This window comes from Pseudophryne corroboree, unplaced genomic scaffold, assembly GCF_028390025.1.
Source record: "Pseudophryne corroboree isolate aPseCor3 unplaced genomic scaffold, aPseCor3.hap2 scaffold_850, whole genome shotgun sequence".
Taxonomy (NCBI): Eukaryota; Metazoa; Chordata; class Amphibia; order Anura; family Myobatrachidae; genus Pseudophryne; species Pseudophryne corroboree.
The window spans coordinates 83,100-153,763 of record NW_026970429.1 but is presented as its reverse complement, the minus strand read 5'-3'; the positions used below and the strand labels follow the sequence as shown (position 1 = coordinate 153,763).

Sequence of the window (70,664 nt, the reverse complement as noted above, 5' to 3'; positions counted from 1 at the left end):
TTTCAAAAAGAATTGGCTTCTCTTCCAGAAGTTCAGACTTTTGTAAAAGGAGTGCTGCATATTCAGCCTCCTTTTGTGCCTCCGGTGGCACCTTGGGACCTTAACGTGGTGTTAAGTTTTCTAAAATTACACTGGTTTGAACCACTTAAAACAGTGGAGTTAAAATATCTCACATGGAAGGTGGTCATGTTATTAGCCTTGGCTTCGGCTAGGCGAGTGTCGGAATTAGCGGCTTTGTCACATAAAAGCCCATATTTGGTATTCCATGTGGATAGAGCGGAATTGCAGACCCGTCCCAAATTCCTACCAAAAGTGGTCTCATCTTTTCATATGAACCAACCTATTGTGGTGCCTGTGGCTACGCGTGACTTGGAGGATTCCGAGTTACTTGATGTGGTTAGGGCTTTGAAAATTTACGTGGCCAGGACGGCTAGAGTCAGGAAAACTGAAGCGCTGTTTGTCCTGTATGCAACCAACAAGATTGGTGCCCCTGCTTCAAAGCAGGCTATTGCTCGCCGGATTTGTAACACGATTCAGCAAGCGCATTCTATGGCTGGATTGCAGTTACTGAAATCGGTCAAGGCCCATTCCACGAGGAAAGTGGGCTCTTCTTGGGCGGCTGCCCGAGGGGTCTCGGCACTACAGCTGTGTCAAGCTGCTACTTGGTCGGGTTCACACACCTTTGCAAAATACTATAAGTTTGATACCCTGGCTGAGGAGGAACTCATGTTTGCTCAATCGGTGCTGCAGAGTCATCCGCACTCTCCCGCCCGTTTTGGAGCATTGGTATAATCCCCATGGTCCTTACGGAGTCCCCAGCATCCTCTAGGACGTTAGAGAAAATAAGATTTTAAACCTACTGGTAAATCTTTTTCTCGTAGTCCGTAGAGGATGCTGGGCGCCCGTCCCAAGTGCGGACTACTTCTGCAATACTTGTATATAGTTATTGCTTCAATAAGGGTTATGTTATAGTTGCATCGGTCCTGCACTGATGCTATGTTGTTTTTTCATACTGATAACTGGGTAGTTTATCACAAGTTATACGGTGTGATTGGTGTGGCTGGTATGAATCTTGCCCTGGATTAACAAAATCCTTTCCTCATACTGTCCGTCTCCTCTGGGCACAGTTTCTCTAACTGTGGCATAGAGGGAGGAGCCAGTGCACACCCAGAACTAAAGTCTTTCTTAAAGTGCCCATGTCTCCTGTGGAGCCCGTCTATCCCCATGGTCCTTACGGAGTCCCCAGCATCCTCTACGGACTACGAGAAAAAGATTTACCGGTAGGTTTAAAATCTTATTTTCTACTTTATTCTTTTCTATCCTAGTTTATTACGACCAACTCTCATCCAAGGAGTTTGATATTCTACTACCTGCATGCAATTTAAATTGCTTAAATTGTTTATATGGTTGATTTGTCCTTCACAATCCATAATCTGCAACTTGGATGTACTTGTGTCATTGAAAATCTTATAATAAAAATGTATATACAGATACTCAACCTGTATATTGAAAAAAAAAAGTTATAAGACATATGCATTCAATATTTGAAGAAACAAAATAAAATAAAGCTATCTATTGGGTTTCACTAACAAGCACATTGGAAGACTTGACTACTGTTAAAAGACATGCATTACATGGTATAGAGCCACAAACCACAATGTAGTAAAATAAAAACAAACTTACATGTGTATCAAACCTATGTGAGGCTTACATTGATAGTGCAAGATCAACACTCTATCAACTGTGCAAACTAGACTGCACATAAATGCCATAAATGTCACGCAGCCGTCACGGCCCGCCCCCATACGGTCCGGTCATGTCTGCGTTGTCCTGACTGTGCCCCCAAAATGGCGGCACAACGCCGCTGGCCCGACTCCTCCTGCCCAGTGACCGCCTCTGCCTGTCAATCAGGCAGAGGCGCTCACTGGGCAGAGATGCTGATCGCATCTCTGGCATGTGCCGGTGCACTGCGGCACCAGCACACACGCACTTCAGACCTGATCTCCTGTTGTGTGAATATGCACAGCAGGGATCAGGTCTGAATTAGGCCCTATATACAGCTGTCAGTAAGGCAGGGATGTGCTGCTGCCAGTGAGGCAGGGATGTGCTGCTGGTAGTGAAGCAGTGATGTGCTGCTGTCAGCGAAGCAGTGCTGTGCTGCTGTCAGCGAGACAGGGATGTGCTGCTGTCAGCGAGGCAGGGATGTGCTGCTGTCAGCGAAGCAGGGATGTGCTGCTGTCAGCGAAGCAGGGATGTGCTGCTGTCAGTGAAGCAGGGATGTGCTGCTGTCAGCGAGGCAGGGATGTGCTGCTGTCAGCGAGGCAGGGATGTGCTGCTGTCAGCGAGGCAGGGATGTGCTGCTATAAGTGAGGTAGGGATGTGCTGCTGTCATTGAAGCAGGAATGTGCTGCTGCAGTGAGGCAGAGATATGCAGCCCACTATCTCCCTATCACCCCTGCCTGAGTCACACACTTTCCCTGTCACCCCTTCCTCAGTTTCCTGGTGGTCTCCCATCCAAGTACTAAAACCAGGACCAACACTGCTCAGCTTCCATGATCAGGAGAGATTGGGCAAATCCAGTGTGCTGTGGCTGTAGATGAGCTCGTGGTTTCTGTTAGAGCTCTTCTACTTCTAACTTCTGGTACATAAAAGAATATGTGTAAAAATTAAATGTACAGTACCAAGAAAAGGGTGTTGGTAGTTTAAAAACACCTAAAGAATCTGATAATACATGGATGGGAGACTGCTTGGTAGTAACAAAGTCCAATACTGCTTTGCTTCAAAGATCAAATGAGATTGGGCATATCCAGTGTGGTGTGGCTTTAGATAAGCTTTGTGGTTTCTGTTAGAGCTCTTCTACTTCTAACTACTGGTACATTAATGAATATGTATAAGGTTGTAGTTTATCCAATATCCCTTTACTACATTACCTCCCCCCCCCCTCCCCTCCCCTCCCCTCCCCTCCTTATAGCTTCCTTTGTTCTCTCCTCCTCGTGTGTGTGTTATTTGTTTTCTCATACGTCCTAGAGGATGCTGGGATCACATTAAGAACCATGGGGTATAGACGGGATCCGCAGGAGACATGGGCACTTTAAGACTTTCAAAGGGTGTGAACTGTCTCCTCCCTCTATGCCCCTCCTCCAGACTCCAGTTTTAGAATTGTGCCCAGTGAGACTGGATGCACTACAGGGGAGCTCTACTGAGTTTCTCTGAAAAGACTTATGTTAGTTTTTCTTATTTTCAGGGAGGCTGCTGGCAACAGTCTCCCTGCTTCGTGGAACTTAGGGGAGAGAAGTATGACCAACTTCTAGTGAGTTCAATGGCTCTGCTTCTGGCTGACAGGACACCATTAGCTCCTGAGGGTGCTGATCGCTGGGTACGCCTAGATGCCCACTCCCGTAGCCTGCCATCACCCCCTTACAGAGCCAGAAGTCAGAAGACAGGCGAGTAGCAGAAGAACAGAAGACTTCTTCTCCAGTGACGGCATTCTGAGGTACCACGCAGCGAGCGGAATGCTGTGCGCCATGCTTCCACACAAACACAGGCACTGCAGGGTGCAGGGCATGTGGGTGGGTGGGGGGGGGGGCACCCTGGGCAGCATAAATCCTCACAAAAGGCTGGCAAAAGTGGACATTAGTGCCTGGGCACTGTCCTTACCCCGCCAGCGTAATTAATTATTTGTTTCTGAGCGGGACAGAAGCGTGCCATTACAGCGGCGGGGCTTCTTCCTCACCTCACCAGCACATCTATAGAGCGTTACAAGTCTATCACTATAGAGTTTATTATTTCCCAGACTGTGTACTTTTGGCGCTGGGTTGTGAGCTGAAAAATCCTCTCTGTCCCTCTGACAGATTTACTGTAGGTCTATCCCCGATAAGCCGATGTGTCTGTGGGTACTTGGTACATGTGTGTCAACATGTCGGTGGCTGAATGTTTTTCCCAAGAGGAAACTATATTAGGAATGCAGACATATGATGGTGGCCCTGTTGGCACCACCAATAACTGACTGGGTGAAAGTTTCAATAATATCAGAGTGAGGTTGGATAAATCTGTGTCCCAGACACAGACGTAGAGAATAGATGTGATGTTCATGGCTATGCTTCTTTTCCCTCAGGCCCGCAAAAATGTTACTACACACTGATACTGACTCGGATACTGATTCCTATGTCGACCATAATATTTCCTGATTAGATCCAATATTGGCAAGGAGCATTCAGTACATGATTGTGGATATTAAGGACATATTAACATCACTGAGGACCCTGCTGTTCCTGACAAAGGGGTCTATATGTATGTATATATAGATATATAATGAAAGCTGATGTAACGTTCCTCCATCTCTGTTTGAGAAAGTCTGGGCCAGCTCGACAAGATGGTTTCAAATCCCCAAAAGGTTTCCGATTGTTTATTCATTTCCTGCTGCGGACAGAATAAAGTGGGAGTCACCCCCTGTTCTGCACGGGGCCCTGTCACAAATCCAGCGGATCATATGCAGGAAGCTACATTATTTCTAGTTATGTAACCACGGGTACATTACTTAGACCTGCCATTACATGCGCATGGGTGAGTAGTAGTATTCAAGAATTGGTCGAATACCTTGTCTTCCGATATAGATATCTTGGAGAGATGGGATACTCCTTACGTTGGATCATATCAAGGACACTGCAGCATACTTACGACTGCAAGGGATATAGGACTCTTGAGTTCACGGGCCAATTTCATGGCAGTCTCGGATAGGAGGGCATTGTGGATTCACCAAGGGAATGCTGATGCTGACTCCAAGAAGAAAGGGAGTCTCTTCCCTATGAAGGTGAAGCCTTGTTTGGCAACGGCCTAGTTAATTTGATCTCGGCAGCTCCCGCAGGTAAGTCAACCTTCTTGCCTTATGTTCCCTCTCAACGGATGAAGACGCATCATTGTCTAACGCAGTCATTTTGTCCCAATAGATATGCAAGAAGTTAAGATTCCCCTTTCTTTGCAGGTAGAGGAAGGAGAAGAGGGAAGAGGTCTGTAGCCTCTTCAAGATCGCAGGAGCAGAGATCGTCCTCTGCTTCTGCCAAATCCACGGCATGACGCTGGGGCTCTCTTGCAGGAGCCAGCACCAGTGGGGGCACGTCTAAAACACTTCAGTCAGTTCTGGATTAATTTGGACCTGGACTCGTGGGTTTTACAAATAGTGTCACAAGGGTACAAACTGGGGTTTCAAGACGTTCCCCCTCACCGATTGTTCAAATCGGCCTTAGTCAGCAGGGAGAAGGTTTTTATTCAAGCCTCTTCGTGCTCCCGAAGCCGGACGGCTCAGTCAGACCAATCTTAAATCTGAAATCCCTCAATTTCTACCTGAAGAAATTCAATTTCAAGATGGAATCTCTCAGGGTAGGGATCTCCAGTCCGGAGGAAGGAGATTTCATGGTTTTGGTAGACATAAGGATGCCTAATTACATGTTCCCGTTTAGCCACTGCATCAAGCTACCTGAGGTTTGCAATTCAGGATTGTCATTACCAATTTCAGACGTTGCCGTTTGGTCTGTCCACGGCTCCGAGGATTTTCACCAGGGTGATGGTGGAAATGATGGTTCTCCTTCGCAAGCAAGGAGTCACAATTATGCCGTACTTGGATGATCTCCTGATAAAGGCGAGATCCAGGGACCAGTTGGTGCAAAACATCTACTCTCCCTGACAGTTCTTCAACAACATGGTTGGCTCCTAAACTTGCCAAAATCGCAGTTGGTCCCAATGACGCGGTTGTTGTTTCTGGGAGTCATACTGGACACAGAATAGGCTTTCTTCCAGTGGAAAGGCTATGGAGTTCCAGAGTCTGGTCAAACAAATTCTGAAACCAGCAAGAGTGTTAATCCATCAATGCATTCTGTTGCTGGGGAAGATGGTTGCGGCCTACGAGGCCATTCAGTTTGGCAGGTTCCATGCCAGAGTGTTCCAGTGGGACCTGTTGGACAAGTGGTCCGGATCCCACCTACACATGCACCGGAGGATAATCCTGTCTTCCAAGACCAGAATCTTACTCCATTGGTGGCTGCACAGTTCTCACCTCCTAGAGGGGCGATGGTTCGGGATCCAGGACTGGATCCTAGGGACCATGGATGCAACCCTCCGAGGCTGGGGAGCAGTCACACAGGGGGAAAACATCCAAGGAAGATGGTCAAGTCAGGAAAGTTTTCTCCACATAAATGTTCTGGAGTTAAGGGCCATTTAATAACTGCAGGCACAGTACGCACTGGGACGGGTGCCCAGCATCCTCTACGGACTAAGAGAAAAGGATTTACCGGTAGGTATTAAAATCCTATTTTCTCTAACGTCCTAGAGGATGCTGGGGACTCCGTAAGGACCATGGGGATAGATAGGCTCCGCAGGAGACATGGGTACTTTAAGAAAGACTTTAGTTCTGGGTGTGCACTGGCTCCTCCCTCTATGCCCCTCCTCCAGACCTCAGTTTGATACTGTGCCCAGTGGAGACTGGGTGCTTTTCAGGAGCTCTCCTGAGCTTTCTGACAGAAAGTATTTTGTTAGGTTTTTAATTTTCAGGGAGCACTGCTGGCAACAGACTCCCTCATCGAGGGACTGAGGGGAGAGAAGCAGCCCTACTCTCTGAGTTGCAAGGTCCTGCTTCTTAGGCTACTGGACACCATTAGCTCCAGAGGGATTGGTACGCAGGATCTCACCCTCGCCGTCCGTCCCAGAGCCGCGCCTCCATCCCCCTTGCAGAGCCGGAAGATAGAAGCCGGGTGAGTATGAGAAGAAAAGAAGACTTCAGAGGCGGCAGAAGACTTCATAATCTTCACTGAAGTAACGCACAGCACTGCAGCTGTGCACCATTGATCCCATACACCTCACACACTCCGGTCACTGTAAGGGTGCAGGGCGCAGGGGGGTGGGGGGGCACCCTGGGCAGCAATATAAACCTCTTTTTGGCAAAAATATAACACATATACAGCGGGGCACTGTATATATGTATGAGCCCCCGCCAATTTTACAGTTTAAGCGGGACAGAAGCCTGCCGCCGAGGGTGCGGGGCTTCTCCCTCAGCACTCACCAGCGCCATTTTTTCTTCACAGCACCGCTGAGAGGAAGCTCCCCGGACTCTCCCCTGCTTATACCACAGTAGACAAGAGAGTTGAAAAGAGGGGGGGGGGGGCACATAATTTGGCGCAAATTACATGCTGCAGTACTACTGGGCAAACATTAAGTTACTGTGTATTCCTGGGTTATATAGCGCTGGGGTGTGTGCTGGCATACTCTCTCTCTGTCTCTCCAAAGGGCCTTGTGGGGAAACTGTCTTCAGAAAAAGCATTCCCTGTGTGTGTGGTGTGTCGGTACACGTGTGTCGACATGTCTGAGGAAGAAGGCTATATTAGAGAGGAGCAGGAGCAAATGAATGTGGTGTCTCCGCCGACAGCTGATTGGATGGATATGTGGAATGTTTTAAATGCTAGTGTAAACTCATTGCACAAAAGATTAGACAAGGCTGAAGCTTTGGGACAGTCAGGGTCTCAACCCATGCCTGATCCTATGTTGCAGGGACTGTCAGGGTCTCATAAGCGCCCACTATCCCAGATTGTTGACACAGATACAGACACGGATTCTGACTCCAGTGTCGATTACGATGATGCAAAGTTACAGCCAAAATTGGCAAAATCCATTCGATATATGATTATGGCAATAAAAGATGTTTTGCACATCAGAGAGGAACCCCCTGTCCCTGACAAGAGGGTACATATGTACAAGGTGAAAAAGCCTGAGGTAACCTTTGAGGGGGTCACATGAGCTGAACGAGTTATGTGAAAAAGCTTGGGAATCTCCAGATAAAAGACTGCAGATTTCCAAAAGGATTCTTATGGCGTATCCTTTCCCATCAACGGATAGGTTACGATGGGAATCCTCCCCTAGGGTGGACAAAGCATTAACACGCTTATCCAAGAAGGTAGCCCTCCCGTCCCAGTATACGGCTACCCTCAAAGAGTCTGCTGACCGCAAACATGAGATTACCCTGAAGTCCATTTATACACATTCAGGTACCTTACTCAGACCGGCAATTGCGTCGGCCTGGGTGTGTAGTGCTGTAGCGGCATGGACGGATACCTTATCTGAGGGGATGGATACCCTAGATAAGGATACTATTTTATTGACCCTGGGGCATATAAGAGATGCTGTCCTATATATGTGTGTATGCAAACTACAGGTGGTGCTGCAGGGCTCACACCCTTTTACTTGTCTTGTAGAGCAACTCTGGAGCTGTTTCTGGGTCCAGCTGCTGCAAGAAATCAGCTTGAATGCTTCAGGGGCTGGGGCATGGCCAACATGAGCCCACACTGATGGGGGGTGGGGGTGTATAAAGCGATTTAGGGGTCATCCAAGCGCAACCCCACAAAGGCCGCCATGCCCTGCGTGACCCTTTTCTCTTTTCATATGCAGACGAGGGTTGCAGCCAACTATGCCCACTGCTTGGATGACATCACTATATGCAAATCCATCTGCTGCAGGCCTTCCCCCAGGAATGCTTGCAGTAGTTGTTGCATTTGGTTTGTTGTTTGGGGGTGCTTCAGTATTAGGCAGCCTTCTGCCCTCCCACATTCGTCTGAAAATGTGTTCTCCCTGCAGTTGTTGTTCCCAGATGAGAGTTCCCTTGTGCTTCCTCAGTTGAATCTCCTTAACTTGACAGGGGTGTGCCCGAGCAGCCGCCCTCCACAGCCCTATCCCAACACATACTTATCTTGCATATGAGATCTCTTGATCATGAAGATAGTTCTCACAGGGTGAGGTTCATCCATTACATTTTAAAGTAGGAAGGTACAAATTACATATTCAAATTACATATATGTGCTGGATTCAAATGTTTTCCCCCCTTCCTTTCTCAATTGTGCCCATCAGCAGCTATTCTAATGTTGCTGCCAATGGGTGTGACGCATTCATTTCTTCTGTGGGGTACACTGGACTCCACAAGGATTCACATTGTATATGTACACCAGAGTAGGATCTTGATCTGAGGCACCAACAGGCTCAAAGCTTTTGACTGTTCCCAAGATGCTCAGCGCCCCCTCCTCTATAACCTCGCTTCCATGAACAGGGAGCTCAGTTTGTAGTTGGTGCCTTCAGTAGCAGGCCACTTAACAGGGGGCTGCCTCAGGCAGCCTATTCTTAGCTATTAATTTTGGCAAGAAAAGAAGAACTTTTTTTATAAGAATCTACAAGGGCTGCAGCAGGCTAGGTCTAATAGACCTCTTTACTGCAGCTCCATCACTCCCAGTGGCGCAGTATACTCCCGTGCCCCGGTTGCTGGGTCACTGCAGCGGAGGCTCCGGTTTCTTCCTAAGGTCAGTCACACACACACCGCCCTCCGGGATCACGAGGCCGCTGATGGGGGCGGGCCGTGTGCGCACTGGCGTGGACACTGATTACTGGGCAGCCGCTCCACTAGCCACCAGGGACAGTTAAGGAGCACAGCTCTGGGGTTTTTTCTCCTATATTAACCCCATTTTGTACTACCCGCAGTGCATTGTGATAGGTAATGGGGCCTAATTCAGGTTGGATCGCAATCCAACTGCAAAAACTGCTAAGAGCATACGCATCCGCCTGCATTTTCTGCGGCACCCCGCAGATAATGCGATCACCTCTGCCTGTGAATCGGTGAAGGGGGGGGGAGGGGGGTCAACAACACTCCATTTCCAAGTCGGAGATGGAGCGGTGCGGGGGCACGGTTTCAAAATGGGGTCGGCAACGGAGAAACAGGAGGCGTGGCCAGAGCAGCTGCATGACATCACATGGGCCGGACTCTGCCAGTGGAGCCCCAGCGTCATGAGGTAGATTTTGTAGAGGCCGGGGAGGACTTCTGTTCCTGGGAACTAGCTGTGTTGTGCAGCTTTATTCCTCTGCCCCTACCTCTGGCAAGAAAGGACGCACCTCGCACTTTCTTGTTTCTTTGTGACCGAAAGGACTGCATTTGATAATGCGGAGCTTTCTTATGCTGTGAGGGAACATAAGGTAAAAAATTTGATTTTCCAACTGTAGCTGTGCGTGTTAATGCTTTGTCCATCCTATGGGAGGATTTCCATCGTAACCTATCCGTTGATGGAAAAGGATACGCCATAAGAATCCTTTTGGAAATCTGCAGTCTTTTATCTGGAGATTCCCAAGCTTTTTCACATAACTCGTTCAGCTCGTGTGACCCCCTCAAAGGTTACCTCAGGCTTCTTTCCCTTGTACATATGTACCCTCTTGTCAGGGACAGGGGGTTCCTCTGTGATGTGCAAAACATCTTTTATTGCCATAATCATATATCGAATGGATTTTGCCAATTTTGGCTGTAACTTTGCATCATCGTAATCGACACTGGAGTCAGAATCCGTGTCGGTATCTGTGTCAACAATCTGGGATAGTGGGCGCTTATGAGACCCTGACAGTCCCTGCAACATAGGATCAGGCATGGGTTGAGTCCCTGACTGTCCCAAAGCTTCAGCCTTGTCTAATCTTTTGTACAATGAGTTTACACTAGCATTTAAAACATTCCACATATCCATCCAATCAGGTGTCAGCGGAGACACCACATTCATTTGCTCCCGCTCCTCTCTAATATAGCCTTCTTCCTCAGACATGTCGACACACGTGTACCGACACACCACACACACAGGGAATGCTTTTTCTGAAGACATTTTCCCCACAAGGCCCTTTGGAGAGACAGAGAGAGAGTATGCCAGCACACTCCCCAGCGCTATATAACCCAGGAATAACACAGTAACTTAATGTTTGTCCAGTAGCGCTGCTGTATGTAATTTGCGCCGAATTATGTGCCCCCCCTCTCTTTTCAACCCTCTTCTCTACCGTGGTATAAGCAGGGGAGAGTCCGGGGAGCTTCCTCTCAGCGGTGCTGTGGAGAAAAAATGGCGCTGGTGAGTGCTGAGGGAGAAGCCCCGCCCCCTCGGCGGCGGGCTTCTGTCCCGCTTAAACTGTAAAATTGGTGGGGGCTCATACATATATACAGTGCCCAGCTGTATATATGTTATATTTTTGCCAAAAAGAGGTTTATATTGCTGCCCAGGGCGCCCCCCCTGCGCCCTGCACCCTTACAGTGACCGGAGTATGTGAGGTGTATGGGAGCAATGGCGCACAGCTGTAGTGCTGTGCGCTACCTCAGTGAAGATCATGAACTCTGTGGAGCCCGTCTATCCCCATGGTCCTTACGGAGTCCCCAGCATCCTCTAGGACGTTAGAGAAACTAGGATTTTAATACCTACCGGTAAATCCTTTTCTCTTAGTCTGTTGAGGATGCTGGGCACCCGTCCCAGTGTGTACTGTGTCTGCAGTTATTAAATGGCCCTTAACTCCAGAACATTTATGTGGAGACAACTTTCCTGACTTGACCATCTTCCTTGGACGTTTTCCCCCTGTGTGACTGCTCCCCAGCCTCGGAGGGTTGCATCTGTGGTCCCTAGGATCCAGTCCTGGATCCCGAACCATCGCCCCTCTAGGAGGTGAGAACTGTGCAGCCACCAATGGAGTGAGATTCTGGTCTTGGAAGACAGGATTATCCTCCGGTGCATGTGTAGGTGGGATCCGGACCACTTGTCCAACAGGTCCCACTGGAACACTCTGGCATGGAACCTGCCAAACTGAATGGTCTCGTAGGCCACAACCATCTTCCCCAGCAACTGAATGCATTGATGGATTAACACTCTTGCTGGTTTCAGAATTTGTTTGACCAGACTCTGGATCTCCATAGCCTTTCCAGTGGAAGAAAACCTCTTCTGTGTCCAGTATGTGTTATGATTCCAGCACTCTGGTCAGAGAAGATCTTATGGCAAGGACCGGAGCACTGGAACGGAATGCTGGGGAAGGGAGCAGGACAGGAAAATAGCCCTTGGCGCCCTAACTCTGTTGTCTCACCCGTGTTGTCAGAAATCCCCTGCGAGACTATGGTTTCTTGAGCCCTTGGCAGCCGCGTTTGAAGGGCGGATTATGTCTGCCCAACTTCGATGCCCCCCGGTCTTAATGAGAGACAAAGGGAAACCCGAGACAGGGTGATAACAAGAGGCCCTCTAACTAAACAACCAGGCCAGGGGCTAAGCAAACTCAAAACTATAATATGTGCTGAGAAACCGCCAGGAAAAAGGACAACCAAAATATCCACTTGTCCAATTCTCCTACCCGGCACCGCCGAGTACCAGAGAGGACTTGTGGAAGCGGAACCCTCCGCAAATGCTCCAAACACAAAATATAAAAGGTAAAGCGGCTGAGCCGCAACACACGGCAGAGCCGCAACTCACGAACACCACTGGATATAAAACGGTGATCAGTCAGGACTCCAGGGAACCAAACGACCTCTTGGGATGAGATGACAACTCCCGAATACCGGACTTCTGCGGACTGGAATGACCGGATACAGCAGGACTGGAAACAGACTCTCAGCAAACAAAGGCAGCATGCAGGAAGCTATTACCGGCATCTGTGAGAAGCCCTGGGAGTGTATTTAACAAGGAGTCCTCCAATCAGCTGCTAAAGGCTGATTAGAATAAATGCCGTGCAGCTGCCTTGCTGCACGGCCAGAGAGCAGGTGAATATCTTAATTTCCTAAAGCCTAGCAACGGGGAACGCGGTCCACCAGTGGCGTCCCCGTTGCTAGGGTCCGTGCGGCTCAGCGCGCCCGGCGTCTAGCATTGCTAGGGAGCCGGCGGCTGTACGTGCATGGCATCTCTAGTTGATAGGCGGGCCGCGCAGACCATCAAGCGGACCCCGGCGCCTAACAGTACCCCCCCCTTGAGGAGGGGTCAAGGAACCCCTAAAGCCAGGTTTCTGAGGAAATTCCCGAAAAAATGCCCTCTTGAGCCTCGGGGCATGAAGATCCTTATCCAGGACCCAAGACCTTTCCTCCGGACCATAGCCTTTCCAGTGAACCAGAAAATACAGCCGATCCCGGGACAATTTGGAATCGAGAACCTTCTCTACCAAGAACTCCTGTTGTCCCTGTACATCCACTGGAGATCTACCCTGAGAGATCTTCCGAGGAAATCTACTGGAAGAAACGTATTGTTTCAACAGGGAACAATGAAACGTATTTCCAATCCTGAGAGATCTTGGTAAACGTAACCGAAAGGCAACTGGGTTGACTCTTTTAATAATAAGAAATGGCCCAATAAATTTGGGTCCCAGTCTAGCTGAGGATTGTCGAAGCCTGATGTTGCGAGTCGACAACCACACCCTATCTCCCACCTTAAAAGTGCAAGGACGTCGGAGCCTGTCAGAAAATTTCTTCTCTCGAAAGGCCGCTTTTCTGAGAGCAAGGTGCACCTTTTTCCAAATGGCTCTGAGATGGGAGGTTAAGGTAAGCGAGGAGACTGAGGAATGATGAAAAAAAGAATTAGATCTGGGGTGAAAACCAAAAACTGAAAAGAATGGAGACTCTTTAGTGGAGGAATGACAAGAATTATTGTAAGCAAATTCAGCCAACGGAAGAAACTCGGACCAATCATTCTGGAGTTTGGCTGAATACAAGCGCAAATATTGTTTCAATGATTGGTTAACTCGTTCGGTTTGCCCGTTGGATTGTGGGTGGTAACCGGATGTTAACGACAATTTCATCTTCAATGAGGCACAAAAACATTTCCAGAATTGTGCGATGAATTGTGGACCCCGATCAGAAACAATATCAGTAGGCAACCCATGAAGCCTGAATACATGGCGGAGAAACAAAACTGCCAACCCTTGGGCAGAAGGCAATCGGGGAAGAGCAATAAAATGAGCCATTTTACTAAAACGGTCCACTACCACCCATATGACTCGGAATCCGGCTGAAAGGGGAAGGTCAACCACAAAATCCATGGAAATATGAGACCACGGCCGGAGAGGAACATTTACGGGCATAAGTTGCCCGATGGGCAAGGAACGGGGAACCTTATGCTGTGCACAAACCTGACTTGAATAAACAAATTCCTTGACGTCTTTAGAAAGACCAGGCCACCATACTGAGCGAGAGACTAACTCCAATGTCTTAGAGACTCCTGGATGCCCTGAAACTTTGTTATCATGGAATTCCGTTAAAACAGTAACTCTCAAAAACTCAGGGACGTAAAGACGACCAGCAGGAGTAATTCTAGGAGCTTGGTGTTGAAGCTGTTTTAACTGGGTAAATAAATCTTGTGTGAGGCCCGCCCAGATGACCGAAGATGGAAGTATGGGGGTAACAGGATTGTTATTGTGAACCGGAAGAAAGCTATGTGACAGGGCATCAGCCTTAGTATTCTTGGAACCAGGCCTGAAAGTGATTATAAATTTGAAACGCGTAAAAAATAATGCCCAACGTGCCTGCCGGGCATTAAGCCGCTTAGCCGATTCAATCTATTGCAGGTTCTTATGGTCAGTCAATACCGAAATACTATGTTTTGCTCCCTCCAGCCAATGCCTCCACTCCTCGAAAGCCCATTTTACCGCCAGTAACTCCCGATTACCAACGTCATAGTTGGATTCAGCGGAGGAGAATTTCCTGGACATAAAGGCACAAGGATGTAACTCCAGAGACTCCGGATCCTTTTGAGAAAGGATAGCCCCCACTCCAACCTCCGAGGCATCAACCTCCACCACAAAGGGCAATTCCGGATTAGGATGTCAGAGGACTGGAGCCGAGACAAAGGCTTGTTTCAAGGCCCGGAAGGACAACTCAGCTTCACGCGACCAGTTGGTAGGATCCGCTCCTTTCTTTGTCAGAGCTACAATGGGAGCAACCAGGTCAGAAAAAGAATGAATGAACCTCCTATAATAATTCGCAAACCCTAAAAAACGCTTAATTGCTTTTAAATTGGTGGGTTGCGCCCAACTAAGGATGGCCTGGAGTTTCTTTGGTTCCATGGAAAATTATGTACCCTAAAAAAGATACTTCCGTGACATGAAACTCACACTTCTCCAGCTTGGCATATAAATGATTCTCACATAACTTTTGAAGAACCAGACGCACCTGGGTAACATGTTGTTCCATTGATTTAGAAAAAATCAGGATGTCGTCTAAGTAAACGACCATGAATTTCCCTAGGAAGTCACGGAGCACATCGTTAATGAGGTCTTGAAAAACTGCCGGAGCATTGGACAGGCCGAACGGCATCACCAGGTATTCGTAGTGACCCGACTGAGTACTGAAGGCCGTTTTCCACTCATCTCCAGATTTAATTCGGATGAGGTTGTACGCTCCTCTAAGGTCAATTTTAGAAAAAATCACAGCAGAACGTAACTGATCAAAGAGTACAGAAATCAACGGCAAAGGATAGGTGTTTTTAACTGAGATCTTATTCAGGGCTCTAAAATCAATGCAAGGTCTAAGCGAGCCATCCTTTTTCTCCACAAAGAAGAAGCCTGCACTTAAAGGAGATTTTGATGGTCTAATAAATCCTTTCTCAAGGCTCTCCTTTACATAATCATTCATAGCCGCAGTTTCTGGCCCGGATAATGCATATAATCTTCCCTTTGGCAATGCGGCACCAGGAATTAACTCAATAGCACAATCATAAGGCCGATGGGGAGGCAGAATGTCCGCATTGCCTTTGGAGAAAACATCAGCAAACTCCTGGTATTCCACCGGAATGAGTTCTGGAATGATAGCTGCTACTCTGACTGGAAACGTGATACATTCCTTATCACAAAAAGTACCCCAATGTGAAATCTTCCCCGACCGCCAATCAATGGTGGGATTATGAAAGGCCAGCCAAGGGTGACCCAGAACAACTGGAACTGCTGGGCAATGTGTAAGAAAGAACTCGATTTTCTCGGAATGTAGAGCTCCTACTGTAAGTAGTACAGGGGGTGTACGGAGAGAAATAATCCCATTAGACAGCGGACTCCCATCTAAGCCATGCATGGTGACACACCTACCCTACAAGGTGAAAAAGCCTGAGGTAACCTTTGAGGGGGTCACATGAGCTGAACGAGTTATGTGAAAAAGCTTGGGAATCTCCAGATAAAAGACTGCAGATTTCCAAAAGGATTCTTATGGCGTATCCTTTCCCATCAATGGATAGGTTACGATGGGAATCCTACCCTAGGGTGGACAAAGCATTAACACGCTTATCCAAGAAGGTAGCCCTCCCGTCCCAGTATACGGCTACCCTCAAAGAGTCTGCTGACCGCAAACAGGAGATTACCCTGAAGTCCATTTATACACATTCAGGTACCTTACTCAGACCGGCAATTGCGTCGGCCTGGGTGTGTAGTGCTGTAGCGGCATGGACGGATACCTTATCTGAGGGGATGGATACCCTAGATAAGGATACTATTTTATTGACCCTGGGGCATATAAGAGATGCTGTCCTATATATGTGTGTATGCAAACTACAGGTGGTGCTGCAGGGCTCACACCCTTTTACTTGTCTTGTAGAGCAACTCTGGAGCTGTTTCTGGGTCCAGCTGCTGCAAGAAATCAGCTTGAATGCTTCAGGGGCTGGGGCATGGCCAACATGAGCCCACACTGATGGGGGGTGGGGGTGTATAAAGCGATTTAGGGGTCATCCAAGCGCAACCCCACAAAGGCCGCCATGCCCTGCGTGACCCTTTTCTCTTTTCATATGCAGACGAGGGTTGCAGCCAACTATGCCCACTGCTTGGATGACATCACTATATGCAAATCCATCTGCTGCAGGCCTTCCCCCAGGAATGCTTGCAGTAGTTGTTGCATTTGGTTTGTTGTTTGGGGGTGCTTCAGTATTAGGCAGCCTTCTGCCCTCCCACATTCGTCTGAAAATGTGTTCTCCCTGCAGTTGTTGTTCCCAGATGAGAGTTCCCTTGTGCTTCCTCAGTTGAATCTCCTTAACTTGACAGGGGTGTGCCCGAGCAGCCGCCCTCCACAGCCCTATCCCAACACATACTTATCTTGCATATGAGATCTCTTGATCATGAAGATAGTTCTCACAGGGTGAGGTTCATCCATTACATTTTAAAGTAGGAAGGTACAAATTACATATTCAAATTACATATATGTGCTGGATTCAAATGTTTTCCCCCCTTCCTTTCTCAATTGTGCCCATCAGCAGCTATTCTAATGTTGCTGCCAATGGGTGTGACGCATTCATTTCTTCTGTGGGGTACACTGGACTCCACAAGGATTCACATTGTATATGTACACCAGAGTAGGATCTTGATCTGAGGCACCAACAGGCTCAAAGCTTTTGACTGTTCCCAAGATGCTCAGCGCCCCCTCCTCTATAACCTCGCTTCCATGAACAGGGAGCTCAGTTTGTAGTTGGTGCCTTCAGTAGCAGGCCACTTAACAGGGGGCTGCCTCAGGCAGCCTATTCTTAGCTATTAATTTTGGCAAGAAAAGAAGAACTTTTTTTATAAGAATCTACAAGGGCTGCAGCAGGCTAGGTCTAATAGACCTCTTTACTGCAGCTCCATCACTCCCAGTGGCGCAGTATACTCCTGTGCCCCGGTTGCTGGGTCACTGCAGCGGAGGCTCCGGTTTCTTCCTAAGGTCAGTCACACACACACCGCCCTCCGGGATCACGAGGCCGCTGATGGGGGCGGGCCGTGTGCGCACTGGCGTGGACACTGATTACTGGGCAGCCGCTCCACTAGCCACCAGGGACAGTTAAGGAGCACAGCTCTGGGGTTTTTTCTCCTATATTAACCCCATTTTGTACTACCCGCAGTGCATTGTGATAGGTAATGGGGCCTAATTCAGGTTGGATCGCAATCCAACTGCAAAAACTGCTAAGAGCATACGCATCCGCCTGCATTTTCTGCGGCACCCCGCAGATAATGCGATCACCTCTGCCTGTGAATCGGTGAAGGGGGGGGGGGAGGGGGGTCAACAACACTCCATTTCCAAGTCGGAGATGGAGCGGTGCGGGGGCACGGTTTCAAAATGGGGTCGGCAACGGAGAAACAGGAGGCGTGGCCAGAGCAGCTGCATGACATCACATGGGCCGGACTCTGCCAGTGGAGCCCCAGCGTCATGAGGTAGATTTTGTAGAGGCCGGGGAGGACTTCTGTTCCTGGGAACTAGCTGTGTTGTGCAGCTTTATTCCTCTGCCCCTACCTCTGGCAAGAAAGGACGCACCTCGCACTTTCTTGTTTCTTTGTGACCGAAAGGACTGCATTTGATAATGCGGAGCTTTCTTATGCTGTGAGGGAACATAAGGTAAAAAATTTGATTTTCCAACTGTAGCTGTGCGTGTTAATGCTTTGTCCATCCTACGGGAGGATTTCCATCGTAACCTATCCGTTGATGGAAAAGGATACGCCATAAGAATCCTTTTGGAAATCTGCAGTCTTTTATCTGGAGATTCCCAAGCTTTTTCACATAACTCGTTCAGCTCGTGTGACCCCCTCAAAGGTTACCTCAGGCTTCTTTCCCTTGTACATATGTACCCTCTTGTCAGGGACAGGGGGTTCCTCTGTGATGTGCAAAACATCTTTTATTGCCATAATCATATATCGAATGGATTTTGCCAATTTTGGCTGTAACTTTGCATCATCGTAATCGACACTGGAGTCAGAATCCGTGTCGGTATCTGTGTCAACAATCTGGGATAGTGGGCGCTTATGAGACCCTGACAGTCCCTGCAACATAGGATCAGGCATGGGTTGAGTCCCTGACTGTCCCAAAGCTTCAGCCTTGTCTAATCTTTTGTACAATGAGTTTACACTAGCATTTAAAACATTCCACATATCCATCCAATCAGGTGTCAGCGGAGACACCACATTCATTTGCTCCCGCTCCTCTCTAATATAGCCTTCTTCCTCAGACATGTCGACACACGAGTACCGACACACCACACACACAGGGAATACTTTTTCTGAAGACATTTTCCCCACAAGGCCCTTTGGAGAGACAGAGAGAGAGTATGCCAGCACACTCCCCAGCGCTATATAACCCAGGAATAACACAGTAACTTAATGTTTGTCCAGTAGCGCTGCTGTATGTAATTTGCGCCGAATTATGTGCCCCCCCTCTCTTTTCAACCCTCTTCTCTACCGTGGTATAAGCAGGGGAGAGTCCGGGGAGCTTCCTCTCAGCGGTGCTGTGGAGAAAAAATGGCGCTGGTGAGTGCTGAGGGAGAAGCCCCGCCCCCTCGGCGGCGGGCTTCTGTCCCGCTTAAACTGTAAAATTGGTGGGGGCTCATACATATATACAGTGCCCAGCTGTATATATGTTATATTTTTGCCAAAAAGAGGTTTATATTGCTGCCCAGGGCGCCCCCCCTGCGCCCTGCACCCTTACAGTGACCGGAGTATGTGAGGTGTATGGGAGCAATGGCGCACAGCTGCAGTGCTGTGCGCTACCTCAGTGAAGATCATGAACTCTGTGGAGCCCGTCTATCCCCATGGTCCTTACGGAGTCCCCAGCATCCTCTAGGACGTTAGAGAAACTAGGATTTTAATACCTACCGGTAAATCCTTTTCTCTTAGTCTGTTGAGGATGCTGGGCACCCGTCCCAGTGTGTACTGTGTCTGCAGTTATTAAATGGCCCTTAACTCCAGAACATTTATGTGGAGACAACTTTCCTGACTTGACCATCTTCCTTGGACGTTTTCCCCCTGTGTGACTGCTCCCCAGCCTCGGAGGGTTGCATCTGTGGTCCCTAGGATCCAGTCCTGGATCCCGAACCATCGCCCCTCTAGGAGGTGAGAACTGTGCAGCCACCAATGGAGTGAGATTCTGGTCTTGGAAGACAGGATTATCCTCCGGTGCATGTGTAGGTGGGATCCGGACCAATTGTCCAACAGGTCCCACTGGAACACTCTGGCATGGAACCTGCCAAACTGAATGGTCTCGTAGGCCACAACCATCTTCCCCAGCAACTGAATGCATTGATGGATTAACACTCTTGCTGGTTTCAGAATTTGTTTGACCAGACTCTGGATCTCCATAGCCTTTCCAGTGGAAGAAAACCTCTTCTGTGTCCAGTATGTGTTATGATTCCAGCACTCTGGTCAGAGAAGATCTTATGGCAAGGACCGGAGCACTGGAACGGAATGCTGGGGAAGGGAGCAGGACAGGAAAATAGCCCTTGGCGCCCTAACTCTGTTGTCTCACCCGTGTTGTCAGAAATCCCCTGCGAGACTATGGTTTCTTGAGCCCTTGGCAACCGCGTTTGAAGGGCGGATTATGTCTGCCCAACTTCGATGCCCCCCGGTCTTAATGAGAGACAAAGGGAAACCCGAGACAGGGTGATAACAAGAGGCCCTCTAACTAAACAACCAGGCCAGGGGCTAAGCAAACTCAAAACTATAATATGTGCTGAGAAACCGCCAGGAAAAAGGACAACCAAAATATCCACTTGTCCAATTCTCCTACCCGGCACCGCCGAGTACCAGAGAGGACTTGTGGAAGCGGAACCCTCCGCAAATGCTCCAAACACAAAATATAAAAGGTAAAGCGGCTGAGCCGCAACACACGGCAGAGCCGCAACTCACGAACACCACTGGATATAAAACGGTGATCAGTCAGGACTCCAGGGAACCAAACGACCTCTTGGGATGAGATGACAACTCCCGAATACCGGACTTCTGCGGACTGGAATGACCGGATACAGCAGGACTGGAAACAGACTCTCAGCAAACAAAGGCAGCATGCAGGAAGCTATTACCGGCATCTGTGAGAAGCCCTGGGAGTGTATTTAACAAGGAGTCCTCCAATCAGCTGCTAAAGGCTGATTAGAATAAATGCCGTGCTGCTGCCTTGCTGCACGGCCAGAGAGCAGGTGAATATCTTAATTTCCTAAAGCCTAGCAACGGGGAACGCGGTCCACCAGTGGCGTCCCCGTTGCTAGGGTCCGTGCGGCTCAGCGCGCCCGGCGTCTAGCATTGCTAGGGAGCCGGCGGCTGTACGTGCATGGCATCTCTAGTTGCTAGGCGCCGGGCCGCGCAGACCATCAAGCGGACCCCGGCGCCTAACAGTACCCCCCCCTTGAGGAGGGGTCAAGGAACCCCTAAAGCCAGGTTTCTGAGGAAATTCCCGGAAAAATGCCCTCTTGAGCCTCGGGGCATGAAGATCCTTATCCAGGACCCAAGACCTTTCCTCCGGACCATAGCCTTTCCAGTGAACCAGAAAATACAGCCGATCCCGGGACAATTTGGAATCGAGAACCTTCTCTACCAAGAACTCCTGTTGTCCCTGTACATCCACTGGAGATCTACCCTGAGAGATCTTCCGAGGAAATCTACTGGAAGAAACGTATTGTTTCAACAGGGAACAATGAAACGTATTTCCAATCCTGAGAGATCTTGGTAAACGTAACCGAAAGGCAACTGGGTTGACTCTTTTAATAATAAGAAATGGCCCAATAAATTTGGGTCCCAGTCTAGCTGAGGATTGTCGAAGCCTGATGTTGCGAGTCGACAACCACACCCTATCTCCCACCTTAAAAGTGCAAGGACGTCGGAGCCTGTCAGAAAATTTCTTCTCTCGAAAGGCCGCTTTTCTGAGAGCAAGGTGCACCTTTTTCCAAATGGCTCTGAGATGGGAGGTTAAGGTAAGCGAGGAGACTGAGGAATGATGAAAAAAAGAATTAGCTCTGGGGTGAAAACCAAAAACTGAAAAGAATGGAGACTCTTTAGTGGAGGAATGACAAGAATTATTGTAAGCAAATTCAGCCAACGGAAGAAACTCGGACCAATCATTCTGGAGTTTGGCTGAATACAAGCGCAAATATTGTTTCAATGATTGGTTAACTCGTTCGGTTTGCCCGTTGGATTGTGGGTGGTAACCGGATGTTAACGACAATTTCATCTTCAATGAGGCACAAAAACATTTCCAGAATTGTGCGATGAATTGTGGACCCCGATCAGAAACAATATCAGTAGGCAACCCATGAAGCCTGAATACATGGCGGAGAAACAAAACTGCCAACCCTTGGGCAGAAGGCAATCGGGGAAGAGCAATAAAATGAGCCATTTTACTAAAACGGTCCACTACCACCCATATGACTCGGAATCCGGCTGAAAGGGGAAGGTCAACCACAAAATCCATGGAAATATGAGACCACGGCCGGAGAGGAACATTTACGGGCATAAGTTGCCCGATGGGCAAGGAACGGGGAACCTTATGCTGTGCACAAACCTGACTTGAATAAACAAATTCCTTGACGTCTTTAGAAAGACCAGGCCACCATACTGAGCGAGAGACTAACTCCAATGTCTTAGAGACTCCTGGATGCCCTGAAACTTTGTTATCATGGAATTCCGTTAAAACAGTAACTCTCAAAAACTCAGGGACGTAAAGACGACCAGCAGGAGTAATTCTAGGAGCTTGGTGTTGAAGCTGTTTTAACTGGGTAAATAAATCTTGTGTGAGGCCCGCCCAGATGACCGAAGATGGAAGTATGGGGGTAACAGGATTGTTATTGTGAACCGGAAGAAAGCTATGTGACAGGGCATCAGCCTTAGTATTCTTGGAACCAGGCCTGAAAGTGATTATAAATTTGAAACGCGTAAAAAATAATGCCCAACGTGCCTGCCGGGCATTAAGCCGCTTAGCCGATTCAATCTATTGCAGGTTCTTATGGTCAGTCAATACCGAAATAGTATGTTTTGCTCCCTCCAGCCAATGCCTCCACTCCTCGAAAGCCCATTTTACCGCCAGTAACTCCCGATTACCAACGTCATAGTTGGATTCAGCGGAGGAGAATTTCCTGGACATAAAGGCACAAGGATGTAACTCCAGAGACTCCGGATCCTTTTGAGAAAGGATAGCCCCCACTCCAACCTCCGAGGCATCAACCTCCACCACAAAGGGCAATTCCGGATTAGGATGTCAGAGGACTGGAGCCGAGACAAAGGCTTGTTTCAAGGCCCGGAAGGACAACTCAGCTTCACGCGACCAGTTGGTAGGATCCGCTCCTTTCTTTGTCAGAGCTACAATGGGAGCAACCAGGTCAGAAAAAGAATGAATAAACCTCCTATAATAATTCGCAAACCCTAAAAAACGCTTAATTGCTTTTAAATTGGTGGGTTGCGCCCAACTAAGGATGGCCTGGAGTTTCTTTGGTTCCATGGAAAATTATGTACCCTAAAAAAGATACTTCCGTGACATGAAACTCACACTTCTCCAGCTTGGCATATAAATGATTCTCACATAACTTTTGAAGAACCAGACGCACCTGGGTAACATGTTGTTCCATTGATTTAGAAAAAATCAGGATGTCGTCTAAGTAAACGACCACGAATTTCCCTAGGAAGTCACGGAGCACATCGTTAATGAGGTCTTGAAAAACTGCCGGAGCATTGGACAGGCCGAACGGCATCACCAGGTATTCGTAGTGACCCGACTGAGAACTGAAGGCCGTTTTCCACTCATCTCCAGATTTAATTCGGATGAGGTTGTACGCTCCTCTAAGGTCAATTTTAGAAAAAATCACAGCAGAACGTAACTGATCAAAGAGTACAGAAATCAACGGCAAAGGATAGGTGTTTTTAACTGAGATCTTATTCAGGGCTCTAAAATCAATGCAAGGTCTAAGCGAGCCATCCTTTTTCTCCACAAAGAAGAAGCCTGCACTTAAAGGAGATTTTGATGGTCTAATAAATCCTTTCTCAAGGCTCTCCTTTACATAATCATTCATAGCCGCAGTTTCTGGCCCGGATAATGCATATAATCTTCCCTTTGGCAATGCGGCACCAGGAATTAACTCAATAGCACAATCATAAGGCCGATGGGGAGGCAGAATGTCCGCATTGCCTTTGGAGAAAACATCAGCAAACTCCTGGTATTCCACCGGAATGAGTTCTGGAATGATAGCTGCTACTCTGACTGGAAACGTGATACATTCCTTATCACAAAAAGTACCCCAATGTGAAATCTTCCCCGACCGCCAATCAATGGTGGGATTATGAAAGGCCAGCCAAGGGTGACCCAGAACAACTGGAACTGCTGGGCAATGTGTAAGAAAGAACTCGATTTTCTCGGAATGTAGAGCTCCTACTGTAAGTAGTACAGGGGGTGTACGGAGAGAAATAATCCCATTAGACAGCGGACTCCCATCTAAGCCATGCATGGTGACACACCTACCCAAAGGTAACTGAGGAATGCCTAAGGCCTTAGCCCAAGTTAAATCCATAAAGTTTCCTGCAGCTCCACTGTCAACAAAAGCCGACACCAAAGAACTGAGGCTGCCAAAGGAAACTTTAACTGGGACTAAAAGGGAGTTATTCGAGGAGATAAGCTGCAGACCTAGGTGAACCCCCTCACAATTCACCTGGTCAAAGCGTTTCCCGACTTGTTCGGACAATTACGAGCAAAATGTCCCCTACCCCCACAGTACAGACAAAGACCAGAATTTTGCCTTCTGGCTCTTTCTTCAGGAGACAGCCGGGAGAGACCCATCTGCATGGTCTCCTCTACGTCTTCAGGAATGGAATATACACACGGACTTGTCCTTACAGGTGCTCCTTTTTCAGCCCTCCGCTCTCTGAGACGACGATCAATCTTAATAGAAAGCTCCATGAGTTTATCGAGAGTCTCAGGAGCACTGTACTGAAGGAGACTGTCTTTTATAGACTCTGATAAGCCGAGGCGAAACTGACTGCGCAGGGCTGGGTCATTCCAGCCACAGTCGTTCGACCAACGGCGAAACTCCGTACAATAAACCTCTGCAGGATTTCTACCCTGTCTGAGAGGGCGCAACTGACTTTCAGCGGACGCCTCTCTATCAGGGTCATCATACAAGAGCCCTAAAGACTCAAAAAAAGCGTCAATTGACAACAATGCCGGATCCTCTGCTCTTAAACCAAATGCCCAGGTCTGAGGATCCCCCTGGAGCAAAGAAATAATAAACCCGACCCGCTGAGATTCAGTACCCGAGGAAGTCGGTCTTAAACGAAAATAAAGTTTACAGGATTCTTTAAAATTAAAAAACTCTTTTCTATCACCAGAAAAACGGTCAGGCAAATGCATCTTTGGTTCAGGGACTACCCTTGGGGAAGCTCGCAAAAGATCTTCCTGCGACTTCACCCGAAGAGAAAGATCCTGAACCATCTGAGTAAGTTCTTGAATCTGGCTGACTAAGAGCTGACCAGGATTTGGCCCTAAACCTGTTGGATTCATGAGGCCGATAAACTCTCACAAAACTGAATGAGAAAAAATTAAACCCCGTTTAATTTTAAGTTTTGGTATGGCCGGTAATAATGTTATGATTCCAGCACTCTGGTCAGAGAAGATCTTATGGCAAGGACTGGAGCACTGGAACGGAATGCTGGGGAAGGGAGCAGGACAGGAAAATAGCCCCTGGCGCCCTAACTCTGTTGTCTCACCCGTGTTGTCAGAAATCCCCTGCAAGACTATGGTTTCTTGAGCCCTTGGCAGCCGCGTTTGAAGGGCGGATTATGTCTGCCCAACTTCGATGCCCCCCCGGTCTTAATGAGAGACAAAGGGAAACCTGAGACAGGGTGATAACAAGAGGCCCTCTAACTAAACAACCAGGCCAGGGGCTAAGCAAACTCAAAACTATAATAAGTAGACAAGTCAAAATTTCAAACCCCCTGTTATGGTGTAGGGTACCTGGCCTTCTCTGATGTAATCAGAGTTAGATTTGATTCAGTGATTTTATAAAAACAGCTAGGAAGCACAATTTAGCAGTGGGTTGCAGAGAAAAAAAATATGCTGGCAGAAAAATCCAATTGAGTGATTAAACAGCTCTTCATTTTCTGGCTTTATTTTTATGCTAACAAATTTGTTCTCTGAAAAGTGTCCACAAAGCCAAGTCTCTGATTAACACCTTTGTAAGGATGGTTTTTCACCTATTACTAAATTAAACTTGCTTCATTGGAAAGGCAGCAAGATGCATCCTCATTTCAATGGTAAGTCAACCTTCTTGCCCTATGTTCCCTGTCAACGGATGAAGACGCATCATTATCTACCGCAGTCATTTTGGCCCAATAGATATGCAAGAAGTTTAGATTCCCCTTTCTTTGCAGGTAGAGGAAGGAAAAGGAAGAGGTCTGTAGCCTCTTCAAGATCGCAGGACCAGAGATTGTCCTCTGCTTCTGCCAAATCCACTGCATGACACTGGGGCTTTCTTGCAGGAGCCCACACCAGTGGGGGCACGTCTAAAACTCTTCAGTCAGTTCTGGATTCATTCGGACCTGGACTCGTGGGTTTTACAAATAGTGTCCCAAGGGTACAAACTGGGGTTTCAAGACGTTCCCCCTCACCGATTGTTCAAATTGGCCTTAGTCAGCAGGGAGAAGGTTTTTATTCAAGCCTCTTCGTGGTCCCGAAGCCGGACGGCTCAGTCAGACCAATCTTAAATCTGAAATCCCTCAATTTCTTCCTAAAGAAATTCAATTTCAAGATGGAATTTCTCAGGGCAGTGATCTCCAGTCCGGAGGACGGAGATTTCATGGTTTTGGTAGACATAAAGGATGCCTACTTACATGTTCCCATTTAGCCACTGCCTCAAGCTACCTAAGGTTTGCAATTCAGGATTGTCATTACCAATTTCAGACATTGCCGTTTGGTCTGTCCACGGCTCCGAGGATTTTCACCAGGGTGATGGCGGAAATTATGGTTCTCCTTCGCAAGCAAGGAGTCACAATTATCCCGTACTTGGATGATCTCCTGATAAAGGCGAGATCCAGGGACCAGTTGGTGCAAAACATTGCACTCTCCCTGACAGTTCTTCAACAACATGGTTGGCTCCTAAACTTGCCAAAATCGCAGTTGGTCCCAATGACGCGGTTGTTGTTTTTGGGAGTCATACTGTTAGGCGCCGGGGTCCGCTTGATGGTCTGCGCGGCCCGGCGCCTAGCAACTAGAGACGCCGTGCACGTACAGCCGCCGGCTCCCTAGCAACGCTAGACGCCGGGCGCGCTGAGCCGCACGGACCCTAGCAACGGGGACGCCACTGGCGGACCGCGTTCCCCGTTGCTAGGCTTTAGGAAATTAAGATATTCACCTGCTCTCTGGCCGTGCAGCAAGGCAGCTGCACGGCATTTATTCTAATCAGCCTTTAGCAGCTGATTGGAGGACTCCTTGTTAAATACACTCCCAGGGCTTCTCACAGACGCCGGTAATAGCTTCCTGCATGCTGCCTTTGTTTGCTGAGAGTCTGTTTCCAGTCCTGCTGTATCCGGTCATTCCAGTCCGCAGAAGTCCGGTATTCGGGAGTTGTCATCTCATCCCAAGAGTTCGTTTGGTTCCCTGGAGTCCTGACTGATCACCGTTTTATATCCAGTGGTGTTCGTGAGTTGCGGCTCTGCCGTGTGTTGCGGCTCAGCCGCTTTACCTTTTATATTTTGTGTTTGGAGCATTTGCGGAGGGTTCCGCTTCCACAAGTCCTCTCTGGTACTTGGCGGTGCCGGGTAGGAGAATTGGACAAGTGGATATTTTGGTTGTCCTTTTTCCTGGCGGTTTCTCCGCACATATTATAGTTTTGAGTTTGCTTAGCCCCTGGCCTGGTTGTTTAGTTAGAGGGCCTCTTGTTATCACCCTGTCTCAGGTTTCCCTTTGTCTCTCATTAAGACCGGGGGGCATCGAAGTTGGGCAGACATAATCCGCCCTTCAAACGCGGCTGCCAAGGGCTCAAGAAACCATAGTCTCGCAGGGGATTTCTGACAACATGGGTGAGACAACAGAGTTAGGGCGCCAGGGGCTATTTTCCTGTCCTGCTCCCTTCCCCAGCATTCCGTTCCAGTGCTCCAGTCCTTGCCATAAGATCTTCTCTGACCAGAGTGCTGGAATCATAACATTATTACCGGCCATACCAAAACTTAAAATTAAACGGGGTTTAATTTTTTCTCATTCAGTTTTGTGAGAGTTTATCGGCCTCATGAATCCAACAGGTTTAGGGCCAAATCCTGGTCAGCTCTTAGTCAGCCAGATTCAAGAACTTACTCAGATGGTTCAGGATCTTTCTCTTCGGGTGAAGTCGCAGGAAGATCTTTTGCGAGCTTCCCCAAGGGTAGTCCCTGAACCAAAGATGCATTTGCCTGACCGTTTTTCTGGTGATAGAAAAGAGTTTTTTAATTTTAAAGAATCCTGTAAACTTTATTTTCGTTTAAGACCGACTTCCTCGGGTACTGAATCTCAGCGGGTCGGGTTTATTATTTCTTTGCTCCAGGGGGATCCTCAGACCTGGGCATTTGGTTTAAGAGCAGAGGATCCGGCATTGTTGTCAATTGACGCTTTTTTTGAGTCTTTAGGGCTCTTGTATGATGACCCTGATAGAGAGGCGTCCGCTGAAAGTCAGTTGCGCGCTCTCAGACAGGGTAGAAATCCTGCAGAGGTTTGTTGTACGGAGTTTCGCCGTTGGTACCTGCCAGGTGAGATACTATGATCATGTTGGTGCTTCTCCCAGGGCAAGGCTCACCCATTGCACTCTGGGTGTGCTGCCCCTGTGATTTCCCCAAATGTGGGAAACTTGACTGCATAATTTGTGTTTCCCCTGGTCGGCTCTCGTATAATTCAGATCTCTTTGTCTCAGGTCTCTCTCCAGCCTAGTTTGCTGTCTGTTTCCACTTCTCTTTTCTTGAGCCGCTCCCTTCTATGCCCTTGCGCACTATCCTGACTTCTCCCGTCTGCTTACTTTGTGCCTTCCAACACACAATGCAAACTACAGGTAGTGCTGCAGGGCCCACACCCTTTTACTTGCCTCACAGAGCAGCTCTGGAGCTGTTACAGTGCCCAGCTGCTGCAAGAAATCAGCTTGAATGCTTCAGGGGCTGGGGCATTGCCAACATGAGCCCCACACCGAAGGAGGGTGGGGGTGTTTAATGCGAACTAAGGGTCACCCAAGCGCCGCAAAAGGCCGCCATGCCCTGCATGCCCCTTTTCTCTTTTCATATGCAGACGAGGGTTGAAGCCAACTTTGACCCACTGCTTGGATGGCATTACCATATGCAAATCAATCTGCTGCAGGCCTTCCCCCAGGAATGCTTGCACTAGTTGTTGCATTTGGTTTGTTGTTTGGGGGTGCTTCAGTATTAGGCAGCCTTCTGCCCTCCCATGTTCATCTGAAAATATGTGTTCTCCCTGCAGTTGTTGTCCCCAGATGAGAGTTCCCTTGTGCTGCCTCAGTTGAATCTCCTTTACTTGACAGAGATGTGCCTGAGCAGCGGCCCTCCCCAGCCCTATCCCAAATCATACTTATTTTGCATAGGAGATACCATGGTCATGAAGATTGTTCTCCCAGGTTGAGGTTCATTCATTGCATTCTGGGTATGCTGACCCCTGTGATTTCCCCAAATGTGGGAAACTCGACTGCATTATTTGTGGTAGTGGGGGACTGTGTTTGTGCTTTCCTCTGCTCAGCTCTGGTAAAAATCAGATTTCTATGTCTCAGATCTTCCTCTAGCCTTGTTCTTCTTTCGAGAGTTCCCTTGTGCTGCCTCAGTTGGATCTCCTTCACTTGACAGGGGGGTGCCCGAGCAGCGACCCTCCCCAGCTCTAGCCCAACTCCTACTTACCTGCCAGGTGAGATACTATGATCAGGAAGGTGCTTCTCCCAGGGCAAGGCTCACCCATTGCACTCTGGGTGTGCTGCTCCTGCGATTTCCCCAAATGTGGGAAACTTGACTGCATAATTTGTGTTTCCTCTGGTCGGCTCTCGTATAATTCAGATCTCTTTGTCTCAGGTCTTTCTCCAGCCGAGTTTGCTGTCTGTTTCCACTTCTCTTTTCTTGAGCCGCTCCCTTCTATGCCCTTGCACACTATACTGACCTCTCCCGTCTGCTTACTTGTGCCTTCCAACGCACAATGCATACTACAGGTAGTGCTGCAGGGCCCACACCCTTTTACATGCTTTTCAGAACAGCTCTGGAGCTGTTACAGTGCCCAGCTGCTGCAAGAAATCATCTTGAATGCTTCAGGGGCTGGGGCATAGCCAACATGAGACCCACACCGAAGGAGGGTGGAGATGTTTAATGTGAATTAGGGGTCATCCAAGCGCCACAAAAGGACGCCATGCCCTGCACATCCCTTTTTTCTTTTCATATGCAGACGAGGGTTGAAGCCAACTTTGACCCACTGCTTGGATGACATCACCATATGCAAATCCATCTGCTGTAGGCCTTCCCCCAGGAATGCTTGTACTAGTTGTTGCATTTGGTTTGTTGTTTGGGGGTGCTTCAGTATTAGGCAGCCTTCTGCCCTCCCATGTTCATCTGAAAATATGTGTTCTCCCAGCAGTTGTTGTCCCCAGATGAGAGTTCCCTTGTGCTGCCTCAGTTGAATCTCCTTTACTTGACAGAGATGTGCCTGAGCAGCGGCCCTCCCCAGCTCTATCCCAAATCATACTTATTTTGCATAGGAGATACCATGGTCATGAAGATTGTTCTCCCAGGGTGAGGTTCATTCATTGCATTCTGGGTATGCTGACTCCTATGATTTCCCCAAATGTGGGAAACTTGACTGCATTATTTGTGGTAGTGGGGGACTGTGTTTGTGCTTTCCTCTGGTCAGCTCTGGTAAAAGTCAGATTTATTTGTCTCAGATCTTCCTCTAGCCTTGTTCTTCTTTCGAGAGTTCCCTTGTGCTGCCTCAGTTGGATCTCCTTCAATTGACAGGGGGGTGCCCGAGCATCGACCCTCCCCAGCTCAAGCCCAACTCCTACTTACCTGCCAGGTGAGATATTATGATCATGAAGGTGCTTCTCCCAGGGCAAGGCTCACCCATTGCACTCTGGGTGTGCTGCTCCTGCGATTTCCCCAAATGTGGGAAACTTGACTGCATAATTTGTGTTTCCCCTGGTCAGCTCTCGTATAATTCAGATCTCTTTGTCTCAGGTCTCTCTCCAGCCTAGTTTGCTGTCTGTTTCAACTTCTCTTTTCTTGAGCCGCTCCCTTCTATGCCCTTGCGCACTATCTTGACTTCTCCCATCTGCTTACTTTGTGCCTTCCAACGCACAATGCGAACTACAGGTAGTGCTGCAGGGCCCACACCCTTTTACTTGCCTTACAGAGCAGCTCTGGAGCTATTACAGTGCCCAGCTGCTGCAAGTAATCAGCTTGAATGCTTCAGGGGCTGGGGCATAGCCAACATGAGCCCCACACCGAAGTAGGGTGGAGGTGTTTAATGCGAACTAGGGGTCATCCAAGCGCCGCAAAAGGCCACCATGCCCTGCACGCCCCTTTTCTCTTTTCATATGCAGACGAGGGTTGAAGCCAACTTTGACCCACTGCTTGGATGACATCACCATATGCAAATCCATCTGCTGCAGGCCTTCCCCCAGGAATGCTTGCACTAGTTGTTGCATTTGGTTTGTTGTTTGGGGGTGCTTCAGTATTAGGCAGCCTTCTGCCCTCCCATGTTCATCTGAAAATATGTGTTCTCCCTGCAGTTGTTGTCCCCAGATGAGAGTTCCCTTGTGCTGCCTCAGTTGAATCTCCTTTACTTGACAGAGATGTGCCTGAGCAGCGGCCCTCCCCAGCCCTATCCCAAATCATACTTATTTTGCATAGGAGATACCATGGTCATGAAGATTGTTCTCCCAGGGTGAGGTTCATTCATTGCATTCTGGGTATGCTGACCCCTGTGATTTCCCCAAATGTGGGAAACTCGACTGCATAATTTGTGGTAGTGGGGGACTGTGTTTGTGCTTTCCTCTGGTCAGCTCTGGTAAAAGCCAGATTTCTGTGTCTCAGATCTTCCTCTAGCCTTGTTCTTCTTTCGAGAGTTCTCTTGTGCTGCCTCAGTTGGATCTCCTTCACTTGACAGGGGGGTGCCCGAGCAGCGACCCTCCTCAGCTCTTGCCCAACTCCTACTTACCTGCCAGGTGAGATACTATGATCATGAAGGTGCTTCTCCCAGGGCAAGGCTCACCCATTGCACTCTGTGTGTGCTGCTCCAGCTATTTCCCCAAATGTGGGAAACTCGACTGCATAATTTGTGTTTCCCCTGGTCGGCTCTCGTATAATTCAGATCTCTTTGTCTCAGGTCTCTCTCCAGCCTAGTTTGCTGTCTGTTTCCACTTCTCTTTTCTTGAGCCGCTCCCTTCTATGCCCTTGCGCACTATCCTGACTTCTCCCGTCTGCTTACTTTGTGCCTTCCAACGCACAATGCGAACTACAGGTAGTGCTGCAGGGCCCACACCCTTTTAGTTCCCTTACAGAGCAGCTCTGGAGCTGTTACAGTGCCCAGCTGCTGCAAGAAATCAGCTTGAATGTTCTTCGTTGATTGATGGAAGAAACATCTTACAAAAACTCTCCAGATTATTGACTTTTTAAAGTTTTTCTAGGAAACGTTCTAGATGAATGCTTATTAGCGTTTGTCAGAATGTACGTTTGCAAAGTGTCTCTGTGGCGCAATCAGTTAGCGTGTTCGGTTATTATCCAAAAGGTTGGTGGTTCAATCCCACCCAGGGACGTAATTTACCTTGTTATCAGATTTTGGTGATCTTTAAGTAGACAAGTCAAAATTTCAAACCCCCTCTTGTGGTGTAGGGTACCTGGCCTTCTCTGATGTAATCAGAGTTAGATTTGATTAAGTGATTTTATAAAAAAAACAGCTAGGAAGCACAATTTAGCAGTGGGTTGCAGAGAAAAAGAAATATGCTGGCAAAAAAATCCAATTGAGTGATTAAACAGCTCTTCATTTTCTTGCTTTATTTTTGTGCTAACAAATTTTTTCTCTGAAAAGTGTCCACAAAGCCAAGTCTCTGATTAACACCTTTGTAGGGATGGTTTTTCACCTATTACTAAATTAAACTTGCTTCATTGGAAAGGCAGCAAGATGCATCGTCATTTCAATATCTACTGAAATAATACAGGTTGACACCAGGAAACATTAACGCCACTGCATCCTTGCTGCTTTCTCATGTGGAAGTCTGTTTAATGTGAAAACAAGGTGATATCTAATTAGCACACAGGTAAGGAATTAAGAAAATCTTTATTTAAGGGTGAAGATGTTTCTCACAAAATCGTTGCCCCAATGCATCATTGAAATTCAAGCTGGAAAGATGATTTTAATATATCACTTGTACATTTTGTATTGCTCTTCTGGTGACAATGTAGTTTGTTTTTGTCAATTACCATTTTAATAATAGGGTAAAGAAAATTAAGTGGATTTTTGAAAGAAAACAATACTGTCAATATACTATTAAACAAATTAAAATGGTAAAAGTTATTGTACTTTAAGTAAAAATAAAAGAGCCAAAATATCAATCCCAATATTGGATTACTTTAATTAAAAAAAAATGCATATAGCAGAGGATAGTTTCAATCTGCCTACCTCTGGGTTATCGGCCCAGCATGCTTCCATTGCAGTACTCTGCTGCACATGTAAGTGCAAGAGATCCTGAAGCACTCACTCATCGTGGGAAAGTACCAATGTGTTTCTTCGTTGGTTGATGGAAGAAACATCTTACAAAAACTCTCCAGATTATTGACTTTTTAAAGTTTTTCTAGGAAACGTTCTAGATGAATGCTTATTAGCCTTTGTCAGTATGTACTTTTTGCAAAGTGTCTCTGTGGCGCAATCGGTTAGTGTGTTCGGCTATTAACCAAAAGGTTGGTGGTTCAATCCCATCCAGGGATGTAATTGACCTTGTGATCAGATTTTGGTGATATTTAAGTAGACAAGTCAAAATTTCAAACCCCCTGTTATGGTGTGGGTACCTGGCCTTCCCTGATGTAATCAGAGTTAGATTTGATTCAGTGATTTTATAAAAACAGCTAGGAAGCACAATTTAGCAGTAGGTTGCAGAGAAAAAAAATATGCTGGCAGAAAAATCCAATTGAGTGAATAAACAGCTCTTCATTTTCTGGCTTTATTTTTATGCTAACAAATTTGTTCTCTGAAAAGTGTCCACAAAGCCAAGTCTCTGATTAACACCTTTGTAAGGATGGTTTTTCACCTATTACTAAATTAAACTTGCTTCATTGGAAAGGCAGCAAGATGCATCCTCATTTCAATGTCTACTGAAATAATACAGGTTGACACCAGGAAACATTAACGCCACTGCATCCTTGCTGCTTTCTCATGTGGAAGTCTGTTTAATGTGAAAACAAGGTGATATCTAATTAGCACACAGGTAAGGAATTAAGAAAATCTTTTTTTAAGGGTGAAGATGTTTCTCACAAAATCGTTGCCCCAATGCATCATTGAAATTCAACCTGGAAAGATGATTTTAATATATCACTTGTACATTTTGTATTGCTCTTCTGGTGACAATGTAGTTTGTTTTTGTCAATTACCATTTTAATAATAGGGTAAAGAAAATTAAGTGGATTTTTGAAAGAAAACAATACTGTCAATATACTATTAAAACAAATTAAAATGGTAAAAGTTATTGTACTTTAAGTAAAAATAAAAGAGCAAAAATATCCATCCCAGTTTTGGATTACTTTAATTAACAAAAAAAATGCATATAACAAAGGATAGTTTCAATCTGCCTACCTCTGGGTTATGGGCCCAGCATGCTTCCATTGGAGTACTCTGCTGCACATGTAAGTGCAAGAGATCCTGAAGCACTCACTCATCATGGGAAAGTACCAATGTGTTTCTTTGTTGGTTGATGGAAGAAACATCTTACAAAAACTCTCCAGATTATTGACGTTTTAAAGTTTTTCTAGGAAACGTTCTAGATGAATGCTTATTAGCCTTTGTCAGTATGTACTTTTTGCAAAGTGTCTCTGTGGCGCAATTGGTTAGTGTGTACGGCTATTAACCAAAAGGTTGGTGGTTAAATTCTACCCAGGGACGTAATTGACCTTGTGATCAGATTTTGGTGATATTTAAGTAGACAAGTCAAAATTTCAAACCCCCTCTTATTGTGTAGGGTACCTAGCCTTCTCTGATGTAATCAGAGTTAGATTTGATTCAGTGATTTTATAAAAACAGCTAGGAAGCACAATTTAGCAGTGGGTTGCAGAGAAAAAGAAATATGCTGGCAAAAAAATCCAATTGAGTGATTAAACAGCTCTTCATTTCTGGCTTTATTTTTATGCTAACAAATTTGTTCTCTGAAAAGTGTCCACAAAGCCAAGTCTCTGATTAACACCTTTGTAGGGATGGTTTTTCACCTATTACTAAATTAAACTTGCTTCATTGGAAAGGCAGCAAGATGCATCCTCATTTCAATGTCTACTGAAATAATACAGGTTGACACCAGGAAACATTAACGCCACTGCATCCTTGCTGCTTTCTCATGTGGAAGTCTGTTTAATGTGAAAACAAGGTGATATCTAATTAGCACACAGGTAAGGAATTAAGAAAATCTTTATTTAAGGGTGAAGATGTTTCTCACAAAATCGTTGCCCCAATGCATCATTGAAATTCAAGCTGGAAAGATGATTTTAATATATCACTTGTACATTTTGTATTGCTCTTCTGGTGACAATGTAGTTTGTTTTTGTCAATTACCATTTTAATAATAGGGTAAAGAAAATTAAGTGGATTTTTGAAAGAAAACAATACTGTCAATATACTATCAAAACAAATTAAAATGGTAAAAGTTATTGTACTTTAAGTAAAAATAAAAGATCCAAAATATCAATCCCAGTTTTGGATTACTTTAATTAACAAAAAAAATGCATATAGCAAAGGATAGTTTCAATCTGCCTACCTCTGGGTTATGGGCCCAGCATGCTTCCATTGCAGTACTCTGCTGCACATGTAAGTGCAAGAGATCCTGAAGCACTCACTCATCATGGGAAAGTACCAATGTGTTTCTTCATTGGTTGATGGAAGAAACATCTTACAAAAACTCTCCAGATTATTGACTTTTTAAAGTTTTTCTAGGAAACGTTCTAGATGAATGCTTATTAGCCTTTGTCAGTATGTACTTTTGCAAAGTGTCTCTGTGGCGCAATTGGTTAGTGTGTAAGGCTATTAACCAAAAGGTTGGTGGTTCAATCCCACCCAGCGACGTAATTGACCTTGTGATCAGATTTTGGTGATATTTAAGTAGACAAGTCAAAATTTCAAACCCCATCTATTGTGTAGGGTACCTGGCCTTCTCTGATGTTATCAGAGTTAGATTTGATTCAGTGGTTTTATAAAAAACAGCTAGGAAGCACAATTTAGCAGTGGGTTGCAGAGAAAAAAAATATGCTGGCAAAAAAATCCAATTGAGTGATTAAACAGCTCTTCATTTTCTGGTTTATTTTTATGCTAACAAATTTGTTCTCTGAAAAGTGTCCACAAAGCCAAGTCTCTGATTAACACCTTTGTAGGGATGGTTTTTCACCTATTACTAAATTAAACTTGCTTCATTGGAAAGGCAGCAAGATGCATCCTCATTTCAATGTCTACTGAAATAATACAGGTTGACACCAGGAAACATTAACGCCACTGCATCCTTGCTGCTTTCTCATGTGGAAGTCTGTTTAATGTGAAAACAAGGTGATATCTAATTAGCACACAGGTAAGGAATTAAGAAAATCTTTATTTAAGGGTGAAGATGTTTCTCACAAAATCGTTGCCCCAATGCATCATTGAAATTCAAGCTGGAAAGATGATTTTAATATATCACTTGTACATTTTGTATTGCTCTTCTGGTGACAATGTAGTTTGTTTTTGTCAATTACCATTTTAATAATAGGGTAAAGAAAATGAAGTGGATTTTTGAAAGAAAACAATACTGTCAATATACTATTAAAACAAATTAAAATGGTAAAAGTTATTGTACTTTAAGTAAAAATAAAAGAGCAAAAATATCAATCCCAGTTTTGGATTACTTTAATTAACAAAAAAAAATGCATATAGCAAAGGATAATTTCAATCTGCCTACCTCTGGGTTATGGGCCCAGCATGCTTCCATTGCAGTACTCTGCTGCACATGTAAGTGCAAGAGATCCTGAAGCACTCACTCATCATGGGAAAGTACCAATGTGTTTCTTCGTTGGTTGATGGAAGAAACATCTTACAAAAACTCTCCAGATTATTGACTTTTTAAAGTTTTTCTAGGAAACGTTCTAGATGAATGCTTATTAGCCTTTGTCAGTATGTACTTTTGCAAAGTGTCTCTGTGGCGCAATTGGTTAGTGTGTAAGGCTATTAACAAAAGGTTGGTGGTTCAATCCCACCCAGGAATGTAATTGACCTTGTGATCAGATTTTGGTGATATTTAAGTAGACAAGTCAAAATTTCAAACCCCCTCTTATTGTGTAGGTTACCTGGCCTTCTCTGATGTAATCAGAGTTAGATTTGATTCAGTGATTTTATTAAAAACAGCTAGGAAGCACAATTTAGCAGTGGGTTGCAGATAAAAAAAATATGCTGGCAAAAAAATACAATTGAGTGATTAAACAGCTCTTCATTTTCTGGCTTTATTTTTATGCTAACAAATTTGTTCTCTGAAAAGTGTCCACAAAGCCAAGTCTCTGATTAACACCTTTGTAGGGATGGTTTTTCACCTATTACTAAATTAAACTTGCTTCATTGGAAAGGCAGCAAGATGCATCCTCATTTCAATGTCTACTGAAATAATACAGGTTGACACCAGGAAACATTAACGCCACTGCATCCTTGCTGCTTTCTCATGTGGAAGTCTGTTTAATGTGAAAACAAGGTGATATCTAATTAGCACACAGGTAAGGAATTAAGAAAATCTTTATTTAAGGGTGAAGATGTTTCTCACAAAATCGTTGCCCCAATGCATCATTGAAATTCAAGCTGGAAAGATGATTTTAATATATCACTTGTACATTTTGTATTGCTCTTCTGGTGACAATGTAGTTTGTTTTTGTCAATTACCATTTTTTTTAATAATAGGGTAAAGAAAATTAAGTGGATTTTTGAAAGAAAACAATACTGTCAATATACTATCAAAACAAATTAAAATGGTAAAAGTTATTGTACTTTAAGTAAAAATAAAAGAGCCAAAATATCAATCCCAGTTTTGGATTACTTTAATTAACAAAAAAAATGCATATAGCAAAGGATAGTTTCAATCTGCCTACCTCTGGGTTATGGGCCCAGCATGCTTCCATTGCAGTACTCTGCTGCACATGTAAGTGCAAGAGATCCTGAAGCACTCACTCATCATGGGAAAGTACCAATGTGTTTCTTCATTGGTTGATGTAAGAAACATCTTACAAAAACTCTCCAGATTATTGACTTTTTAAAGTTTTTCTAGGAAACGTTCTAGATGAATGCTTATTAGCCTTTGTCAGTATGTACTTTTGCAAAGTGTCTCTGTGGCGCAATTGGTTAGTGTATAAGGCTATTAACCAAAAGGTTGGTGGTTCAATCCCACCCAGGGACGTAATTGACCTTGTGATCAGATTTTGGTGATATTTAAGTAGACAAGTCAAAATTTCAAACCCCATCTTATTGTGTAGGGTACCTGGCCTTCTCTGATGTAATCAGAGTTAGATTTGATTCATTGATTTTATAAAAACAGCTAGGAAGCACAATTTAGCAGTGGTTTGCAGAGAAAAAAAAATATGCTGGCAGAAAAATCCAATTGAGTGATTAAACAGCTCTTCATTTTCTGGCTTTATTTTTATGCTAACAAATTTGTTCTCTGAAAAGTGTCCACAAAGCCAAGTCTCTGATTAACACCTTTGTAAGGATGGTTTTTCACCTATTACTAAATTAAACTTGCTTCATTGGAAAGGCAGCAAGATGCATCCTCATTTCAATGTCTACTGAAATAATACAAGTTGACACCAGGAAACATTAACACCACTGCATCCTTGCTGCTTTCTCATGTGGAAGTCTGTTTAATGTGAAAACAAGGTGATATCTAATTATCACACAGGTAAGGAATTAAGAAAATCTTTATTTAAGGGTGAAGATGTTTCTCACAAAATCGTTGCCCTAATGCATCATTGAAATTCAAGCTGGAAAGATGATTTTAATATATCACTTGTACATTTTGTATTGCTCTTCTGGTGACAATGTAGTTTGTTTTTGTCAATTACCATTTTAATAATAGGGTAAAGAAAATTAAGTGGATTTTTGAAAGAAAACAATACTGTCAATATACTGTCAAAACAAATTAAAATGGTAAAAGTTATTGTACTTTAAGTAAAAATAAAAGAGCCAAAATATCAATCCCAGTTTTGGATTACTTTAATTAACAAAAAAAATGCATATAGCAAAGGATAGTTTCAATCTGCCTACCTCTGGGTTATGGGCCCAGCATGCTTCCATTGCAGTACTCTGCTGCACATGTAAGTGCAAAAGATCCTGAAGCACTCACTCATCATGGGAAAGTACCAATGTGTTTCTTCATTGGTTGATGGAAGAAACATCTTACAAAAACTCTCCAGATTATTGACTTTTTAAAGTTTTTCTAGGAAACGTTCTAGATGAATGCTTATTAGATTTTGTCAGTATGTACTTTGGCAAAGTGTCTCTGTGGCGCAATTGGTTAGTGTGTAAGGCTATTAACCAAAAGGTTGGTGGTTCAATCCCACCCAGGGACGTAATTGACCTTGTGTTCAGATTTTGGTGATCTTTAAGTAGACAAGTCAAAATTTCAAACCCCCTCTTATTGTGTAGGGTACCTGGCCTTCTCTGATGTTATCAGAGTTAGATTTGATTCAGTGATTTTATAAAAAAAAACAGCTAGGAAGCACAATTTAGCAGTGGGTTGCAGAGAAAAAAAAAATATGCTGGCAAAAAAATCCAATTGAGTGATTAAACAGCTCTTCATTTTCTGGTTTATTTTTATGCTAACAAATTTGTTCTCTGAAAAGTGTCCACAAAGCCAAGTCTCTGATTAACACCTTTGTAGGGATGGTTTTTCACCTATTACTAAATTAAACTTGCTTCATTGGAAAGGCAGCAAGATGCATCCTCATTTCAATGTCTACTGAAATAATACAGGTTGACACCAGGAAACATTAACGCCACTGCATCCTTGCTGCTTTCTCATGTGGAAGTCTGTTTAATGTGAAAACAAGGTGATATCTAATTAGCACACAGGTAAGGAATTAAGAAAATCTTTATTTAAGGGTGAAGATGTTTCTCACAAAATCGTTGCCCCAATGCATCATTGAAATTCAAGCTGGAAAGATGATTTTAATATATCACTTGTACATTTTGTATTGCTCTTCTGGTGACAATGTAGTTTGTTTTTGTCAATTACCATTTTAATAATAGGGTAAAGAAAATTAAGTGGATTTTTGAAAGAAAACAATACTGTCAATATACTATCAAAACAAATTAAAATGGTAAAAGTTATTGTACTTTAAGTAAAAATAAAAGAGCCAAAATATCAATCCCAGTTTTGGATTACTTTAATTAACAAAAAAAATGCATATAGCAAAGGATAGTTTCAATCTGCCTACCTCTGGGTTATGGGCCCAGCATGCTTCCATTGCAGTACTCTGCTGCACATGTAAGTGCAAAAGATCCTGAAGCACTCACTCATCATGGGAAAGTACCAATGTGTTTCTTCATTGGTTGATGGAAGAAACATCTTACAAAAACTCTCCAGATTATTGACTTTTTAAAGTTTTTCTAGGAAACGTTCTAGATGAATGCTTAGTAGATTTTGTCAGTATGTACTTTTGCAAAGTGTCTCTGTGGTGCAATTGGTTAGTGTGTAAGGCTATTAACCAAAAGGTTGGTGGTTCAATCCCACCCAGGGACGTAATTGACCTTGTGTTCAGATTTTGGTAATCTTTAAGTAGACAAGTCAAAATTTCAAACCCCCTCTTATTGTGTAGGGTACCTGGCCTTCTCTGATGTTATCAGAGTTAGATTTGATTCAGTGATTTTATAAAAAACAGCTAGGAAGCACAATTTAGCAGTGGGTTGCAGAGAAAAAAAATATGCTGGCAAAAAAATCCAATTGAGTGATTAAACAGCTCTTCATTTTCTGGTTTATTTTTATGCTAACAAATTTGTTCTCTGAAAAGTGTCCACAAAGCCAAGTCTCTGATTAACACCTTTGTAGGGATGGTTTTTCACCTATTACTAAATTAAACTTGCTTCATTGGAAAGGCAGCAAGATGCATCCTCATTTCAATGTCTACTGAAATAATACAGGTTGACACCAGGAAACATTAACGCCACTGCATCCTTGCTGCTTTCTCATGTGGAAGTCTGTTTAATGTGAAAACAAGGTGATATCTAATTAGCACACAGGTAAGGAATTAAGTAAATCTTTATTTAAGGGTGAAGATGTTTCTCACAAAATCGTTGCCCCAATGCATCATTGAAATTCAAGCTGGATAGATGATTTTAATATATCACTTGTACATTTTGTATTGCTCTTCTGGTGACAATGTAGTTTGTTTTTGTCAATTACCATTTTAATAATAGGGTAAAGAAAATTAAGTGGATTTTTGAAAGAAAACAATACTGTCAATATACTATTAAAACAAATTAAAATGGTAAAAGTTATTGTACTTTAAGTAAAAATAAAAGAGCCAAAATATCAATCCCAGTTTTTTGATTACTTTAATTAACAAAAAAAAAGCATATAGCAGAGGATATTTTCAATCTGCCTACCTCTGGGTTATGGGCCCAGCATGCTTCCATTGCTGTACTCTGCTGCACATGTAAGTGCAAGAGATCCTGAAGCACTCACTCATCATGGGAAAGTACCAATGTGTTTCTTCGTTGGTTGATGGAAGAAACATCTTACAAAAACTCTCCAGATTATTGACTTTTTTAAGTTTTTCTAGGAAACGTTTTAGATGAATGCTTATTAGCATTTGTCAGTTTGTACTTTTGCAAAGTGTCTCTGTGGCGCAATCAGTTAGTGTGTACGGCTGTTAACCAAAAGGTTGGTGGTTCAATCCCACCCAGGGACGTAATTGACCTTGTGATCAGATTTTGGTGATATTTAAGTAGACAAGTCAAAATTTCAAACCCCATCTTATTGTGTAGGGTACCTGGCCTTCTCTGATGTAATCAGAGTTAGATTTGATTCATTGATTTTATAAAAACAGCTAGGAAGCACAATTTAGCAGTGGTTTGCAGAGAAAAAAAATATGCTGGCAGAAAAATCCAATTGAGTGATTAAACAGCTCTTCATTTTCTGGCTTTATTTTTATGCTAACAAATTTGTTCTCTGAAAAGTGTCCACAAAGCCAAGTCTCTGATTAACACCTTTGTAAGGATGGTTTTTCACCTATTACTAAATTAAACTTGCTTCATTGGAAAGGCAGCAAGATGCATCCTCATTTCAATGTCTACTGAAATAATACAAGTTGACACCAGGAAACATTAACGCCACTGCATCCTTGCTGTTTTCTCATGTGGAAGTCTGTTTAATGCGAAAACAAGGTGATATCTAATTATCACACAGGTAAGGAATTAAGAAAATCTTTATTTAAGGGTGAAGATGTTTCTCACAAAATCGTTGCCCTAATGCATCATTGAAATTCAAGCTGGAAAGATGATTTTAATATATCACTTGTACATTTTGTATTGCTCTTCTGGTGACAATGTAGTTTGTTTTTGTCAATTACCATTTTAATAATAGGGTAAAGAAAATTAAGTGGATTTTTGAAAGAAAACAAATTATGCAGTCAAGTTTCCCACATTTGGGGAAATCGCAGGAGCAGCACACCCAGAGTGCAATGGGTGAGCCTTGCCCTGGGAGAAGCACCTTCATGATCATAGTATCTCACCTGGCAGGTAAGTAGGAGTTGGGCTTGAGCTGGGGAGGGTCGATGCTCGGGCACCCCCCTGTCAAGTGAAGGAGATCCAACTGAGGCAGCACAAGGGAACTCTCGAAAGAAGAACAAGGCTAGAGGAAGATCTGAGACAAATAAATCTGACTTTTACCAGAGCTGACCAGAGGAAAGCACAAACACAGTCCCCCACTACCACAAATAATGCAGTCGAGTTTCCCACATTTGGGGAAATCATAGGAGTCAGCATACCCAGAATGCAATGAATGAACCTCACCCTGGGAGAACAATCTTCATGACCATGGTATCTCCTATGCAAAATAAGTATGATTTGGGATAGAGCTGGGGAGGGCCGCTGCTCAGGCACATCTCTGTCAAGTAAAGGAGATTCAACTGAGGCAGCACAAGGGAACTCTCATCTGGGGACAACAACTGCTGGGAGAACACATATTTTCAGATGAACATGGGAGGGCAGAAGGCTGCCTAATACTGAAGCACCCCCAAACAACAAACCAAATGCAACAACTAGTACAAGCATTCCTGGGGGAAGGCCTACAGCAGATGGATTTGCATATGGTGATGTCATCCAAGCAGTGGGTCAAAGTTGGCTTCAACCCTCGTCTGCATATGAAAAGAAAAAAGGGATGTGCAGGGCATGGCGTCCTTTTGTGGCGCTTGGATGACCCCTAATTCACATTAAACATCTCCACCCTCCTTCGGTGTGGGTCTCATGTTGGCTATGCCCCAGCCCCTGAAGCATTCAAGATGATTTCTTGCAGCAGCTGGGCACTGTAACAGCTCCAGAGCTGTTCTGTAAGGCATGTAAAAGGGTGTGGGCCCTGCAGCACTACCTGTAGTATGCATTGTGCGTTGGAAGGCACAAGTAAGCAGACGGGAGATGTCAGGATAGTGCGCAAGGGCATAGAAGGGAGCGGCTCAAGAAAAGAGAAGTGGAAACAGACAGCAAACTAGGCTGGAGAGAGACCTGAGACAAAGAGATCTGAATTATACGAGAGCCGACCAGGGGAAACACAAATTATGCAGTCAAGTTTCCCACATTTGGGGAAATCACAGGGGCAGCACACCCAGAGTGCAATGGGTGAGCCTTGCCCTGGGAGAAGCACCTACATGATCATAGTATCTCACCTGGCAGGTAAGTAGGAGTTGGGCTAGAGCTGCGAAGGGTCGCTGCTCGGGTACCCCCCTGTCAAGTGAAGGAGATCCAACTGAGGCAGCACAAGGGAACTCTCGAAAGAGGAACAAGGCTAGAGGAAGATCTGAGACAAAGAAATCTGATTTTTACCAGAGTTGACCAGAAGAAAGCACAAACACAGTCCCCCACTACCACAAATAATGCAGTTGAGTTTCCCACATTTGGTGAAATCACAGGGGTCAGCATACCCAGAATGCAATGAATGAACCTCACCCTGGGAGAACAATCTTCATGACCATGGTATCTCCTATGCAAAATAAGTATGATTTGGGATAGGGCTGGGGAGGGCCGCTGCTCAGGCACATCTCTGTCAAGTAAAGGAGATTCAACTGAGGCAGCACAAGGGAACTCTCATCTGGGGACAACAACTGCAGGGAGAACACATATTTTCAGATGAACATGGGAGGGCAGAAGGCTGCCTAATACTGAAGCACCCCTAAACAACAAACCAAATGCAACAACTAGTGCAAGCATTCCTGGGGGAAGGCCTGCAGCAGATGGATTTGCATATGGTGATGTCATCCAAGCAGTTGGTCAAAGTTGGCTTCAACCCTCGTCTGCATATGAAAAGAAAAAAGGGATGTGCAGGGCATGGCGTCCTTTTGTGGCGCTTGGATGACCCCTAATTCGCATTAAACATCTCCACCATCCTTCGGTGTGGGGCTCATGTTGGCTATGCCCCAGCCCCTGAAGCATTCAAGATGATTTCTTGCAGCAGCTGGGCACTGTAACAGCTCCAGAGCTGCTCTGTAAAGCATGTAAAAGGGTGTGGGCCCTGCAGCACTACCTGTAGTATGCATTGTGCGGTGGAAGGCACAAAGTAAGCAGACGGGAGAGGTCAGGATAGTGCGCAAGGGCATAGAAGGGAGCGGCTCAAGAAAAGAGAAGTGGAAACAGACAGCAAACTAGGCTGGAGAAAGACCTGAGACAAAGAGATCTGAATTATATGAGAGCCGACCAGAGGAAACACAAATTATGCAGTCAAGTGTCCCACATTTGGGGAAATCGCAGGAGCAGCACACCCAAAGTGCAATGGGTGAGCCTTGCCCTGGGAGAAGCACCTTCCTGATCATAGTATCTCACCTGGCAGGTAAATAGGAGTTGGGCTAGAGCTGGGGAGGGTCGCTGCTCGTGCACCCCCCTGTCAAGTGAAGGAGATCCAACTGAGGCAGCACAAGGGAACTCTCGAAAGAAGAACAAGGCTAGAGGAAGATCTGAGACAAAGAAATCTGACTTTTACCAGAGTTGACCAGAAGAAAGCACAAACACAGTCCCCCACTACCACAAATAATGCAGTCGAGTTTCCCACATTTGGGGAAATCACAGGGGTCAGCATACCCAGAATGCAATGAATGAACCTCACCCTGGGAGAACAATCTTCATGACCATGGTATCTCCTATGCAAAATAAGTATGATTTGGGATAGGGCTGGGGAGGGCCGCTGCTCAGGCACATCTCTGTCAAGTAAAGGAGATTCAACTGAGGCAGCACAAGGGAACTCTCATCTGGGGACAACAACTGCAGGGAGAACACATATTTTCAGATGAACATGGGAGGGCAGAAGGCTGCCTAATACTGAAGCACCCCCAAACAACAAACCAAATGCAACAACTAGTGCAAGCATTCCTGGGGGAAGGCCTGCAGCAGATTGATTTGCATATGGTAATGCCATCCAAGCAGTGGGTCAAAGTTGGCTTCAACCCTCGTCTGCATATCAAAAAAGAGAAAAGGGGCGTGCAGGGCATGGCGGCCTTTTGCGGCGCTTGGATGACCCCTAGTTCGCATTAAACACCTCCACCCTCCTTCGGTGTGGGGCTCATGTTGGCTATGCCCCAGCCCCTGAAGCATTCAAGCTGATTTCTTACAGCAGCTGGGCACTGTAACAGCTCCAGAGCTGCTCTGTAAGGCAAGTAAAAGGGTGTGGGCCCTGCAGCACTACCTGTAGTTTGCATTGTGCATTGGAAGGCACAAAGTAAGCAGACGGGAGAAGTCAGGATAGTGCGCAAGGGCATAGAAGGGAGCGGCTCAAGAAAAGAGAAGTGGAAACAGACAGCAAACTAGGCTGGAGAGAGACCTGAGACAAAGAGATCTGAATTATACGAGAGCCGACCAGGGGAAACACAAATTATGCAGTCAAGTGTCCCACATTTGGGGAAATTGCAGGAGCAGCACACCCAGAGTGCAATGGGTGAGCCTTGCCCTGGGAGAAGCACCTTCATGATCATAGTATCTCACCTGGCAGGTAAGTAGGAGTTGGGCTAGAGCTGGGGAGGGTCGCTGCTCGGGCACCCCCCTGTCAAGTGAAGGAGATCCAACTGAGGCAGCACAAGGGAACTCTTGAAAGAGGAACAAGGCTAGAGGAAGATCTGAGACAAATAAATCTGACTTTTACCAGAGCTGACCAGAGGAAAGCACAAACATAGTCCCCCTCTACCACAAATAATGCAGTCGAGTTTCCCACATTTGGGGAAATCACAGGGGTCAGCATACCCAGAATGCAATGAATGAACCTCACCCTGGGAGAACAATCTTCATGACCATGGTATCTCCTATGCAAAATAAGTATGATTTGGGATAGGGCTGGGGAGGGCCGCTGCTCAGGCACATCTCTGTCAAGTAAAGGAGATTCAACTGAGGCAGCACAAGGGAACTCTCATCTGGGGACAACAACTGCAGGGAGAACACATATTTTCAGATGAACATGGGAGGGCAGAAGGCTGCCTAATACTGAAGCACCCCCAAACAACAAACCAAATGCAACAACTAGTACAAGCATTCCTGGGGGAAGGCCTGCAGCAGATGGATTTGCATATGGTGATGTCATCCAAGCAGTGGGTCAAAGTTGGCTTCAACCCTCATCTGCATATGAAAAGAGAAAAGGGGCGTGCAGGGCATGGCGGCCTTTTGCGGCGCTTGGATGACCCCTAGTTCGCATTAAACACCTGCACCCTCATTCGGTGTGGGGCTCATGTTGGCTATGCCCCAGCCCCTGAAGCATTCAAGCTGATTTCTTGCAGCAGCTGGGCACTGTAACAGCTCCAGAGCTGCTCTGTAAGGCAAATAAAAGGGTGTGGGCCCTGCAGCACTACCTGTAGTTCGCATTGTGCGTTGGAAGGCACAAAGTAAGCAGACGGGAGAAGTCAGGATAGTGCGCAAGGGCATAGAAGGGAGCGGCTCAAGAAAAGAGAAGTGGAAACAGACAGCAAACTAGGCTGGAGAGAGACCTGAGACAAAGAGATCTGAATTATATGAGAGCCGACCAGGGGAAACACAAATTATGCAGTCAAGTATTGGAAAATTCAGGGCTATGTCGTGTAGATGATGGCCTAACAGGAGGCTTTAAAATTTTCTTTCTAGTGTCCTTCGTTTGGGAGAAAAATGCAAAGGTACAAGACAGCTTTTCCTTGCCAATATCTCTCTTTTGCAAAGAGCTGCGCATTGGAAAATTCAGGGCTATGTCGTGTAGATGATGGCCTAACAGGAGGCTTTAAAATTTTCTTTCTAGTGTCCTTCGTTTGGGAGAAAAATGCAAAGGTACAAGACAGCTTTTCCTTGCCAATATCTCTCTTTTGCAAAGAGCTACGCATTGGAAAATTCAGGGCTATGTCGTGTAGATGATGGCCTAACAGGAGGCTTTAAAATTTTCTTTCTAGTGACCTTCGTTTGGGAGAAAAATGCAAAGGTACAAGACAGCTTTTCCTTGCCAATATCTCTCTTTTGCAAAGAGCTGCGCATTGGAAAATTCAGGGCTATGTCGTGTAGATGATGGCCTAACAGGAGGCTTTAAAATGTTCTTTCTAGTGTCCTTCGTTTGGGAGAAAAATGCAATGGTACAAGACAGCTTTTCCTTGCCAATATCTCTCTTTTGCAAAGAGCTGCGCATTGGAAAATTCAGGGCTATGTCGTGTAGATGATGGCCTAACAGGAGGCTTTAAAATTTTCTTTCTAGTGTCCTTCGTTTGGGAGAAAAATGCAAAGGTACAAGACAGCTTTTCCTTGCCAATATCTCTCTTTTGCAAAGAGCTACGCATTGGAAAATTCAGGGCTATGTCGTGTAGATGATGGCCTAACAGGAGGCTTTAAAATTTTCTTTCTAGTGACCTTCGTTTGGGAGAAAAATGCAAAGGTACAAGACAGCTTTTCCTTGCCAATATCTCTCTTTTGCAAAGAGCTGCGCATTGGAAAATTCAGGGCTATGTCGTGTAGATGATGGCCTAACAGGAGGCTTTAAAATTTTCTTTCTAGTGTCCTTCGTTTGGGAGAAAAATGCAAAGGTACAAGACAGCTTTTCCTTGCCAATATCTCTCTTTTGCAAAGAGCTACGCATTGGAAAATTCAGGGCTATGTCGTGTAGATGATGGCCTAACAGGAGGCTTTAAAATTTTCTTTCTAGTGACCTTCGTTTGGGAGAAAAATGCAAAGGTACAAGACAGCTTTTCCTTGCCAATATCTCTCTTTTGCAAAGAGCTGCGCATTGGAAAATTCAGGGCTATGTCGTGTAGATGATGGCCTAACAGGAGGCTTTAAAATTTTCTTTCTAGTGTCCTTCGTTTGGGAGAAAAATGCAAAGGTACAAGACAGCTTTTCCTTGCCAATATCTCTCTTTTGCAAAGAGCTACGCATTGGAAAATTTAGGGCTATGTCGTGTAGATGATGGCCTAACAGGAGGCTTTAAAATTTTCTTTCTAGTGTCCTTCGTTTGGGAGAAAAATGCAATGGTACAAGACAGCTTTTCCTTGCCAATATCTCTCTTTTGCAAAGAGCTGCGCATTGGAAAATTCAGGGCTATGTCGTGTAGATGATGGCCTAACAGGAGGCTTTAAAATTTTCTTTCTAGTGTCCTTCGTTTGGGAGAAAAATGCAAAGGTACAAGACAGCTTTTCCTTGCCAATATCTCTCTTTTGCAAAGAGCTGCGCATTGGAAAATTCAGGGCTATGTCGTGTAGATGATGGCCTAACAGGAGGCTTTAAAATTTTCTTTCTAGTGTCCTTCGTTTGGGAGAAAAATGCAATGGTACAAGACAGCTTTTCCTTGCCAATATCTCTCTTTTGCAAAGAGCTGCGCATTGGAAAATTCAGGGCTATGTCGTGTAGATGATGGCCTAACAGGAGGCTTTAAAATTCTCTTTCTAGTGTCCTTCGTTTGGGAGAAAAATGCAAAGGTACAAGACAGCTTTTCCTTGCCAATATCTCTCTTTTGCAAAGAGCTACGCATTGGAAAATTCAGGGCTATGTCGTGTAGATGATGGCCTAACAGGAGGCTTTAAAATTTTCTTTCTAGTGTCCTTCGTTTGGGAGAAAAATGCAAAGGTACAAGACAGCTTTTCCTTGCCAATACTGAAGACAATTTCCCCACAAGGCCCTTTGGAGAGACAGAGAGAGAGTATGCCAGCACATACCCCAGCGCTATATAACCCAGGAATAGCACAGTAACTTAATGTTTGAACAATCGGTGAGGGGGAACATCTTGAAACCCCAGTTTGTACCCTTGGGACACTATTTGTAAAACACACGAGTCCATGTCCGAATGAATCCAGAACTGACTGAAGAGTTTTAGACGTGCCCCCACTGGTGCGGGCTCCTGCAAGAGAGCCCCAGCGTCATGCAGTGGATTTGGCAGAAGCAGAGGATGATCTCTGCTCCTGCGATCTTGAAGAGGATGCAGACCTCTTCTCTCTTCTCCTTCCTCTACCTGCAAAGAAAGGGGAATCTTAACTTCTTGCATATCTATTGGGCCGAAATGACTGCATCAGAGAATGATGCGTCTTCATCCGTTGGGAGGGAACATAGGGCAAGAAGGTTGACTTACCTGCGGGAGCTGCCGAGATCAAATTAACTAGGCAGTCACCAAACAAGGCTTCACCTTCATAGGGAAGAGACTCCCTTTCTTCTTGGAGTCAGCATCAGCATTCTCTTGGTGAATCCACAATGCCCTCCTATTCGACACTGCCATGAAATTGGCCCGTGAACTCAAGAGTCCTATATCCCTTGCAGTCTCACGTAAGTATGCTGCAGTGTCCTTGATATGATACAACGTAAGGAGTATCCCATCTCTCCAGGGTATCTATATCGGATGACAAGGTATTCGACCAATTCTTGAATACTACTACTCACCCATGCACATGTAATGGCAGGTCTAAGTAATGTACCCGTGGTTACATAACTAGAAATAATGTAGCTTCCTGCATACGATCCGCTGGATTTGTGACAGGGCCCCGTGCAGAACAGGGGGTGACTCCCACTTTATTCTGTCCGCGGCGGGAAATGAATAAACAACCAGAATCCTTTTGGGGATTTGAAACCATCTTGTCGAGCTGGCCCAGACTTTCTCAAACAGAGATGGAGGAACGTTACATCAGCTTTCATTATATATCTATATATACATACATATAGACCCCTTTGTCAGGAACAGCAGGGTCTTCAGTGATTTTAATATGTCCTTAATATCCACAATCATGTACTGAATGCTCCTTGCCAATATTGGATCTAATCAGGAAACATTATGGTCGACATAAGTATCAGTATCCGTGTCAGTATCAGTGTGTAGTAACTGGGCAAAATAACATTTTTGCGACCCAGCGGGGCCTGAGGGAAAAGAAACATAGCCATGAATATCACATCTATTCTCTACGTCTGTGTCTGGGACACAGATTTATCCAACCTTACTCTGATATTACTGAAACATTTACCCAGTCAGTTATTGGTGGTGCCAACAGGGCCACCATCATATGTCTGCATTCCTAATATAGTTTCCTCTTGGGAAAAACATTCAGCCACCGACATGTTGACACACATATACCAAGTACCCACAGACACACCGGCTTATGGGGGACAGACCGTCAGTAAATCTGTCAGAGGGACACAGAGGATTTTTCAGCTCACAATCCAGCGCCAAAAGTACACAGTCTGGGAAATAATAAACTCTATAGTGATAGACTTGTAATGCTCTAAAGATGTTCTGGTGAGGTGAGGAAGAAGCCCCGCCGCTGTAATGGCGCGTATCTGTCCCGCTCAGAAATAATTAATTACGCTATTGGGGTAAGGACAGTGCCCAGGCACTAATGTCCACTTTTTCCAGCCTTTTGTGAGGAATTTATGCTGCCCAGGGTGCCCCCCCCCCCGTGCCCTGCACCCTGCAGTGCCTGTGTTTGTGTGTGAGCATGGCGCGCAGCGTTCCGCTCGCTGCTCGGTACCTCAGAATGCCGTCACTGAAGAAGAAGTCTTCTGTTCTTCTGCTACTCACCTGTCTTCTGGCTCTGTAAGGGGGTGACGGCAGGCTGCGGGAGTGTGCATCTAGGCGTACCCAGCGATCAGCACCCTCAGGAGCTAATGGTGTCCTGTCAGCCTGAAGCAGAGCCATTGAACTCACTAGAAGTTGGTCATACTTCTCTCCCCTAAGTCCAACGAAGCAGGGAGACTGTTGCCAGCAGCCTCCCTGAAAATAAAAAAAACTAACTAGTCTTTTCAGAGAAACTCAGTAGAGCTCCTCTGTAGTGCATCCAGTATCACTGCGCACAATACTAAAACTGGAGTCTGGAGGAGGGGCATAGAGGGAGGAGACAGTTCACACCCTTTGAAAGTCTTAAAGTGCCCATGTCTCCTGCGGATCCCGTCTATACCCCATGGTTCTTAATGTGACCCCAGCATCCTCTAGGACGTATGAGAAAACAAATAACGCACACACGAGGAGGAGAGAACTAAGGAAGTTATAAGGAGAAGAGGGGAGGGAGGGGGGGTTGAAAGGTAAGGTAGTAAAGGCATATTGGATAAACTACAACCTTATACATCAGGCATGTCCAAACTGCGGCCCTCCAGCTGTTGTGAAACTACATATCCCAGCATGCCCAGACACAGTTTTGCTGTCAGGGAATGCTAAAGCTGCGTCAGGGCATGCTGGGATGAGTAGTTTCTCAACAGCTGGAGGGCCGCAGTTTGGACATGCCTGTTATACATATTCGTTAATGTACCAGTAGTTAGAAGTAGAAGAGCTCTAACAGAAACCACAAAGCTTATCTAAAGCCACACCACACTGGATATGCCCAATCTCATTTGATTTTTGAAGCAAAGCAGTATTGGACTTTGTTAATACATGGATGGGAGACTGCTTGGTAGTATCAGATTCTTTAGGTGTTTTTAAACTACCAACACCATTTTCTTGGTACATTTAATTTTTACATGTATTCTTTTATGTACCAGAAGTTAGAAGTAGAAGAGCTGTAACAGAAACCACCAGCTCATCTACAGCCACAGCACACTGGATTTGCCCAATCTCTCCTGATCATGGAAGCTGAGCAGTGTTGGTCCTGGTTTTAGTACTTGGATGGGAGACCACAAGGAAATACCAGGAGCTGTGTGTATTTTTACAATACTAACACCGTTCTCTTGATACATTCCATTTTGAAACATTGGGGCAGATCTATTAAGCCTGGTGAACTGATAAAGTGCAATGTGATAAAGTACCAGCCAGTCAGCTCCTAACTGTCATTTTTCAAACCCAGCCTGTGACATGGCAATTAGGAGCTGATTGGCTGGTACTTTATCACCATGCAAATTATCATTTCACCAGGTTTAATAAATCGGCTGCTTACTCATTTATGTACGAGTAGTTAGAAGTAGAAGAACTCTAACAGAAACCACTAAGCTCATCTACAGCCACACCACACTGTATATGCCCAATATCACCTGATTTTAGGCCTGGTTTGTTCTTGGATGTGAGACCACCTGGGAATACCAGGTGCTGTAGGTAGTTTTATACTACCAACACCGTTCTCTTGATGCATTATATTTTGAAACTTATTCATTGATGTACCAGTAGTTAGAAGTAGAAGTTAGAAACAGCAAACATCATCTACAGCCGCATCACACTGGATATGTCCAATCTCATCTGATGTTGGAAGCTAAGCAGTGTTGTGCCTGGTTAGTTTTTGGATTTCAGGTCCTGCCTTCTGGTTTGGCCACGGCACCTCGGAAATTCACCAAGGTCATGGCCGTGATAACGACCCTTCACCATCGGTGGACCAGGGAGGAATCTCTCCTCCCGATAAACATTCTGGAATTGCGGGCAGTGTTCAATTCATTGACACTGGCCCTGCCTCTAGTACAGAACAGGCCTGTTCAAGTACAATCGGACAACAACACCACGGTAGCAGTGGTGGGATTCAGCCGGTTCGCACCGGTTCCATAGAACCGATACCTAATATTAGGTACAGTTCTGAGAACCGTTTGCTAATGAGCACTGCCAGGGATATATTTGCACCGGAAGCCCTCTATCCTAGCCTGAGCTGCCGCCCGCACACCAGCCCGCCAGCACAGACCGGTGACCGCAACAGGGCCGAGCGTCATTGTTTGTGTACCACTGCAGAGTTCCTCTGCGCCCGGCCCTGTCCTGCTGACTCCTCCTCTCCCTGGAGTCCTGACATGCGCAGTAAGCATGTCCAGACGCTGAGAGAGGGTGGACCGGGCGCGGAGGAACTCTGCAGTGCTACACAGACACAAGGCCCTGTTGCGGTCTGTGCGGGGGGGCGGGTGTGCGGACGGCAGCTCAGGTTAAGCAGGGGTGACAGAGGGCTCCACCACTGGTTCCGGAATGCCCGTTCCTATGAGGCACCATTTTCAGGAGCGGAGCGGTCACTCACCTATCACCACCTACCACCAGCGTGCAGCTGCATCGAGGAATCAAGTGCAGGACCTGTCCTGTGGTAAGGGCGACTGGCTGGGGGGGTATGTATGTAGTCCCTCTTTTCATCTACTTTTGTGTACCTCTTTTATTGTTCTTATTGGAGTATTAAATACGTGAATTATTAAACTACCTTTAGGTATGTCTTTTGGTATACTTAAAATGGTCATTAGGACATAGAACCGGTTGTTAATTTATTTGAATCCCACCACTGCACTGTAGTGTACACAAATCATCAAGGCGGCACTCGAAATTGCATGGCAAAGCTGGAAGTATCAAAAATCCTCAGTTGGGTAGAACGTCATCTGCCAGCAATATCGGCAGTGTTCATTCCCGGAGTCCTCAACTGGGAAGCGGATTTCCTCAGTCGTCAGTACGTTCACGCTGGAGAGTGGAGAGGCCGCAGCAGAAATGTCTGCACTGGTGTCAGTAGGTGACTGAGGCAGGGATGACTGGGAGATAGTGGGTGACTGAAGCATGTATGACTGGGAGATAGTGGGTGACTGAGGCCGGGGTGACTGGGAGATAGTCAGTGACTAAGGCAGGGGTGATAGGGATATAGTGGATGACTGTGGCAGGGGTGACAGGGACAGTAGGAGACTGAGGCAGGGGTGACAGGGATAGTGGGTGACTGAGGCAGGGGTGATAGGGTGACAGTGGGTGACTGAGGCAGAGGTGACAGGGATAGCGGGTGACTGAGGTAGGGGTGATATGGAGATAGTGGTTGACTGAGGCAGGGGTGACAGAGATAGTGGGTGACTAAAGCAGGGGTGACTGGTATAGTGGGTGACTGAGGCAGGGGTCGCAGGTATAGTGGTTAACTGAGGCAGCGGTGACTGGGAGATAGTGGGTAACTGGGGCAGGGGTGACAGGGAAAGTGTGTGACTCAGGCAGGGGTGATAGGGAGATAGTCGGCAGCAGATCACTGCCTTGCTGACAGCAGCACATCCCTGCTTCACTGACAGCAGCACATCCCTGCCTCATTGACAGCAGCACATACCTGCCTCACTTATAGCAGCACATCCCTGCCTCACTGGCAGCAGCAGATCCCTGCCTCACTGGCAGCAGCAGATCACTGCTTCACTGACAGCAGCACATCCCTGCCTCACTGGCAGCAGCAGATCCCTGCCTTACTGACAGCTGTATTCAGACCTGATCTCTGCTGTGCATATTCACACAACAGGAGATCAGGTCTGAAGTGTGTGTGTGTGTGTGTGTGTGTGTGTGCTGGTGCCGCAGTGCACCGGCACATGCCAGAGATGCGATCAGCATCTCTGCCCAGTGAGCGCCTCTGCCAACACATACTTATCTTGCATATGAGATCTCTTGATCATGAAGATAGTTCTCACAGGGTGAGGTTCATCCATTACATTTTAAAGTAGGAAGGTACAAATTACATATTCAAATTACATATATGTGCTGGATTCAAATGTTTTCCCCCCTTCCTTTCTCAATTGTGCCCATCAGCAGCTATTCTAATGTTGCTGCCAATGGATGTGACACATTCATTTCTTCTGTGGGGTACACTGGACTCCACAAGGATTCACATTGTGGTGTAGAGTAGGATCTTGATCTGAGGCACCAACAGGCTCAAAGCTTTTTGACTGTTCCCAAGATGCTCAGCGCCCCCTGCTCTATAACCTCGCTTCCATGAACAGGGAGCTAAGTTTGTAGTTGGTGCCTTCAGTAGCAGGACACTTAACAGGGGGCTGCCTCAGGCAGCCTATACTTAGCTATTAATTTTGACAAGAAAAGAAGAACTTTTTTTATAAGAATGTACAAGGGCTGCAGCAGGCTAGGTCTAATAGACATCTTTACTGCAGCTCCATCACTCCCAGCGGCGCAGTATTCTCCCGTGCCCTGGTTGCTGGGTCACTGCAGCGGAGGCTCCGGTTTCTTCCTAAGGTCAGTCACACACACACCGCCCTCCGGGATCACGAGGCCGCTGATGAAAGGGAGGTAAGGGGCTTCTGTGCCCACACTATACCGTGATCCAGCATGGCTGTAGGGGGCGGGCCGTGTGCGCACTGGCGTGGACACTGATTACTGGGCAGCCGCTCCACTAGCCACCAGGGACAGTTAAGGAGCACAGCTCTGGGGGGTTTTCTCCTATATTAACCCCATTTTATACTACCTGCAGTGCATTGTGATAGGTAATAGAGCCTGATTCAGGTTGGATTGCAATCACAATAAGCAATCCAACTGCAAAAATTGCTAAGAGCATACGCATGCGCCTGCATTTTCTGTTACTGTCAATCGGTGCGGGGGGGGGGTCAGCAACACTCCATTTCAAAGTCGGAGATGGAGCGGTGCGGGGGCAGGGCTTCAACGGAGAAACAGGAGGCGTGGTCAGAGCGGCTGCATGACATCACATGCAGCCGTTGCGATCACAAAAATGGTGGCGGCTTCCTGCGCACACGTACAGTCTGCACCAACAGGAGGCTAACCCATTTTTTATGATCACGCTGAACTGCACTGAGACTGCAATTTCAGCGTGGTCAAGAAGGGAGGCGGCATGCTGGGTGGCCATGCCCTGTGATGGGTGGCCCCAGCATGCGAACCAAAGGATTGCAAATTCTGTTACTTAGCAGAATTTGCAATCCTTACTGAATTAGGCCATTGATTACAAAATTGTAAACAATATTTGAAGTTTTTCTTCAGGGACTAACACAAAAGATGCTTGGGGCTACTAACACATGGGTAAGCCACGTAAAGCTTCCCATGGGTCAGTGGCATCACAACGGGGTTGCGGCACACACCCGAGTGTCACCCGCCAAGTGGGGTGACACAAAAGTGCCGGCTCTTCTTCAGTGACAGAATATGGGTGTTTCACTGTGACATTACGTGCAATACCCAGTTTCTGTCACTGTGCAGGAGCCAGCACCACTCACACACTAGTCCCCGGGTACAGCCCCCAACCCCCGGGATACCTGCAGCAACAAAATGGTGATTCAGGCCACGCCCCTACCTATGAGACCATGCCTCCTTTTTACCATTGCGCTGCTTATCTGCGCGCACTGCATTACAATCTCCCTCGCCGCCTCTCTGGGTGTCACCAGTGATAGTGACACCTCTGCCATGCTTGTAGCAGCTGGTCCTAAGATCTACGCCTCCAGCCCTGAGTGTTTTCCCTTGTGACTTGTTGATCATCATAGCGAAGCAGATGCTTACAGAAAACTGCAGGGGTTTAGATTGAAAAGAAAAACATTGACGAACCCATCATTTCAGCGACAGGGTCTGCCACACGACTGACTGAAATGACTGGTTGGTTTGGGCCCCCACCAAAAAAGAATCAATCAATCTCTCCTTGCACAAACTGGCTCTACAGAGGCAAGATGTCCACCTCATCATCCTCCGATTCCTCACCCCTTTCACTGTGTACATCCCCCTCCTCACAGATTATTAATTCGTCCCCACTGGAATCCACCATCTCAGATCCCTGTGTACTTTCTGGAGGCAATTGCTGGTGAATGTCTCCACGGAGGAATTGATTATAATTAATTTTGATGATCATCATCTTCTCCACATTTTCTGGAAGTAACCTTGTACGCCGATTGCTGACAAGGTGAGCGGCCGCACTAAACACTCTTTCGGAGTACACACTGGAGGGAGGGCAACTTAGGTAGAATAAAGCCAGTTTGTGCAAGGGCCTCCAAATTGCCTCTTTTTCTCCACCATTCTTTCAAAGGTGACAGAATCATATGCAGTGACAGTAGACGACATGTCAGTAATCGTTGCCAGGTCCTTCAGTCTGGACCAGATGTCAGCACTCACTCCAGACTGCCCTGCATCACCGCCAGTGGGTGGGCTCGGAATTCTTAGCCTTTTCCTCGCACCCCCAGTTGCGGGAGAATGTGAAGGAGGAGCTGTTGACGGGTCACGTTCCGCTTGACTTGACAATTTTCTCACCAGCAGGTCTTTGAACCTCTGCAGACTTGTGTCTGCCGGAAAGAGAGATACAATGTAGGTTTTAAATCTAGGATCGAGCACGGCGGCCAAAATGTAGTGCTCTGATTTCAACAGATTGAATCCTGGTTAAGCAAATTAAGGGCTCCATCCACAAGTCCCACATGCCTAGTTGAATCGCTCTGTTTTAGCTCCTCCTTCAATGTCTCCAGCTTCTTCTGCAAAAGCCTGATGAGGGGAATGACCTGACTCAGGCTGGCAGTGTCTGAACTGACTTCACGTGTGGAAAGTTCAAAGGGTTGCAGAACCTTGCACAACGTTGAAATCATTCTCCACTGCGCTTGAGTCAGGTGCATTCCCCCTCCTTTGCCTATATCGTGGGCAGATGTATAGGCTTGAATGGCCTTTTGCTGCTCCTCCATCCTCTGAAGCATATAGAGGGTTGAATTCCACCTCGTTACCACCTCTTGCTTCAGATGATGGCAGGGCAGGTTCAGGAATGTTTGGTGGTGCTCCAGTCTTCGGCATGCGGTGGCTGAAGGCAGAAAGTGGCCCGCAATTCTTCGGGCCACCGACAGCATCTCTTGCACGCCCCTGTCGTTTTTTAAATAATTCTGCACCACCAAGTTCAATGTATGTGCAAAACATGGGACGTGCTGGAATTTGCCCAGATGTAATGCACGCACAATATTGGTGGCGTTGTCCGATGTCACAAATCCCCAGGAGAGTTCAATTGGGGTAAGCCATTCTGCGATGATGTTCCTCAGTTTCCGTAAGAGGTTGTCAGCTGTGTGCCTCTTATGGAAAGCGGTGATACAAAGCGTAGCCTGCCTAGGAACGAGTTGGCAATTGCGAGATGCTGCTACTGGTGCCGCCGCTGCTGTTCTTGCTGCGGGAGGCAATACATCTACCCAGTGGGCTGTCACAGTCATATAGTCCTGAGTCTGCCCTGCTCCACTTAACCACAGACAAGTGGACATTGGGTACAACTGCATTTTTTAGGACACTGGTGACTCTTTTTCTGAGGTCTGTGTACATTTTCGGTATCGCCTGCCTAGAGAAATGGAACCTAGAGGGTATTTGGTACCGTGGACACAGTACCTCAATCAAGTCTCTAGTTGCCTCTAAATTAACGATGGATACCGGAACCACGTTTTTCACCACCCAGACCTGAGTTATCCGCTTTGCAGCAGGATGACTGCTGTGATATTTCATCTTCCTCGCAAAGGACTGTTGGACAGTCAATTGCTTACTGGAAGAAGTACAAGTGGTCTTCCGACTTCCCCTCTGGGATGACGATCGACTCCCAGCAGCAACAACAGCAGCGCCAGCAGCAGTAGGCGTTACACTCAAGGATGCATCGGAGGAATCCCAGGCAGGAGAGGACTCGTCAGACTTGCCAGTGACATGGCCTGCAGGACTATTGGCTCTCCTGTCTAAGGAGGAAATTGACACTGAGGGAGTTGGTGGTGTGGTTTGCAGGAGCTTGGTTACAAGAGGAAGGGATTTAGTGGTTAGTGGACTGCTTCCGCTGTCATCCAAAGTTTTTGAACTTGTCACTGACTTATGATGAATGCGCTGCAGGTGACGTATAAGGGAGGATGTTCCGAGGTGGTTAACGTCCTTATCCCTACTTATTACAGCTTGACAAAGGCAACACACGGCTTGACACCTGTTGTCCGCATTTGTGTACAGGATGCATACCTTCATGTCCCCATTTATCCACCTCATCAGGCGTAACTCAGATTTGCGGTACAGGACTGTCATTGCCAATTTCAGACGTTGCTGTTTGGTCTCTCCATGGCCCTGAGAATTTTCACCAAGGTAATGGCGGAAATGATGGTGCTCCTGTGCAAGCAAGGTGTCACAATTATCCCGTACTTGGGCGATCTCATAAAAGCGAGATCAAGAGAGCAGTTGCTGAACAGCGTATCACTTTCACTGAAAGTGTTACAGCAACACGGCTGGATTCTCAATATCCCGAAGTCGCAGTTGATTCCTACTACTCGTCTGTCTTTCTTGGGCATGATTCTGGACACAGACCAGAAGAAGGTTTATCTCCTGATAGAAAAGGCCCAGGAACTCATGACTCTTGTCAGGAACATATTGAAACCAAAACAGGTGTCAGTGCATCACTGCACTCGAGTCCTGGGAAAGATGGTGGCATCATACGAGGCCATTCCATTCGGCAGGTTCCATGCGAGGACTTTCCAATGGGACCTACTGGACAAGTGGTCCGGGTCACATTTACAGATGCATTGGTTGATCACCCTGTCCCCCAGGGTCAGGGTATCACTCTTGTGGTGGCTGCAGAGTGCTCACCTTCTCGAGGGATGCAGATTCAGCATTCAGGGCTGGATCCTGGTGACCACAGACGCAAGCCTCCAAGGTTGGGGAGCAGTCACACAGGGAAGAAATTTCCAAGGTCTTTGGTCAAGTCAAGAGACTTGTCTTCACATCAACATCCTGGAACTAAGGGCCATATACAATGCCCTACGTCAAGCGGAGACCTTACTTTGCGACCAACCGGTTCTGATCCAGTCAGACAACGTCACCGCAGTGGCTCATGTAAACCGCCAAGGCGGCACAAGAAGCAGAGTGGCGATGGCACAAGCCACCAGAATTCTTCGCTGGGTGGAGAATCACGCAAGCGCACTGTCAGCAGTGTTCATTCCGGGAGTGGACAACTGGGAAGCAGACATCCTCAGCAGACACGACCTACATCCGGGAGAGTGGGGACTTCATCAGGAAGTCTTTGCACAGATTACAAGTCGGTGGGAACTGCCACAGATAGACATGATGCCGTCCCGGCTCAACAAAAAGCTACAGAGGTATTGCGCAAGGTCAAGAGACCCTCAGGCAGTAGCTGTAGACGCCCTAGTGACACCGTGGGTGTTCCGGTCGGTATTTCCTCCTCTTCCTCTCATACCCAAGGTGTTGAGGATAATAAGACAAAGAGGAGTGAGAACAATCCTCATTGTTCCAGATTGGCCACGGAGGACCTGGTATCCGGATCTGCAGGAAATGCTCACAGAAGATCTGTGGCCTCTCCCTCTAAGACAGGACCTGTTGCATCAGGGGCCCTGTCTGTTCCAAGACTTACCGCGGCTGCGTTTGACGGCATGGCGGTTGAATGCCGGATCCTAGCATTCCGGTTGAGGTCATCCCTACGCTGATAAAGGCTAGGAAGGATGTAACGTTAAAACATTACACCGTATATGGCGAAATTATGTTTCTTGGTGTGAGGCCAGGAATGCTCCTACGGAAGAATTCCATCTGGGCCGTTTCCTTCACTTCCTACAAACTGGAGTGAATTTGGGCCTAAAATTAGGCTCTATTAAGGTCCAGATTTCGGCCTTATCCATTTTCTTTCAAAAAGAATTGGCTTCTCTTCCAGAAGTTCAGACTTTTGTAAAAGGAGTGCTGCATATTCAGCCTCCTTTTGTGCCTCCGGTGGCACCTTGGGACCTTAACGTGGTGTTAAGTTTTCTAAAATTACACTGGTTTGAACCACTTAAAACAGTGGAGTTAAAATATCTCACATGGAAGGTGGTCATGTTATTAGCCTTGGCTTCGGCTAGGCGAGTGTCGGAATTAGCGGCTTTGTCACATAAAAGCCCATATTTGGTATTCCATGTGGATAGAGCGGAATTGCAGACCCGTCCTCAATTCCTACCAAAAGTGGTCTCATCTTTTCATATGAACCAACCTATTGTGGTGCCTGTGGCTACGCGTGACTTGGAGGATTCCGAGTTACTTGATGTGGTTAGGGCTTTGAAAATTTACGTGGCCAGGACGGCTAGAGTCAGGAAAACTGAAGCGCTGTTTGTCCTGTATGCAACCAACAAGATTGGTGCCCCTGCTTCAAAGCAGGCTATTGCTCGCCGGATTTGTAACACGATTTAGCAAGCGCATTCTATGGCTGGATTGCAGTTACTGAAATCGGTCAAGGCCCATTCCACGAGGAAAGTGGGCTCTTCTTGGGCGGCTGCCCGAGGGGTCTCGGCGCTACAGCTGTGTCAAGCTGCTACTTGGTCGGGTTCACACACCTTTGCAAAATACTATAAGTTTGATACCCTGGCTGAGGAGGAACTCATGTTTGCTCAATCGGTGCTGCAGAGTCATCCGCACTCTCCCGCCCGTTTTGGAGCATTGGTATAATCCCCATGGTCCTTACGGAGTCCCCAGCATCCTCTAGGACGTTAGAGAAAATAAGATTTTAAACCTACTGGTAAATATTTTTCTCGTAGTCCGTAGAGGATGCTGGGCGCCCGTCCCAAGTGCGGACTACTTCTGCAATACTTGTATATAGTTATTGCTTCAATAAGGGTTATGTTATAGTTGCATCGGTCCTGCACTGATGCTATGTTGTTTTTTCATACTGATAACTGGGTAGTTTATCACAAGTTATACGGTGTGATTGGTGTGGCTGGTATGAATCTTGCCCAGGATTAACAAAATCCTTTCCTCATACTGTCCGTCTCCTCTGGGCACAGTTTCTCTAACTGTGGCATAGAGGGAGGAGCCAGTGCACACCCAGAACTAAAGTCTTTCTTAAAGTGCCCATGTCTCCTGTGGAGCCCGTCTATCCCCATGGTCCTTACGGAGTCCCCAGCATCCTCTACGGACTACGAGAAAAAGATTTACCGGTAGGTTTAAAATCTTATTTTCTACTTTATTCTTTTCTATCCTAGTTTATTACGACCAACTCTCATCCAAGGAGTTTGATATTCTACTACCTGCATGCAATTTAAATTGCTTAAATTGTTTATATGGTTGATTTGTCCTTCACAATCCATAATCTGCAACTTGGATGTACTTGTGTCATTGAAAATCTTATAATAAAAATGTATATACAGATACTCAACCTGTATATTGAAAAAAAAAAAAGTTATAAGACATATGCATTCAATATTTGAAGAAACAAAATAAAATAAAGCTATCTATTGGGTTTCACTAACAAGCACATTGGAAGACTTGACTACTGTTAAAAGACATGCATTACATGGTATAGAGCCACAAACCACAATGTAGTAAAATAAAAACAAACTTACATGTGTATCAAACCTATGTGAGGCTTACATTGATAGTGCAAGATCAACACTCTATCAACTGTGCAAACTAGACTGCACATAAATGCCATAAAATTTATCTGAGATTTTAGTAAATAAGGCCCGTTGCTGTCCGGGTCACGCAGCCGTCACGGCCCGCCCCCATACGGTCCGGTCATGTCTGCGTTGTCCTGACTGTGCCCCCAAAATGGCGGCACAACGCCGCTGGCCCGACTCCTCCTGCCCAGTGACCGCCTCTGCCTGTCAATCAGGCAGAGGCGCTCACTGGGCAGAGATGCTGATCGCATCTCTGGCATGTGCCGGTGCACTGCGGCACCAGCACACACGCACTTCAGACCTGATCTCCTGTTGTGTGAATATGCACAGCAGGGATCAGGTCTGAATTAGGCCCTATATACAGCTGTCAGTAAGGCAAGGATGTGCTGCTGCCAGTGAGGCAGGGATGTGCTGCTGGTAGTGAAGCAGTGATGTGCTGCTGTCAGCGAAGCAGTGCTGTGCTGCTGTCAGCGAGACAGGGATGTGCTGCTGTCAGCGAGGCAGGGATGTGCTGCTGTCAGCGAAGCAGGGATGTGCTGCTGTCAGCGAAGCAGGGATGTGCTGCTGTCAGTGAAGCAGGGATGTGCTGCTGTCAGCGAGGCAGGGATGTGCTGCTGTCAGCGAGGCAGGGATGTGCTGCTGTCAGCGAGGCAGGGATGTGCTGCTATAAGTGAGGTAGGGATGTGCTGCTGTCATTGAAGCAGGTATGTGCTGCTGCAGTGAGGCAGAGCTATGCAGCCCACTATCTCCCTATCACCCCTGCCTGAGTCACACACTTTCCCTGTCACCCCTGCCTCAGTTACCCACTATCTCCCAGTCACCGCTGCCTCAGTCAACCACTATATCTGCGATCCCTGCCTCAGTAACCCACTATACCAGTCACCCCTGCTTTAGTCACCCACTGTCACCCTATCACCCCTGCTTCAGTCACCCACTATCCCTGTCAACCCTGCCTCAGTCACCCACTATCTCCCAGTCACCCCTGCCTCAGTCAGCCACTATCCCTGTCACCCCTGCCTCAGTCTCTTACTGTCCCTGTCACCCCTGCCACAGTCATCCACTATCTCCCTATCACCCCTGCCTTAGTCATTTATTATACCTGTCACCCACTTTCTTCCCATACTTACCCAACCCCTTCCTATCACCCCTCCCTCAGTAACCCACTATCTCCCTGTCACCCACTATCTCCCAGTCACCCCGGCCTCAGTCACCCACTATCTCCCACTCATACATGCTTCAGTCACCCACTATCTCCCAGTCATCCCTGCCTCAGTCACCTACTGACACCAGTGTAGACATTTCTGCTGCGGCCTCTCCACTCTCCAGCGTGAACGTCCTGACGACTGAGGAAATCCGCTTCCTAGTTGAGGACTCCGGGAATGAACACTGCCGATATTGCTGTCAGATGACTTTCTACCCAACGGAGGATTTTTGATACTTCCAGCTTTGCCATGCAGTTTCGAGTGCCGCCTTGATGATTTGTGTACACTACCGTGGTGGCGTTGTCAGATTGTACTTGAACAGGCCTGTTTTGTACTAGAGGCAGGGCCAGTGTCAATTAATTGAACACTGCCTGCAATTCCAGAATGTATATCAGGAGGAGAGATTCCTCCCTGGTCCACCGACCCTGGAGAAAGTGTTGCTCCAACACCATGGCCCAGCCCAAAAGACTGGCATCCATTGTCAGGAGGACACAGTTGGAGATCCAGAAGGGATGGCCCCTGCTCAACTGTTGGTCCTGTAGCCACCAGCTCAGTGTCAGACAAACCTCCGGAGTCAAGGAGATCATTTGAGACATCATCCGATGAGGCAGGCCGTCCCACTTGGAGAGGATTAACCTCTGCAGAGGGCGGTAATGAAATTGAGCGTACTCTACCATATCGAAAGCCGACACCATGAGGTCTAGTACTTGCATCGCTGTGTGTATCAACACTCTTGGGCGAGAGAGGACGATACTGTCCTGAATTTTCAGGACTTTCTCTGGAGACAGAAACAATTGTTGGCTGTGTGTGTCCAGCAGTGCCCCTAGGTGCACAATGTTCCGAGCAGGGACCAGCGAGGACTTTTTTCAGTTGATGAGCCACCCGTGGACTTTTAGGAATTGGACCGCCAGTTCCAGATAACTGTGGAGAACCTCTTGGGAGTTCACCAGGATCAGCAAGTCGTCCAGATTTGGCAGGATCCTGATTCTCTGATGGTGAAGGGTCGTCATCACGGCCATGACCTTGGTGAATATCCGAGGTGCCGTGGCCAAACCAGAAGGCAGGACTTGAAATCCAAAAACAAACCAGGCACAACACTGCTTAGCTTCCATCATCAGATGAGATTGGACCAGTGGCGTAACTACTGCCCCCGCAGTCCTCGCGGTGGCTTGGGGGCGAGGGGCTGCGGGGGCGCCACTGATTTACAGCAGACTGACATGCGGACGAGCGTCCGCATGTCAGTCTGCAGTCTCCTTCCCTCCGCCGCTTTTTGGAGGGACACGGAGGGCACACAGCGCGCCTCCCTGTGTCCCTCCTGTTGCATCATCTCCGGCGGCCGCGGGTCTAATAGGGGGAAGTGCCGTCCGTGAGCTCTAATTGGCTCACGAACCGGCACTTCCCCCTATTAGACCCGCGGCCGCCGGAGATGATGCAGCAGGAGGGACACAGGAGAGACGAGCTGTGCCCTCCGTGTCCCTCCAAAAAGCGACGGCGGGGGGTGTGTGTAAATATCTGGCACTGGGGGCATATATGGCACGGGGGGGGGGGGGAAGGAATATCTGGCCACTGGGGGAGATATCTGGCACTGGGGCATATATGGCACTGGGGGGGAATATCTGGCACTGGGGGCATATATGGCACTGGGGGGGGGGTATCTGGCACTGGGGGCATATATGGCACGGGGGGCATATATGGCACTGGGGGGAATATCTGGCACTGGGGGCATATATGGCACTGGGGGGGAATATCTGGCACTGGGGGCATATGTGTACCTGGCACATGGGGGGGACGACTATATTTGGCACTGGGGCATGTAAGTACCTGGCACCGTGGGGGAATATCTGGCACTGGGGACATATGTGGCACTGGGAGCACAGCCCTAGCAACAAGGACTACCTCCTAGCAACGAGCATGACACCCAGTGCATGAAACATCTGGCAACGAGCATGACACCCAGTGCATGAAACACCTGGCAACGAGCATGACACCCAGTGCATGAAACCCCTGGCAACGAGCATGACACCCTGAGCATGAAAACCGCTGGCACCGTGCATGGAACCAAGAGCATGAAACCCCTGGCAACGAGCATGACACCCAGTGCATGAAACCCCTGACAACGAGCAGGTAATTGAAAAGTAATTAGAAGCCTTACTGTAGGACTTAATGTGTAATGGGCATTACGGTGTGTGGCATAATGTATCACGGACATTGCGGTGTGTGTCATAATGTGTCGCAGGCATTACGGTGTATGGTATACTATATCGCAGGCATTGTGATATGTGGTATAATGTCTCAGGGTCATTGCAGTGTGTGGCATAATGTATCACGGACATTGCGGTGTGTGTCATAATGTGTCAGGCATTACGGTGTGTGGTATACTATATCACGGGCATTGTGGTATGTGGTATAATGTCTCAGGGTCATTGCAGTGTGGCATAATACATAACGGGCATTGCGATGTGTGGCATAGGGTATAACGGGCAGGGCATTGCGGTATGTGTCACAGGCATTACGGTGTATGGTATACTATATCACGGGCATTGTGGTATAATGTCTCAAGGTCATTGCAGTGTGTGGCATAATGTGTCACAGGCATTGTATGTGCTATAATGTATCGGGCATTGCAGTGTGTGGCATAATGTATCACGGACATTGCGGTGTGTGTCATAATGTGTCACAGACATTGTATGTGCTATAATGTATCAGGGGCATTGCAGTGTGTAGCATAATGTATAACGGGCATTGCGATTCCTGTCATAATGTGTCACAGGCATTACGGTGTGTGGCATAATGTGTCACAGACATTACGGTGTGTGGCATAATGTGTCGGGGGCATTACAGTGTGTGCATATTGTGTCGTGCATTATTGTGTGCGGCATAATGTCTAAGGGCCATTGCAGTATGTGGCATAATGTATACTGGGCATTACTATAAGGAGGAAAAATGACAAATAATGTAAGGGGCATGAATCAGGATTATTTTTCTTTCCTGTGGTGGCCAACGTATGGGCGTGCAGGTTGCAAAACTGGGGTATAAGGTAGTCTTTTCCTGCAATGCCACGCCCCTTTATGCGAAACCACGCCCACTCCAACAAAACCACGCCCCTTTTTTGACGCGCGCACCTTAGGCGCGCGCATATTTATCCCTTTCTTGCTCCCAATTATGGAGCATGAAGGGGGGGGGGGGGGGCGCCGAAGAATTTTTTGGCTTGGGGGAGAAAAATTTCTAGTTACGCCACTGGATTGGACATATCCAGTGTGATGCGGCTGTAGATGATTTTTGCTGTTTCTAACTTCTACATCAATGAATAAGTTTCAAAATAGAATGCATCAAGAGAACGGTGTTGGTAGTATAAAACTACCTACAGCACCTGGTATTCCCAGGTGGTCTCACATCCAAGAACAAACCAGGCCTAAGATCAGGTGATATTGGGCATATACAGTGTGGTGTGGCTGTAGATGAGCTTAGTGGTTTCTGTTAGAGTTCTTCTACTTCTAACTACTCGTACATAAATGAATAAGCGGACGATTTATTAAACCTGGTGAAATGATAATTTGCATGGTGATAAAGTACCAGCCAATCAGCTCCTAATTGCCATGTCACAGGCTGGGTTTGAAAAATGACAGTTAGGAGCTGACTGGCTGGTACTTTATCACCTTGCACTTTATCAGTTCACCAGGCTTAATAGATCTGCCCCAATGTTTCAAAATGGAATGCATCAAGAGAACGGTGTTGGTATTGTAAAAATACACACAGCTCCTGGTATTTCCTGGTGGTCTCCCATCCAAGTACTAAAACCAGGACCAACACTGCTCAGCTTCCATGATCAGGAGAGATTGGGCAAATCCAGTGTGCTGTAGCTGTAGATGAGCTCGTGGTTTCTGTTAGAGCTCTTCTACTTCTAACTTCTGGTACATAAAAGAATATGTGTAAAAATTAAATGTACAGTACCAAGAAAAGGGTGTTGGTAGTTTAAAAACACCTAAAGAATCTGATAATACATGGATGGGAGACTGCTTGGTAGTAACAAAGTCCAATACTGCTTTGCTTCAAAGATCAAATGAGATTGGGCATATCCAGTGTGGTGTGGCTTTAGATATGCTTTGTGGTTTCTGTTAGAGCTCTTCTACTTCTAACTACTGGTACATTAATGAATATGTATAAGGTTGTAGTTTATCCAATATCCCTTTACTACATTACCTCCCCCCCCCCTCCCCTCCCCTCCCCTCCTTATAGCTTCCTTTGTTCTCTCCTCCTCGTGTGTGCGTTATTTGTTTTCTCATACGTCCTAGAGGATGCTGGGATCACATTAAGAACCATGGGGTATAGACGGGATCCGCAGGAGACATGGGCACTTTAAGACTTTCAAAGGGTGTGAACTGTCTCCTCCCTCTATGCCCCTCCTCCAGACTCCAGTTTTAGAATTGTGCCCAGTGAGACTGGATGCACTACAGGGGAGCTCTACTGAGTTTCTCTGAAAAGACTTATGTTAGTTTTTCTTATTTTCAGGGAGGCTGCTGGCAACAGTCTCCCTGCTTCGTGGAACTTAGGGGAGAGAAGTATGACCAACTTCTAGTGAGTTCAATGGCTCTGCTTCTGGCTGACAGGACACCATTAGCTCCTGAGGGTGCTGATCGCTGGGTACGCCTAGATGCCCACTCCCGTAGCCTGCCATCACCCCCTTACAGAGCCAGAAGTCAGAAGACAGGCGAGTAGCAGAAGAACAGAAGACTTCTTCTCCAGTGACGGCATTCTGAGGTACCACGCAGCGAGCGGAATGCTGTGCGCCATGCTTCCACACAAACACAGGCACTGCAGGGTGCAGGGCATGTGGGTGGGTGGGGGGGGGCACCCTGGGCAGCATAAATTCCTCACAAAAGGCTGGCAAAAGTGGACATTAGTGCCTGGGCACTGTCCTTACCCCGCCAGCGTAATTAATTATTTGTTTCTGAGCGGGACAGAAGCGTGCCATTACAGCGGCGGGGCTTCTTCCTCACCTCACCAGCACATCTATAGAGCGTTACAAGTCTATCACTATAGAGTTTATTATTTCCCAGACTGTGTACTTTTGGCGCTGGGTTGTGAGCTGAAAAATCCTCTCTGTCCCTCTGACAGATTTACTGTAGGTCTATCCCCGATAAGCCGATGTGTCTGTGGGTACTTGGTACATATGTGTCAACATGTCGGTGGCTGAATGTTTTTCCCAAGAGGAAACTATATTAGGAATGCAGACATATGATGGTGGCCCTGTTGGCACCACCAATAACTGACTGGGTGAAAGTTTCAATAATATCAGAGTGAGGTTGGATAAATCTGTGTCCCAGACACAGACGTAGAGAATAGATGTGATGTTCATGGCTATGCTTCTTTTCCCTCAGGCCCGCAAAAATGTTACTACACACTGATACTGACTCGGATACTGATTCCTATGTCGACCATAATATTTCCTGATTAGATCCAATATTGGCAAGGAGCATTCAGTACATGATTGTGGATATTAAGGACATATTAACATCACTGAGGACCCTGCTGTTCCTGACAAAGGGGTCTATATGTATGTATATATAGATATATAATGAAAGCTGATGTAACGTTCCTCCATCTCTGTTTGAGAAAGTCTGGGCCAGCTCGACAAGATGGTTTCAAATCCCCAAAAGGTTTCCGATTGTTTATTCATTTCCTGCTGCGGACAGAATAAAGTGGGAGTCACCCCCTGTTCTGCACGGGGCCCTGTCACAAATCCAGCGGATCATATGCAGGAAGCTACATTATTTCTAGTTATGTAACCACGGGTACATTACTTAGACCTGCCATTACATGCGCATGGGTGAGTAGTAGTATTCAAGAATTGGTCGAATACCTTGTCTTCCGATATAGATATCTTGGAGAGATGGGATACTCCTTACGTTGGATCATATCAAGGACACTGCAGCATACTTACGACTGCAAGGGATATAGGACTCTTGAGTTCACGGGCCAATTTCATGGCAGTCTCGGATAGGAGGGCATTGTGGATTCACCAAGGGAATGCTGATGCTGACTCCAAGAAGAAAGGGAGTCTCTTCCCTATGAAGGTGAAGCCTTGTTTGGCAACGGCCTAGTTAATTTGATCTCGGCAGCTCCCGCAGGTAAGTCAACCTTCTTGCCCTATGTTCCCTCTCAACGGATGAAGACGCATCATTGTCTAACGCAGTCATTTTGTCCCAATAGATATGCAAGAAGTTAAGATTCCCCTTTCTTTGCAGGTAGAGGAAGGAGAAGAGGGAAGAGGTCTGTAGCCTCTTCAAGATCGCAGGAGCAGAGATCGTCCTCTGCTTCTGCCAAATCCACTGCATGACGCTGGGGCTCTCTTGCAGGAGCCCACACCAGTGGGGGCACGTCTAAAACACTTCAGTCAGTTCTGGATTAATTTGGACCTGGACTCGTGGGTTTTACAAATAGTGTCACAAGGGTACAAACTGGGGTTTCAAGACGTTCCCCCTCACCGATTGTTCAAATCGGCCTTAGTCAGCAGGGAGAAGGTTTTTATTCAAGCCTCTTCGTGCTCCCGAAGCCGGACGGCTCAGTCAGACCAATCTTAAATCTGAAATCCCTCAATTTCTACCTGAAGAAATTCAATTTCAAGATGGAATCTCTCAGGGTAGGGATCTCCAGTCCGGAGGAAGGAGATTTCATGGTTTTGGTAGACATAAGGATGCCTAATTACATGTTCCCGTTTAGCCACTGCATCAAGCTACCTGAGGTTTGCAATTCAGGATTGTCATTACCAATTTCAGACGTTGCCGTTTGGTCTGTCCACGGCTCCGAGGATTTTCACCAGGGTTATGGTGGAAATGATGGTTCTCCTTCGCAAGCAAGGAGTCACAATTATGCCGTACTTGGATGATCTCCTGATAAAGGCGAGATCCAGGGACCAGTTGGTGCAAAACATCTACTCTCCCTGACAGTTCTTCAACAACATGGTTGGCTCCTAAACTTGCCAAAATCGCAGTTGGTCCCAATGACGCGGTTGTTGTTTCTGGGAGTCATACTGGACACAGAAGAGGCTTTCTTCAAAGTGGAAAGGCTATGGAGTTCCAGAGTCTGGTCAAACAAAT

The 70,664-nt window shown here is 46.5% G+C and overlaps 15 non-coding genes across 15 annotated transcripts; 7 read left to right on the top strand and 8 right to left on the bottom strand.

Annotated features, from left to right (window-relative positions):
* Positions 1 to 28,233: 28,233 nt before the first annotated feature.
* LOC135043042 (U1 spliceosomal RNA) lies at positions 28,234 to 28,396 on the top strand. The gene has a single exon (XR_010236068.1). It is a non-coding gene; the product is annotated as a U1 spliceosomal RNA (small nuclear RNA).
* Positions 28,397 to 29,067: 671 nt separating this feature from the next.
* Positions 29,068 to 29,231, top strand: LOC135043031 (U1 spliceosomal RNA). Its single transcript, XR_010236057.1, has one exon. It is a non-coding gene; the product is annotated as a U1 spliceosomal RNA (small nuclear RNA).
* Positions 29,232 to 29,383: 152 nt separating this feature from the next.
* On the top strand, positions 29,384 to 29,546 carry LOC135043035 (U1 spliceosomal RNA). The gene has a single exon (XR_010236061.1). It is a non-coding gene; the product is annotated as a U1 spliceosomal RNA (small nuclear RNA).
* Positions 29,547 to 30,216: 670 nt separating this feature from the next.
* Positions 30,217 to 30,380, top strand: LOC135043034 (U1 spliceosomal RNA). The gene has a single exon (XR_010236060.1). It is a non-coding gene; the product is annotated as a U1 spliceosomal RNA (small nuclear RNA).
* Positions 30,381 to 30,532: 152 nt separating this feature from the next.
* On the top strand, positions 30,533 to 30,695 carry LOC135043036 (U1 spliceosomal RNA). Its single transcript, XR_010236062.1, has one exon. It is a non-coding gene; the product is annotated as a U1 spliceosomal RNA (small nuclear RNA).
* A 671-nt stretch (positions 30,696 to 31,366) lies between these two features.
* Positions 31,367 to 31,530, top strand: LOC135043028 (U1 spliceosomal RNA). The gene has a single exon (XR_010236054.1). It is a non-coding gene; the product is annotated as a U1 spliceosomal RNA (small nuclear RNA).
* A 152-nt stretch (positions 31,531 to 31,682) lies between these two features.
* LOC135043041 (U1 spliceosomal RNA) lies at positions 31,683 to 31,845 on the top strand. Its single transcript, XR_010236067.1, has one exon. It is a non-coding gene; the product is annotated as a U1 spliceosomal RNA (small nuclear RNA).
* A 10,470-nt stretch (positions 31,846 to 42,315) lies between these two features.
* On the bottom strand, positions 42,316 to 42,474 carry LOC135043038 (U1 spliceosomal RNA). Its single transcript, XR_010236064.1, has one exon. It is a non-coding gene; the product is annotated as a U1 spliceosomal RNA (small nuclear RNA).
* A 152-nt stretch (positions 42,475 to 42,626) lies between these two features.
* Positions 42,627 to 42,790, bottom strand: LOC135043030 (U1 spliceosomal RNA). The gene has a single exon (XR_010236056.1). It is a non-coding gene; the product is annotated as a U1 spliceosomal RNA (small nuclear RNA).
* A 670-nt stretch (positions 42,791 to 43,460) lies between these two features.
* Positions 43,461 to 43,623, bottom strand: LOC135043040 (U1 spliceosomal RNA). The gene has a single exon (XR_010236066.1). It is a non-coding gene; the product is annotated as a U1 spliceosomal RNA (small nuclear RNA).
* Positions 43,624 to 43,775: 152 nt separating this feature from the next.
* Positions 43,776 to 43,939, bottom strand: LOC135043033 (U1 spliceosomal RNA). Its single transcript, XR_010236059.1, has one exon. It is a non-coding gene; the product is annotated as a U1 spliceosomal RNA (small nuclear RNA).
* Positions 43,940 to 44,610: 671 nt separating this feature from the next.
* On the bottom strand, positions 44,611 to 44,773 carry LOC135043039 (U1 spliceosomal RNA). The gene has a single exon (XR_010236065.1). It is a non-coding gene; the product is annotated as a U1 spliceosomal RNA (small nuclear RNA).
* A 152-nt stretch (positions 44,774 to 44,925) lies between these two features.
* LOC135043029 (U1 spliceosomal RNA) lies at positions 44,926 to 45,089 on the bottom strand. Its single transcript, XR_010236055.1, has one exon. It is a non-coding gene; the product is annotated as a U1 spliceosomal RNA (small nuclear RNA).
* A 673-nt stretch (positions 45,090 to 45,762) lies between these two features.
* LOC135043037 (U1 spliceosomal RNA) lies at positions 45,763 to 45,925 on the bottom strand. Its single transcript, XR_010236063.1, has one exon. It is a non-coding gene; the product is annotated as a U1 spliceosomal RNA (small nuclear RNA).
* A 152-nt stretch (positions 45,926 to 46,077) lies between these two features.
* LOC135043032 (U1 spliceosomal RNA) lies at positions 46,078 to 46,241 on the bottom strand. Its single transcript, XR_010236058.1, has one exon. It is a non-coding gene; the product is annotated as a U1 spliceosomal RNA (small nuclear RNA).
* Between the last annotated feature and the right edge of the window lie 24,423 nt (positions 46,242 to 70,664).